This window comes from Indicator indicator, chromosome 7 (genome assembly GCF_027791375.1).
Source record: "Indicator indicator isolate 239-I01 chromosome 7, UM_Iind_1.1, whole genome shotgun sequence".
In the NCBI taxonomy this organism is placed as follows: Eukaryota; Metazoa; Chordata; class Aves; order Piciformes; family Indicatoridae; genus Indicator; species Indicator indicator.
In genome coordinates, this window is record NC_072016.1 from 28,731,106 (window position 1) to 28,803,194 (window position 72,089).

The 72,089-nt window shown below is 40.5% G+C and overlaps 1 protein-coding gene across 1 annotated transcript; it reads right to left on the bottom strand.

Annotated features, from left to right (window-relative positions):
* Positions 1-29,991: 29,991 nt before the first annotated feature.
* Positions 29,992-53,153, bottom strand: RHOBTB1 (Rho related BTB domain containing 1). Its single transcript, XM_054382376.1, has 9 exons — positions 52,962-53,153; positions 52,525-52,628; positions 39,219-39,404; positions 36,536-37,485; positions 36,003-36,121; positions 33,081-33,231; positions 32,043-32,131; positions 30,600-30,705; positions 29,992-30,161 (listed from the first exon to the last, which is right to left on the bottom strand). Exons 1-9 carry the CDS (start codon positions 53,151-53,153, stop codon positions 29,992-29,994), a joined length of 2,067 nt encoding a protein of 688 aa, XP_054238351.1.
* Between the last annotated feature and the right edge of the window lie 18,936 nt (positions 53,154-72,089).

Consider the following 72,089-nt stretch of genomic DNA (forward strand, 5'->3'; position numbering starts at 1 on the left):
ATAGTCCATTCCGGCTATCTCAGATGTAGATGATTCAAAAGAGTCAAATCACAGGAAAAACAGCAAACAGCTTGTTTCCTCGCAGATGGAGCGAAGAAAGGAACAGGGACTCTCAGGTGACTCAGGGCTCTCAGGGTTCGTGCACCGTAGATCTCATGGACTCTCCTCTTGGGCGCGATGCTGTGTCTGCGCAACACTCTGAATTTAACCTCTCTCAGCCAAAGTTAGATTTCTTTGTGGAATGCACTGAATTTCACCATTTTCTTGCATCACCCAATAGGTGTGACCAGGACCTTCAGCAGAAACCACCCCTCGGACAGGTTTGGCCTCTCCTGAAGGAGAAAATACCCAAACAGTTTTGCCTAACAGATTCTTTTCTCTGATAACAGGAACTCTATCACCTTCTTCCTTTCGCAACAAATCTGATTGGGCAGGTCCAGCTCGATTCACTGAACCTCTACTATTCACCAACCAGGTTGCTTGTGCTAAATGTTTCTCCCAGTTTTTCAAAGATCCACCCCCCCATGGCTTTGAGAGTGGTTTTCAGCAAACCGTTGTAGCGTTCGATCTTCCCTGCATCTGGTGCATAGTAGGGAATGTGGAATATCCACTCGATGCCGTGCTCTTTGGCCCAGTTTTTTACAAGATTGTTCTTGAAATGAGTTCCATTGTCTGACTCAATCCTCTCTGGAGTTCCATGTCTCCACAGGATTTGTCTCTTCAGGCCAAGAATGGTGTTCCGTGCAGTTGCATGAGGAACTGGATAAGTTTCCAGCCATCCAGTGCTTGCCTCTACCATAGTCAGCACATACTGCTTACCAGATGGAGAACGAGGTAGAGTGATGTAGTCAATCTGCCAGGCTTCACCATACTTGTACTTGGACCATCGGTCACCGTACCACAAGGGCTTGATCCGCTTTGCCTGCTTAATAGCAGCACAAATGTCACAGTCATGGATGACTTGTGTGATAGCATCCATGGAAATGTCAATGGATCTGTCACGAGCCCATCGGTAGGTTGCATCTCTGCCTTGATGTCCTGACGAGTCATGGGCCCACCGAGCTAAGAACAGCTCACCTCGGTGTTTCCAGTCAAGATCAGGATCAGAGTTTGTATCCACCTGGGAAACTCTTGCAGCTAGATCTGCCTGATGGTTGTGGTGTTGTTCCTCTGTAGCTTTGCTCTTAGGAATGTGAGCATCGATGTGTCTCACTTTCACTGGGATTCTCTCAATGCGAGCAGCAATGTCTTGCCACAGATCTGCAGCCCAGATTGGCTTTCCTTTCCTCTGCCAGCCATTCTTCTTCCAGTCTTTCAGCCAACCCCACAAGGCATTGGCTACCATCCAAGAGTCGGTGTAGAGATAAAGCTTTGGCCATCTCTCACGTTCATCTATGTTAAGAGCTAGCTGGACAGCTTTTACATCTGCGAATTGACTGGATTCTCCTTCTCCATCTCTCGCTTCTGCAACTCTGTGCGTTGGACTCCACACTGCAGATTTCCATCTCCGCTTGTTCCCAACCAGACGACAGGAACCGTCTGTGAACAAAGCATATCTCTTTTCATCATCAGACAGATCACTGTAAGGAGGAGCTTCCTCAACACGAGTTACTCTCTCCTCTGGAGGTTTAGCACAACTTGTGCCTTCTGGCCAGTTTGTGATCACCTCCACCAAACCAGGCCTTTCGAGATTTCCCATTCGAGCTCGCTGTGTTATCAGAGCCATCCACTTAGACCAGGTAGCATCTGTTGCATGATGTGGTGAAGAACCTTTGCCTTTGAACATCCAATTCAGAACTGGCAATCTAGGAGCTAGAAGAAGTTGTGACTCAGTTCCAATCACTTCAGAAGCAGCTTTCACTCCTTCATAAGCAGCTAAAATCTCTTTCTCTGTTGGAGTGTAGTTTGCCTCTGAGCCTCTGTAGCCACGACCCCAGAAACCAAGAGGACGTCCTCGTGTCTCCGCTGGAGCTCTTTGCCATAAGCACCAGGTTGGACCATTGTCACTCGCGGCCGTGTACAGAATGTTCTTAATGTCTGGACCAGTTCGGACAGGTCCCAGACCCATCGCTTGGACTACCTCTCGCTTGATCTGGTCAAAGGCTGCTTGTTGCTCAGGACCCCATTGGAAACTGTTTCTCTTTCGAGTCACATCATATAGAGGTTTCCCAATCTGACTGTATCCAGGAAAGTGCAGTCTCCAAAATCCCACTATGCCTAGGAAGCGCAGAGTTTCTTTCTTGTTGATGGGATTTGCCATGGTGGAGACTCTGTTTATCACATCCATTGGGATGTGAAGGCGACCATCTTGCCACCGCACTCCCAGAAACTGGATTTCTCTGGCAGGTCCTTTCACCTTGTCTCGCTTGATAGCGAAACCAGCTTGCAAGAGAATGTCAAGGATTTTGTTACCTTTCTCGAAGACTTCTTCAGCAGTCTCACCCCAGACGATGATGTCATCGATGAACTGAATGTGTTCTGGAGCTCCACCTTTCTCCAAAGCATCATGGATCACTGCATGGCAGATGGTTGAACTGTGAATCCACCCCTGGGGCAAACGATTGAATGTGTACTGAATGCCTCTCCAGGTGAAAGCAAACTGAGGCCTGCATTCCTCTGCTATGGGAATAGAGAAGAAAGCATTAGCAATGTCTATGGTAGCATACCATTTGGCCTGCTTGGATTCCAGCTCATATTGGAGTTCCATCATGTCTGGTACAGCTGCACTCATGGGTGGAGTTACTTCATTCAAGGCACGGAAATCAACTGTCAGACGCCACTCTCCATTCTGCTTTCGCACAGGCCAGATTGGACTGTTGAAAGGTGAATGAGTTTTGCTGATGACCTTCTGACTCTCCAACTGACGAATCAAGTTTTGAATGGGCACCAAAGAGTCACGGTTGGTTCTGTATTGTCTGTGATGCACAGTTTGAGAAGCAACCGGCAGCTTTACATCCTCTATCTCATGTTGTCCCACAACTGCAGATTCATCTGAAAGCTCAGGCCTGATAGACAACTTCAATTTTCCTCCATCAATTTCTACAGTTGCTATTCCAAAAGCCCATTTGTAACCCTTAGGGTCTTTAAAACGCCCTTCTCTCAGAAAGTCAATTCCCAAAATACAAGGTGCATTAGGACCTGTTACAATAGTATGTTTCTTCCACTGCTTCCCAGTTAAACTTATATCAACCTCTATCTTAAACAACTCTTGAGATCCACCAGTGACTCCCTGAATAGTTATAGATTCTCCCCCTTGATAATTTGATGGTATTATGGTGCACTGAGCTCCTGTGTCAACCAAGGCCCTGTACTTCTGAAATTTTGAAGTGCCAGGCCACTGGATGTACACATCCCAATAGATTCTGTTATCTCCATTATCCCTTACCTCCCCCTGGCGGAAGGCAGGGCACCCCTAGTTGTGGGGATTACCTCCACATGTACAGCTGGCACAACATCCAGCACCAGAATTAGGATCACTGTTGGAGCTATCAGAGTTGTTCTGGGAAACTGAGGAAGCGACAGCTACCCTCCTGGTATTGCTACCTCGGGATCTGCCCCTCTGCAGCTCCCGTAACCTCTTGAAAAGATCAGAAGTTGGTTGACCATCCCATCTGTTCATGTTCTCACCAAACTGATCACGCAGAGTTATCCAGATACTGCCACGTGATTGCCTCTGCTGTCTGTTTTGGTTTGACCTATTCTGGAATGGCCTCCTTGGAGCACGTCTGTTCCTAACAGCTGAAACTTGTATCCATCTGGAGGAAGAGGAATCAGAATCATCCCCCTTCATCAAGTTGGATATGGAGGTTTTAAGTTCCTCCTTCAGCTCTTTCATGCAATTCTCCATCTTTCCAGACAGAGTTTCAATGGCTGAAACCAAAGAAGTACGTGCAAGACTATCCTCCAACTGCCTCATTTGGTCAGTGAAATGGCCAACAGTAGGAGGTACTCCACCATAATTTCTTGCCACAATCCTGCTTGCCAGAATAGTAGCATAATTAGGAGGAGCAAGCTTAATGAGCTTTTTGGCAAGGCCTGTTCCAACAGGAATTTCATCAGGATTCAGAGTCTTATGATCTCCATACATTACTTCTCTCACAGCAAACTCTCTCAGACGCTTGATTCCCTCAGCTATTGCGGTCCAAGGCTTAGGGTTCCATGGTAAATCATCTCTGCTGGGGTACCTCAGTGAGACTGCCAGTAGGAGGTGTGCCCACAGAGAAACTTTACCAATGCACTTGCCTAGATGCCTGTCTATGCCTGTATCCTTTGAGAGCATCCCCAACTGAGAGGCCGACTTGTCACCTACCACCAATGCTGGGGCTCCCATATCAAAACACCTGGCTAGCCAAGACAGGACTGGCTCATTATCTCCTCTGATGTAATCCTTTCTCACATGTCTAATTTCCTGTCTGGGTGCATTAGCTGACTGTATGTCATCCTCATCATCATCATCATCCTGAGGTTGCTGTCCCCATAATCCTGTTGTAATCCTCCATTGAATTACCTTGAGTTCAGAGGCTCTGCCAGCAGTTGCTAATCTACCAGGGTCTACATCCTGACCTACATCTCCATCATCCATGTGGGGTCTCAAGAGGTCTACCAGAGTTTTAAGGCTAACCCTCTCTTCCTCATCAGAAGGATCTTTCTTAACAGAGGGACCCTGAGTAGAAGGACCCTCATCTCCATCTGCACCATTTCCTGCAGCATCTGCATCTCCTTTACGCTTTCTGGTTACAGTTGCCACCAAATTTACTGGCTTGGTTTTCACATTCACAGCAGAGTTGGAAGAGCAAGTAGCCTTATGTCTTTCTTGACACAGTGCTATCAGTAGCCATATGATTATTCCAAGAAGCAACAAAATTAAGATTAAGGCTAGCACAAGATATCTAGGGTACCACAACAGAATTCACCAACATTCAGTAACTTGTTCTTAACCCAAAGAAATGACTTATATGCCACATATCTCACAATCTTGTCTATCATGCAAGAAATGGCCCATCTGTAGACAATTGCGCCGATAATAGATGAAATAGAATGACTGAAATCCAAAAGAGCTTCATTTTGCTTTCTAATCTGAGCAGAAATAAATCACAAGCAATCGAGCCCTGAGTTGGAGCGCCAAAAATAAAAAGTGTGTCGGTGTGAGCTGAAATTCCCCCCCCCCCAACAATAACCAGGCTAGCTCAGTCTGGAAGCAAATGAAAAGCTGTATTTACAAGCAGAGTCTAAAATCTACAATGAAATGCAATGAATATGTACAAATATACAAAATTCACAACATTCACAAATATATACAATCAACAGAAAAGCACAACTGATCTCCCTTTGCTTCCCCCCAAGGGGACCCTCCCAAAGGGGCCTCTCTCTCCCAGGAGCTTCCTCCCCAGACCCCCCTGGACAGAGAAGCAGAGTTAGTTAAGCAGAAAGTTGTTAACTTAGCTGCCAAGGTCAGTACGTGTTATCTTCAGCCAGAAGAGAAGAAGAAACAGCAGCCAGACAGCCCAGCAACTGCCCCCACTGCCGAACGCAGAATGTGCAGAGTGCCTACTTTGTTTTGGGTAATAGTTCTTAAACATTTCTATCTATCCAATGGAAGTGTTTAGAACAATCGTTATTTTGCTTTCTTACACCCAGTAGTGACTTATTTACATTCTTTCACTTTCTCTGTTCTGAACTTTGCAAGGAAAAATTAAAAAGACAGTTTCAAACCACCACAACAGGATTGAGTTAAGATTTTGGTTGCTTGGTGGTGGTGGTTGTTTTAAAGTTTCCAGGTGTTAGAAAGTTTTGCTCTTAAAATAGCCAACCACCTACTACATACTTGTATACTGAGGTCAGCTGTTTTTATTTTACCAAGGCATGATTCATTTTAGTGAGAATATAGTATTACCAACCGCTGCTTTTAAAATAAGTGCTTCTTAAATAGAGATTTTACAGGGAACAAAGAAAAGAACAACTACTTCAGTCCTTGAATAGGGTAGGTATTAGCTGGTATAAAAAGAAACCTGTACCTCTTCATGTGCTGGTGCAGAAGTCAGGGTCAGAAGTAGTCCTTCCTGAGGCAGTACTTCTAGGATGCTTGATGCTGCAACTGTTCAAGGAATCCATTCTATTTTGAATTTGACTGTGTAGAGCAGGGTTAGCTGATAGGCATACTCTTCTGTAGTCTTAACCTGTTGCAAGCAAAGCTTCATTTACATTTTGTTCTTTTCTAGTGAGTTTTCTTGTGGACGCCTCTTCCTAAAATTGCTACCAAAAATGCAAATTGCTCTGAGCATTTTCCTTGTATCCAGTTTCTACATCATTTGACTATCCCTAGCAATTGATCATAACTGTGATGTCTGTCTTGTTTATTTTCTTGTGAATATTTTTTCTCGTCATATACCAGGCACTTCTACAGTCATGTTTGTTTTTGAAAATGTCTCTTGAATTTTCCCAGAGGCTCACATTCTTAAAACCCCTTGGCTGCATGTGCTGCTACAAATCATTTTCTCCTCCCAGGACTTACTGGCATAGGAAATGCAAGAAGTTTCATAAAAATGTTTCATGTAGGGGCCCATCCAGAAAAATTAACCTAGCACTTAACCACTCATAGGCTGGGAAGCTCTGCAATAGCAAGTGCTATCATAGAGTACCTCAGAGGCTGGGTCAGAGAGGTCTAGTGATTTATATGGAGGAGAAAAAATTTTCACTGCTAACTGGGTTTTGTTTTATCTTGTGAGGAGAGCAAGCAACAGTTCTTGGAGGGATCTGAGGGAAGAGCTGCTATTGATGAGAAAGGAGTCTTTCTAAACAGGTAGGAGCTGCTCAGAGCACAGAATGAAAAGAATACAAGCACCAGAAATAAAGAAGAAAAAAAAAAAAACAACCAAAAAAACCCCCAAAAACCAAGTAGTGATTTGAAGGCAAGGAATAGTGTGAAAGATACGTAAGAAGCTTCTTAAATACTTTTTAAATGGAGAAAGTTTGAGACTTTTGCGCTCTTCTTACTAGTCTAAACTTGATCTTGGGACCCTTCAAAGGTCCATGTAGCAGAATTGATCTTTAATTTAGAAAAGACAGCAATATTTAAACTTGTGGGAGCTGGGAAGCACTTTAGGGAGGAAAGATGTTATTTTTGCCTTAGGAAAGCAGAAGCTGCTCAGGGCTGAGTCAGGAACTTTTTCCCTTCCTGAACTTCCCTGGCTTTTGTTCACCAGCCTTGTGCTTTGTTTGTCCAAACTGGTCTGCACGCTGTCTTTGGCACTCATGCTGCAGGGTACTGATCTTTAACCAACTAACTTCTTGTTCCCCAACAAGAAATTTGGTATAATGTGACTGGTTTGGGTCTGGTCAGCAAGATGCAGCTGACCTGCTGTGTTGGCTCTACCAGCCTATCTGGTAATATTTGATTATGGGGGGGAGAAACCCCAAACACACCAACAGATATGAAAGAGTAAGGCTAAGTATAGATTATCAGAATATGATACACTTTGAGGGCACTGAAAGAGGCTGCTCAGAGAGGTTGTGGAGTCTCTTGTCTCTGGAGGTATTAAAAACCTGCCTGGATGTGTTCCTGGGTGACTTACTCGAGGTGGTGCTGCTCTAGCGGGAGGGTTGGAGTAGATGGTCTTCAGAGGTCCCTTCTGACCCCTACCATTCAGTGATAATCCCTATCCATGTTCCTCACTAGGTGGATTATAAATCACACTTAGAGGATTTGATAATATCAAGCTTAGATGCTGCAGAAATATGTTAAATGTCTGTCCTGACCCAAATTACAACTAGTGGTAATTTGTCAATAGTAGGAAAGGACTATTCCGTTTGAGCTGCTAATGAAAAACTCCAGCACTCAATGAGACTGCAGTTACTGGAACCAGAAGAGTGCTTTCTGCAACTATAGCAAAGCTGAGTGCATTGGAACACCATATAGTTACCAGGAAACGAGGATCTTATCTGCTGCTTGATGCTGTGTGCAGAGTTGGTGACAAAGGGAATAAGGTTAAGGTAATGATATGTATGACAAAAGGAAGAAGGTTAATGATTAAGAAAATATCTTATTAAAAGAAGGAAAATGCTGCACACCTTTAAAGTTGGAAAATGTCCCTTATGAGTAAGTTGGTTTCTGACTGAAAGCTTAATACTGCTGTTAACTAAATCAATAGAGATGCTTGGAGAGGTAGTAGGCTTTTAGCAGCTGAAGAGGCACTGCCTTGGGACAGTCCTGCAGCAGGTGGTAAATGCATGTTGGACCTTATGGAATTAAAAGAGAACTAACTTCAGAATTTCAGTGGTATGCATAGATCTGTTTTCAGCATCTCTATAATCACCTTTCTTCAGGAGGGAAGAGATGTCAAGCTATTGTGACACTATTAAAAAGGATTATGTAAACAACCTTCCCCTCTATTAATTACCTAAGGAACTTCCTCTTTGTCCTGGAACAAAGTTACAGAAGAACAAAGTTACAAAGACCAAACCTGCGTTACAAAGTGCTGCTTCGCTACTTCAGCTGTTGAAGGATGGTGTAAGATTTATATTGCTCCAGGGAAGATGGGAAATAACCTGCTGGACTCACAAAGGAGATATGTATTCAGCCAGATTGTATCTGCATTTGCTACACTTAAAATTACTTTTAAGCAGCAATTAAAACTTCTGCAGGAAAAAATCAGGAACTTACTAGTGTTTCTGTATCAGTATACTGGGTTACTTCTGAACAGTTCTGAACAGCAGTATTTCCTGCTTGATATCTACAGACCTACATGAAGCCATACCACTACCCTTGGCTCTATTTGATTTTACTTTCCATCAGCTTTATAAAGACTGAGTGGCAATAAGGAAATACTGATAGAGAGACCATACTTCATCAAGCCTGACCATTCTCAAGCAAGCTCTGTGATTTTCTGACAAACTGCATCAGTTTATGGGGTAATGTAAAAGTTTCCCATTGCTTTGACCACCAGCTGCTCTGGTCCACATCTGCTGTGTTAATGGCTGATTTCAGGTAATGACTCCTGGGTTTGTTCCCACTGTTATTCCTGTGTCAAGTATTGATTCATCTCACAAGTTAGCAGGGTACTGGGTGTTCATCCATGTTGTTTGGCATATTTTACTACTTCTGGCTGTTTCAATACATTCTCATTGTTTGCAGCAATAGTAGTCTCTATTGATGTTGCTGCTTATTAACTGACTGATCTCAAATACATATATCCAGTAAAGGTGTCTGGCTGCCTTAATGGAAGAATTGCAAGTGGTAGCTGGTGTCTCCTAGTTGTTAAAATGACAGGTATTGTGCCTTTAGGGATAATTAGAGGCTTTACAGGCTTAGTTACATTCAGTTCTTTGCATTTAGTAAAAGCTTTTCTCCTGACCTCTGTAGAGTTTAGAGTAGACCACTGAAGGATGTTTAAGAAAACATTTTTCCCAAACTATTATAAGTGATATTGAATTTAATTTTTAAAATTGGGAGTTGCCTACAACTCACAAAATAGCCAGTTCTGTGCAAGACAACATGTTTGTGACTGAGAGCCAAAACCTGCGATGTTGGCGATTTCTAGCATGAATCCTTATTCTTGGAGGAATGTGATTTTCCCATGACAGCTTAGTCTTGCTTAGCAAGCAGTGCCCCATGGGCCCTTCTAATCAAGTGTGGCTGAAGGAGCTTCCCTGGTTTTGATTTGCACTGCACCTACTGCTTTTCTTTGTACAAGACCCATCACCTATCACTTTTCCTGACAGTTGTTAGTCTGTCAGAAGAGTATGCCTTAGAAAATGAGATTTTTGTGCCTGTATCATCAAAAGTCCTTGCTGCTGTTCGATCCATCCATCTCTGATTGCCATTCAATGCTATTTTTCTTCCCTTCTGCTATCTATTTATTTAGGAAGCATCGAAGATGGACCTTTTCCAAGGCCATTTTCCTTGACAGTGATTAGAGGAAGAACATCATAACAAAAGGCTGATTCTACCTGTCTTGCTTCCAACAGGGACTAAAGACAATGAGGAGGCTTATCTAATGCCTAAGATTGTTCCATCTTGACACTTCTGTATCAGAGGAGAGCTCAGGCTCTAATGTGTTCCCATCTGGTGGCATGGGGAGGGTAAAAGGAAAGGTCAGTCTTTTTTACCCTGTAGGCTCTCTTAATGGATCACACTGCAAACAGCTTACTGCTGTGACCTAGCAGATCTTCAGACACCTGTGGAGATCAGAAAACATTTGATCTAGTTGAAGACAGAGAAAAGACTAAGTCTTACGGTCTCTCTTCATGGATCATCTTTAGTTTCTTCCACAGGATCTTCACCTTTCCTGTGTTATCTCAGAGCACTCACTCATCACTCAGCGTAAGCAAGTCCCTGAGCTTCTATGTTTCATTTCAACCCCTTGCTATGTGGACTGTGGACAGTAGTGTAAATATTTCACAGCTGTTTGCTGAACTGTTTGCTCTGGGCTCTGAACACTTAATATTTTGTATTACAAATGTGCCTGACACCTGCCAACATTTTTCTGCCATGCAGGCACATGTTACTGAAATATCTTTTAACTCACTGGTTAAAAAAAAAAGGAGGGGAAAAAAAAAAGGAAAAGGAGGGGGAGATCTTTTCTATCAGATTTGTCTTGATCTTATTTTAAAACTATAATCTGAGGATGAGGAATTATAGCTTCCACAAGTTACCTCACCCAGCTCAGATCCTCATTGTGAAACATACTGCAAGTGCTGATTTGTTGGGAAGTTAATAGTTACCCAGCATTTGGTGACAGGCAAAAGGATAAAAGGAAGAAGAGAAATAGTGTAGAACATATAAAATTGGCAGATGGATGAGAAAGCTCAAACTGTTTTATAACCCCACAAAGGAAAATTAAAAAAAAAACTAAATTGATGGGGAAGCCTTTCTTAAAAGTCATCTGAGAAATAATAACGATTTTAATAGTAAAATAAAATTTAAAATACATGGGGGAATTTTTTTTTAATCTCATTGCAGAATTCTGGTACTTTTTCCTGGTTCAGTAACTAATATTTATTTTCTTTCTTAATATTTGGGGCTTAACACATAAATGTATGAAAATGAAAACAATGGAGCTATCAGAAACATTATTTTAGATGAACTATGAAGAGATGTAGTAAAATCCTGATGTGTGTTTAGGACAGAATGTCTATTTTCTTATTATTCCTAAAGTGTCTTTGTTTTACCACGAGGTGTCACTCTGGTACCTCAGTACTGACAACCACTGCAGGGGGGGCGGGTGGGGAAGAGGCCAAAAACTCTCGGACTCCTGGCTCCATGAAAAATTGAAGGGTATTTATTTGCTGGTAGGCAGCCAGCCTGAAATTCTATCTGAATTGAAAGCCTTTCACGAAACATCTGGGCAGTTAAATTTTGCTAACTTCAAAGATGTCCAGTACCATACTGACATACTGATTTCTTTCTTTAGTGAAGAACCACTTTGGCCAACACCCTAAAAGCCTCCATAAAACCATTTCATGTTGAAATTAATGATTAGAACAACTATGCTTAATAAAGCACGTATCATAGAAGTGCCAGTCAGTTTAATTAACTACAACAGGCTCATAATCAGGCTCACAAATCCCTATCAATTGTCCACAATGGCCAGTTTTGCTGAAGATGTTTGTTTTTTGGTTTTTGTTTTTTTTTTTTGTCTGTATGCTTAATCTCTAGCTTTCCCAACCTATACTTGATGTGTCTGCAAAATTGTGTCTGTTTTTGTTTTGCAGTCTGTCATTTCCTAAGCATCTTTCATGAGCTTGACTAAATACTCTGCTGGTTTAAAAAAAAAAAAGGGGCAACAAAGTCAAGTTTAGAGCAACTGAGAATCTGATTTTCAACACTGACTTGTTATTGTTTGTTGGTATGGTGTTCTCCTAAATGCAAAATCTTTTGCCTAAAAGCACAACTATGTAAAATATTTCCCAGATGATGCAATTTGCTCTCAAAGGCATGGGATGATACAGGCACATGCCTGGTAAAAATTCAGTCTGGTACTGGTACATGAAGCATTAGAATTTTCTTTTTTTGTCTTTCATGGGGTACAGAGTGGTGTATGGATATATAGCTTAACCCAAGTTTACACGGAATAATTCTGTTCACTGAGCAGGTTGGTGCAGAAACACAGCTGTGTAGAAGATAATTTTCCTGGGGAATGGAAAAAATATGCTAATGATGAACCAGTTCCCATTCCAGACTTAGAATATGGTGTAGGTAAAAGTGCATTTTACAGATAGCCAAATATATGCTATATTTCAGATACAGGATTATAGAACGGCTTATGTTGGAAGGGACCTTAGAGATCACGTACCCCACCCTCCCCTCCATGGGCAGGGACACCTCTCAGCTAGACTTACCTGCTCAAGGCCTATCCAGCCTAGCCCTGAACATCTTCAGGGAGGAGGCATCCACAACCTCCATTGCAACCTATTCCAGAGTCACACCACTGTCATACTGAAGAACTTCTTCCTAAGATCAGTCTAAACCTACTCTCTCTCAGTTTAAAACCATTCCCCCTTGTCCTATTGATAGACACCTTTATGAAACATCTTTCTTCAGCCCTCCTGTAGGATCCTTTCAGGTATTAGATGGCAGATCTAATGGGCTCCCAGAGTCTTCTCTAGGCTGAACAATGCCAACTCCCTCAGCATATCCTCACAGCAAAGGTGTTCCAGCCCTAGGATATACAGCAGCTTATGACATGTGGCCCTGATAAAGTTCTGGTTAAGTGGGGTAAAACTACTTCTTTATAGTGGGGTCATTTTCAGTCCGAGATGTAAAAACCCCATCTCCACAAGTAACACCAATTCTAAAGACAGAGATTGAGTGCAAAGAAAAAGAGAATCTATAACTGGATAAACTCAGTCTCTACAAATTACTCTTCAACTCATGGTAACTCTGTTAAAGATTAACTCTTAAGATTTAACTTTTATTGCACATCTTCTAACCCCAAGACTGGCTCTGCTCCATTCTGAACAGAAATGCCAAACCTTGCAGCTGTGGGCATCCAGTTCAAGAGCTGTATTCTCAGTCACAACAAGTTGTGTTGCAATGCAATGAACACGCATGCACTCAGATGCAGGTGAGGCATTATCAAGCACTGCACATGGGAATGACCCTCTGGTTGGGGAGTTGAAGACATCACTCAACTTTTTACTGAAAGATAACAGAAAAGAAATCTATTGAAGATGCTTTTTTATTTGGAAATTAGATGTATGCTGACTAGAGTTCACAGAGTTTAGCTTGGAAGGAACCTTAAAGATCATCTAGTTCCAATCCCCCTGCCATGGGCAGGAATACCTTCCACTAGACCAGGTTGCTCAAGGCTTCATCCACCCTGGAGTTCTGTGACTGCTCCTGGCATGTACAATAAAGACTAGCCTGGTCTCTTCAAAAAAAATAGAGAAATAAAGTGGAGTTTAATTTGCCCTCCTGTTGGTAAGAATAATCAATTTTGGCTCTGATGTTATGGGCTACTGCAATTAAAAACATTTTATATGGGTGCATGAATTGCTAGGTATAATTTTCTCATGTAATGCCTGTCACAGTTTGAAAATACTTTCTCTAGAAAAAGGCAAGTTTATGGATAATAAAAAGCAGTGCTTGTCTAGGTTCTCCCTTCTTCAAGCTTTGAACAAACATCAACTGCTTTATTAGCCCTCAAGACCTCTCTGTTGTCCTTTGAGCTGAAATTTAGAATATTCTGTGCGTATACCTACCAGTTATTTTAAACAGAATGTTTGCAAAGCGTAAGATTTTGTTTTGTGGTCTCCTGCAACCAAGCAGCACAAAAACAATCTGTTTTGCTTTGGTTCCATTATTTGATTTATTTATATTTTTTACTTCTTAAGGATAAGACTAAGTGAATTTAAAATTCATTTGACATTTTGAAATCTGGCAAATGTGATTTGGAGAAGCCCCTGAGCATCTAGGGAAGATTTACATTAGCTATGAATTTGGGCTTTGGTGTTTCTGTCACCACTTAGGCAATGAATTTCAGGTGAGTGTGGTTGTTTTTCTGGGGAAAGCCTGAGTCTGAGAGAGGTAAAGCAAAGCTCCTGGCTCTGGGCCTTCTATTTGTAGACCAACCATACTAATTTTCCTCTTAAAATGTGATTATTACATTTACAATACAAATCTGAGCTGAAAGTTAACAAAACTGGAAACGAAGCTGTTCAGCATTACCTCCAGCAGAGAGCAAAATAAACACATTCCTGCAGTGTGCTTTTCAAAGGCCACACTCAAATTTCATATCAAACAAATCTAGAAAGTGACAGGTCACAACACATGCCTTCAAAATACCAGGGAAATGAAAGCTTTTTCAGCAGCAACCAGATAAACAAAACCAACCCCCCAAAATTCTGAACAGCCTCAAAATGTGTTATCTGCATGCTCCAGGCAGCTGTAGTTGGGTAGCTAGCCCACCTTCAGCAATGGTTATTCTTTCCCGTTGCTCTTTGTGTTTGAATAGGGACTGTCTTGCTTTCTAGCTCTTAAACCCTGTCCTGAAAGTATTCTCTTACTTCAGGTCTCCTGGGGAAAAAAAAAACTCACACAAAACAAACCCAACATGCCACTGCATTTCAGTTCTGGCTTGCTAAGATTGAGGAGGAACACACTAAAAGGAATAATCTCACAGGCATCCTTGCTTTACCAAAGGCGTGATCAAATGAAAAGCTTATTCTGGGGACATGACATTACTGTGAAGCAGCTGTCCTATACTAGGTGATATATGCTTGTAGTCTATGACAAGTTGGAGGTAAACCAAGTTTAGTTCTTACCAAAAAAAAAAAAAAAAAAAGCAACAAGCCAAACAATCAATTTAAAAAATCAGCCTGGTATAAGTAACAGAGCCTTCAGGAAGTTTCCTGACCAGCAGGAAAGTTTCTCACCATCTGTCCCTACAATTTCAAAGTGACAGGATCACAGCATTTGCCATGATTTCGACAGTGCTTGACTTTGCCATTTTAATAATCTGGCTTCCCAAGAAAAGATTTCCCATTTAGTGAAATCTCTTATAAGGCTCCAAAAAGCCTTTCAACTATTGAGGAGTTAAAGTCAGCCTGTTTAGATTCCACTCATGGGACTATGGAATGAGAGTGTGGGACTCATTTAGAAGAATTTCAGGCTATGCGAGTTATATGCAAGCTGGAGGAATCAGACAGTGTCAGAAAAATTTTACATTAAAGTAAGTGGAGGTTTATTATTATTACTTTATTATAATTATTTTAATAATTTCTGGCTATAAAATAATGAGCTATGTGATCTCTATAGGCCCCATAAGACTTCCTGAGCAGCTACAAAAGCCAAACAGACATCAATACCATAAACTTAATGTCCTATGGCTATATGGGATTATCAGTATGGTTGCTTTCATTTATAAAGCTGCTTGTTTCATTTTAAAGTCTCTAGGCCTCACACATGGACTGGAAGCCAGAAAGCCCCACCATTATAGTAACCAACTGTATTGGACTCTGGCTTGTCAGCATGGATCTGCTGGCAGACACAGACACTGCCTTGTGCAAAGAGCCTCAGGTACCACACTTGACATGCAAAGCCATGGTCCCACATCAGCCCCCTGCAAGGGACCTGGAACGGAGGGTGTGGGGCTTGGCTTAGCTGCCCCCATCCCTGTGGAGGGATTGACTCCCCCAGCACTCAGGCTCTGAGGTTCATGAGCAGCTCAATTCCAACCTTCTCCTGGGATTCTCACATCTGACAGCAGCCATGTGCTCTGGATGTCACTGCCCACCAGCAAACCTTGCATGTGGCAAGAAAGGAGCCAGCAAGAGCCGGAAAAGGTAAGAGACCCAGACAAAACTATACAGATCTGTTTTATAAATCACCAAGCTATCACCTTCACAATAGGAGGCATCTTGCCTGCAGCAGGTAAAATCACAGCATGAGAAGCATTCACCTACACCACAGGCCAGAGCATCCCTAAGAGCTTCATCATGCTGAAAAAAATATATAAATCCAGAGAGTGTCAGGTGAACACACCTAAAACACATGAATGTCCCTAACATTTTCTTCATGTCCTTAGTCACATGCATATTTCCTACAGAACAGTAGGCTGTTAACAAACGCAGCATGTATGATATGGGTAGGGCATCAAAGGACATGCTTCACTAAGCAAGTGAAGAGCCTGTCACCTGTACAACAGGTCACAGAAACTAGGAAGGAGTTTTTTAATTTCTACTGTGTAAAGGACAATAACACTGAAACACACTTTTTTGTCATACTTTGCTGCCTAATAGAAAGCAAGAAAACATTACTGTGCTTAACAGAACACAATTTCATTAGAAAGAGAGAGAAAGAAACATGAATTAAAGCCTACGCAGTATCTTAAATAGATCTACACTCCTAGCAGGTTAAAGCTAATTGAAATAAAGCCCAGGAGAGGAGGAAGAGAGGGAGGAGAGGTTGCAAAGACCTCTGAGGGACAGGAGGACTATAAAACCTCAAGCAGCAGCAGTTTGGCAGTTTAGAGAGTTGATGGAGGGGAGAGGTAGCATTCACAGAATCTCACAGAATCAATAAGGTTGGAAAAGACCTCAAGGATCATCAAAGTCCAACCTGTCACCCAAGACCTCAGGACCACTAAACCATGGCACCAAGTGCCATGTCCAATCCCCTCTTGAACACCTCCAGGGATGGTGACTCCAGCACCTCCTTGGGCAGCATGTTCCAACGTCTAACTCTCTCCATGAAGAACTTTCTCCTCACCTCGAGCCTAACCCTCCCCTGGCACAGCTTGAGACTGTGTCCTCTTGTTCTGGTGCTGGTTGCCTGGGAGAAGAGACCAACCCCCTCCTGGCTACAACCTCCCTTCAGGTAGTTGTAGAGAGCAATAAGGTCTTCCCTGAGCCTCCTCTTCTCCAGGCTAAACAGTCCCAGCTCCTTCAGCCTCTCCTCATAGGGCTTGTGTTCAAGGCCTCTCACCAGCCTCGTTGCCCTTCTCTGGACACGTTCAAGTATCTCAATGTCCTTTTTAAATTGAGGGACCTAGAACTGGACACAGTACTCGAGGTGCGGCCTAACCAGTGCTGAGTACAGGGGCACGATGACTTCCCTGAGAGCTAAAGGTAAAGTGCTTCACACTTAGCTGGCTTCAACTGACGCTTTTCTTCTGTTGTGTAAGATAGGAAATGAGATCTATAGCTTCCAAGGTCAGTCAGAACCTTTCTTTGCTTAAAATCTTCCATTCCTGTGTCAAGTCAGTGGCTACATGCTGCTAGCAGTTTAGGTCTTTGTTTCTTTAACCTCTGTTTTTGCTCACAGATTGAGCTAGGGGTTCCTTACGGTTTCCTCTGTCCTGCTTTGGCATTCAAGATTTCGGTCTGCTAAAAACCTCCCGTTTCTAGCTCCATTGATGCTGGCCTTGTGCTACTTTGTAACACTACAGGGTGTCTCCTGTAAAGAAACAGTTGTAAACTGTGCCTCTTTAGACCTCAAGTCTCTTCTCCCTGCTGCTGTGCTATGCTATCGTGCTAAAGAAAGAGGTGTTTAACTAAGGAATGAGTAGTAAAACATTGAACTGTAGGGATGAGTTGCCATGTGGGATATCTTGACCATGAATCTTAGCTGATCAGTAATAGCATGTAAAATGCTATGCTCAAAGTTACAGAGAGCATTGCTACTGTAGCTCTGTGCAGTAGCTTTGTGCAATCACAGTATCACAAAATGTTAGGAGTTGGCAGGGACCTTGAAAAATCACCTAGTCCAACTACCTTGCCAGAGCAGGATCACCTATGGCAGGTCACACAGGAACACATCCTGGCAGGTCCTGAATTTCTCCAGAGAAGGAGACTCCACAACCTCTCTGGGCAGCCTGTTCCAGGGCTCTGTCACCCTCTCAGTGAAAGTTTCCCCTTATTTTCATGTGGAACCTCTTCTGCTCTGTCTTGCACCCACTGTCCCTTGTCCTATCATAGGACATCACTGAGGAGAGCCTGGCTTCATCCTCCTGACAATCGCCCTTCACATAAACATGATTGAGGTCACCCTTCAGTTTCCTCTTCTCCAAGCTAAAGAGGCTCAGCTCCTTCAGATTTTCCTCATAGGGTAGATGTTCCACTCCCTTCAGCATCTTTGTGGCTCTGTACTGGACTCTTTCAAACAGTTCTCTGAGGTCCTTCCTGACCTGAGTCGCCCAGAACTGGACACACTATTCCAGATACGGCCTCCCCCGGGGCAGAGTAGAGGGGGAGGAGAACCTCTCTCAACCTACTAACCACACCCCTTCTATTTAATAGAGCCCAGGATGCCACTGGCCTTCTTGGCCACAAGGGCGCATTGCTGGCTCATGGTCATCATTTGGTCCACCAGGGTCTCCAGGTCCCTTTCCCCTGCACTGCTCTCCAACATGTCAGTCCTCCACTTATACTAATCCCTGGTACAATGACTGAGGACAAACAGGTGTAAGGCATTCTGTGCAGCTGAGGTACTTACAATTGGCTTCCATGGAGTATTTTTATCTCCTACTGTTGCCCTGTTCCTTGGAGTAATCCACCTACTTAAAAGTGATGTTAATCTTAGTAATAAACTTTTGTAGCATTGCTCCATCTACTACAGAAAAGTTAAGGATCAGCCATTTCTGATGCTTGAATCAGGCTTTCAGCAGCCAATTCAGCCCTTAATTTACTGTTTTTAGATGCTGTAGTGCAGCCTTCTTTTTTTGTCTTGTTGTTGCTGTTGTTGTTTGTTTGACACATTTTCATCTGTTCCTGGCAACCTTCAAAAGTCTCAGCAGGTGGGTAAAATATCCAAAAAGAGAGGAACTGAGCTTCATGTTTATGAAGGAATGTGATGCTATTTCACAAGTAGCTACACAGCTATGTTCTATCTAGCTATGAAAAACCAGATTTGGTCTGAGGCAGGCTTTCAGATGTACAACTCAGCAGAAAGCAGAGCCAAAAAAGAAGCCATCTGTGCAGCTGGCACACATCCAGAGGGAATGGTTGTCTGAACAGTTCACCTGTGGTACTGCCTTATAAGCTGCTCCAGTACTTTCCTGCAGCTGGAGGTCAAAGGGTGGTGGTGCAAGAGAAAGGATTAGAAACTGTGCATGCATGCTCTGGTAAGGGGGTTGGACTTGATGATCTTTCAAGGTCCCTTCCAATCCCTAACATTCTGTGATTCTCAGCTAATGTGAACCCACTTGTGGTGGTGGTTGTGCATCCAATAAGCCTGGGTTCTGATGGGGTTGCCCATTACCTTACTCCTCAGCCTATTCCAAATCCTATTTTCCTTTTTCTTCTTCTCAGCCCAAACAAGAGTGAAGTACACAGAGTACTTCTGTACTTCCAAGGGCCTGGTCTGCAAAACAGGATGCCACTGATGTAGGGCAAAGACAAATGACACTGACCTCCCTGAACTTCAGAGTCTCTGAACTTATTTTTAGGAGAGGCTGTGATTTTTGCTAACTAGCTCAGTACTGATAGGCTCAATGTTTTCTCTATTAACCAATACAAGTGTTCTGCCTAAGGTTTGGGTCTCTAGTTAAAAGAAAAAAAAAAGACACTGGGCTTTACATTAACATAGTTCTCTGTTAGCTGATCCTGGGCACTTCGCAAAAGTAATTTGTGGCAGATCAAGTGATGTGCTGTGACTGTAACATGGTATTGGCTTATCTGGGGGGAGTTTGCTGCCCCTCTTTTTTCTTTCACAATGAACAGTGAGGGCAGGTCTGTGTGTGATGTGCCTTCCTCTGTCCTACCTGAAGTGTTGTATAAACTATTTATCACTAATGGCACTTGTACAAAACTTGACTTAGGTCTTCCCTGCACTCTGTGAATATAGTCACCTTTAATCACACTTAATGCCCATGCTTTGCTACATAGCTTAAGACAGGCTTCAGCTACAAGAGGGAGGAGAATGTCTAAGGAAGGCAGAACCATTTCAAAGATAACAGTAGACAGAGCCTAAAATTTTTAAACTATGTATAAAATGTATAGACAGAGATATGTAACTTAAACTAAGAGTATGGAGCAAGAAAACCAAATGACAGCAACTCACAGGGACAGTTGCAACTTGATGTTTGAAGGGCCCTCAGCTGCTCTGGACAGAAGTGAGAGCTCCCATTGCAGAATGCCAGGCCCTACACTTTCTATCTGTGACTGAGAACTAAACTAGTGATCAAACTGGTGTGAAGTGGCAGAAGTCAGCAGACTTGAAGCTTCATTTTTAGCTGAAAAACTGCACTGTGAAAGCCTGCAACAACAAAACAGCAAAAAGAAAAAGCACAACACTAATCCACTAGCCAGCAAGGAACTCATCAGAGACATAAATACAACTTCACACGCTTTAATGTCTAAACCACTCAACAAAATAAATTATGCTATGCTGGCAAAGTGGTAAAAGGCCTTAAGAAAATTGAAAAAGCTTTTAATAATGATTGTTCCTAGTGCAATAAAAGAAATGTGTATCACACTAAGTGATGGTACTTCATCAGCCTTGTGTATGAAAATAAGCAAAGCAAGTAAGAAGCAAAATAGGGTGGATTCTGCCACCCTCACCATAAAGAAGTGTCACTTTGTGTTGAGGTGGAACCTCCTGTGGTCTAGCTCATACCCATTATTCCTTGTCCTATCACTGGGCACCACTGAAAAGAGACTGGCACCTTCATCTTGACACCCACCCCACAGATATTTATAGACTTTGATAAGATCACCTCTCAGCCTTCTCCAGGTCTCTCAGTCTTTCCTCACAGGAGAGATGTTCAAGTCCCTCAATCACCCTCATTGCTCTCCACTGGATTTTCTCCAGCAGATTCCTCTCTCTTGAATGGGGGAGCCCAAAACTAGACAGAGGTTTAGCCTCTTTCATTGCCAGGAGATAGTACCTGGGTCTGACTCCTGTGCTCAAAGGGGTTTCTGTTTTGCAGTCTTTGTAGACACAATCACTTTGTGGATCTCATCTCTTTTAAAATACTAATCCTTTTCACGGAGCAAGGCAGGAATCTTCCAGGGATGGATGAGGGATGAATTGCTCTGCTTTCCCTCCTTCCCCTTGCCAACACGTTAGTGATGAGCTCTTGAACTGCCACCAGATAGAAGATAAACCTCTTCAAATACAAGGGATTTTGCCTGCAGCACAGGAAATAGACAGGTATTTCTGCAGTGAAATAGGAATGAGTGTCTTTGATAAAGCTCTGCTCAGTCCCAAATCCTGTCTCTGACAGTGGCCAACAGCAGTTACTTTAAGGCAACGAAATGATGTTTGGTGGTGTACTTCCAACTTTCAGTGCCTTGGGTTTAAATTCCTGAAGCAGAGGTGATGATATAGTATTGGACAGGTTTCCCTCTCAAAGGTTTCTTTTGGGAGATTGTGTGAGTTTCCAGCAAGTATTCTCTAGCAAGAAATTTTGCAGCTCAACTAACTGGTATAGAGAGATGCTCTTGGTTGTGAAGCTGCTATGTGCTACTTTAATTGGATACCATTTAACTCTCATACTATGGGATCGCTTAGTCACTCCTTGACAGACTTTCCACCCTCTCAAATTCCCTCCCAACCCCCAGGGTGAACACAGCTCTTTACGTAATACAGATGCCAGCTTTCTCAGCAATCTAGAACTAACCCTTCCTGAAAAGCTTTCTGGTTTCCTGGAGTATGCTGTTCCCTACAAACGTGCAGACAACTCAGCCCAAATACAGTGGCTGTGCCAGCCTGTCCTTCCTATGCCCAATATCAAAGAGTGAGGATGCTCATGAAATGTCGAGTGCCCACATCCAATGGTTCTGACTTGGTTAGTGCTTCACTCATTCTGCCACTTCTGAAAATGACTGTGTGGGTGACTGTTGAGGGAACAAGGGGAAAATGTTGTGGATGCATTCTTCTCCCTGGGTATTGCAATTAAAGCCCAAAGGGAATTCAAAGAAAAGACCTATCTTACACTGATAGGTCCCTGAAAAAAAAACTAGCAGTGGCCGAAATAGTGAAAGAGCCAATTAATTGAACCTGTAAATTACGCCTGACGGTCCCCTCAAGAATTGCTTATGATGAGCTGTGTACCTAAAGAGGAGAGATCAGGGGCAGGTCTTGCTCACTTGCATGACCCTGGCAAAACCACTTCTGTTTCAACTCTGCTGCAAAACACAGATAACAATCCAGAGCCAATATGAACAGCTTTGGGATAAACATCCAGGAGATGTAAGGTATGCTAGAGCAGTTATGGGCTCTTGTGGATGGTGGACAGTGTGCCAAGATGTGGCTTAGAAAGCAGGCAACAATCCCATGAAGTGCAGGTGGTGCAGTAAAGGCACACTGAAGTGCTGTGCAAAAAGCAGAGGTGCCTTAGTTATTTTTTTCATGCATGCCATCATCAGTGCCACCTGGATTTATTATTAGCATTAGAGCAGCAACATTAGAGCATCAGGAGAACTTCCAAAAAAAGGAAAGTGATCAGCAAATAGCATCGAAAGAACCCTGTTAGATAGCTCAGTGCAAAGGGGTACACAGATAGGTGGGAAAAGCTCTTTCCCATCATCTGAATGATGAATCCTTTGTCCCAACATTTTTGAAGCTCAGCAACACTGGGTCAGACCAAGGATTCATCTGCCCCTTACACAGTTTCTGACAGCAGCCAAAATGTGATGTCCAGAGAAACAAAGAACAGCAGGACTGCTGGAAGCTTCCAGCTATTTGTTTGATGTTGGAAATTGCTCAGCTGGGCATACTTTCTATGTATTTATTAACTCTCCACAAACTCCTCATCCATGAACCTTTCTAGGTTACTTGGGAACTTGTGCAAGCTCTTCATATCCCTGATGTCACGTGGCAAGCTCTGCAGCTCAGCTGCTCTCTATGGGCAGCCTGGCTGACAAAGACTGAAAAATAGCTTAGAGGTGCAGTGGGCTGGATTTCTCTTTTGTGCCTGTGTACCCTTGTTTAAGGAAACAAGCTTTAGACTCAACCCTTGTTTAAGGAAACAAGCTTTTGAAGCTTGAAGGGAGAATGCAGTTCTAATTAAGAAGTTACCTCCCAGGTTCAAGTCTTGCTCTGTGTTAATGAGCTGGGAGGGTGAGGAACATTTCCTTGGTATCTTTTCCTAGAGGAAAACAAAAGCCATGGAGCTATGAGAGAACAGCAAAGTCATCAAATGCTGTCCCTACAGCTACAGTTTATGCAGCAAGTGCCTGCCTTTTACAGGTACATGGCACATGTGCACCACTCACCACTACTCATTGAAGGGTACAGAACCCTTCCTGGAGCCCTATGGTTAGCTCAGATCAACACCATCTATGATAGTGTCTAGACAACAGAAACAAGAAAAGATTGAAGGTGAATCACTTCATGGCTTCTAACAAACTCTGAGGCACCAGTTTCCTTGCCCCCCCTGTTTAGCTACGGAGGAGCAATCAGTTGTATTAACAGTTAGGCAAATTCTGCTGGGCAACCTCTGCACTGACCTTCAGCCCCCCTCATACCTTCAGACATACTGCAGAAGCAGAAAGGAATGCAAGTCTTTAACTTAACTACCCCAACTATCTTTTCATGCACTCAATTTTATTTCTTATTCTTTATTCCTCCTATCTTCTTAACAAATTGCCTTCCACAAAACAAACCTTGCTGTGATTACAGCAAACAAACAGACTGTCCTGAGCAAATAAAAAACCCCGTTAAGTGCAGACATCAGTCTCTACAGCTCATTACCACTGTTGCTTTTCTAGCCTTGGAAAGGAAAGGCTGTGCAGCTGTGGGAACTGCAGTCCTCCACTGACTGCAGCACCTGCCAGAGAGATGGACTCTCTTCTACAGGCCAGAAATCACTTCAGTGTACTCAAATTTTACTGCCCTTGACTAGCCAAAATGAAATGGGACCAAAGCTGAGGAGGATTCGCCTCAGCAGACCAGCCTGAGTGAGACAGGAAAAACTGTGTATCCCTTGGACAGCTACAAAGCAGAGGCAAGCCCTAACCTCTGAATTAGTGTGTGAGTACTAACACTTGATGGAAGCTGTTTCACAAAGTGTTTTGGATGTCTTACAGAATGCAGGACTAGTGACGTGTGATCACATCCCTTGCAAGACAATGCAGTTCTTCCCACAGACTCTGCTGTGCAGAAGTGGGGACAAGTGACAGAGCTTCCCTGGCCTTGGAGAGTCCCTGTTTGTGAGAAAAGGCACCATTCACAGGATGTCAAGGGTTGGAAGGGACCTCTGGAGATCGAGCCCAACCTCTGACCAGAGCAGGACTATATAATCTAGTGCAGGTCACACAGGAATGCATGCAAAGGGTCTAACAAACCATTGTCTAACAAACTTTCATCATGTCATGTTAATTACTTAAAAATGAACCCCAAGAACTTTAAAATGGGAGGTGTAGATGTCACATAACCACCATGGAGATGCACAAGACTTTCCAAGCAAGGTGTAAGTCTGACTGAGGATACAGGAGAGAAAACTAAGGAAATTTACTTGCAATATGTAGTGCACAACCAATATTTTTAATAGCTGGGAGGTGTGAGCAATCACATCTGATCATCCATTCAGAATTACTATCTTATACTTAGATGAAAACTTAATCATATACTCTTAAACTGCTGCTAATTCCAGGGTTTTTTTTAAACCTGTGAGGATAATTTGACTATTCAGCACTAATACTTGCAATGCCATGTAATCCTTATTATAGAGCCATCTCTTCAAAATATATTAATCCCTATGGGAAATAAAGTATCCTTTCTTAAAAACGTTAATGGCAAGAAAATTTCTTAAGAAAATCCTTCCTGTGAAGTGTGATCACTTAGCTGCTTATCTGAAACTTCAGAGCAGCCAGAATGTTGTGGAGTAAAGACACAATCCTCCAGTGTGGCTGCTCTGACCCGTGCAATGCAGAGGCATGGCACCCAGCTTGCTAGTTTTACCTAATGGTGAGGCAGCTTTTCCTTAAAGCTGAAAACTAGGGCTGCTATCTACAGGGAATCTACCCCTCCCCAATTCAGCATCTTTAAATGGTACTTGAAATACTGCTGTCTAGGCCCTTGTGCAGTTGATCCCTCGTAGTCTCTGACCCTCTCTGACTTTCAAGTGTTTCTTGAAAGTTTAATGTTGAAATCCCTAAACTGGCCAATATCTGGCTGCTACAGACCTTTGTTCTTCTACTGTGCTCTCCCAGTGAAGACGACTGGCTGGAGATCCTTCATATGCTGGGGTAAGGTCCTTGTTGTTCTGGAATGTCCTTCAATATGAGACTAAAGTAGATACACCATGTCCAGCAGGTAGTACTGACCTCCTGGGCAGGCCAAAGGACAGACTGTGGGGTGTCTGCTACACAGGAAAGGATTTAAGACGAATCAGCAATATAACATTCTCACAGTAACCTGTGCCCCCCACCTTGTTGAGAGGAGATGCAGGACCATGCACCTATTGCTGCAGAACAGCCCAGTGAGATGCTGCAGCTATATGGCCTGCTTACAAATTAAATAATAGGGCTGAACAATTATAAATGAGCCATTACAATTCTGCTCTCTCTGAATCACATCTTTATCTCACTTTGACTTTCTCTAGAGCTGGGATACATTAGCATAATCATTCTTGCATCCTCTGATATTCAAATTTTCTTCTCAGTCTCCCTGCAGCCTTGATCTAAAAGCTTTTCATATTTCTACCAGAAATCAAGATTTTTATGTAAGCAGTAGTGAGGGATTTAGTTTGCATGTATAAATATACATTACTCTCACTGCCCTGGCTGTTAATGCAAAGTGAATCAATGACAGGGGTTATATTCTCTTAGCTAAAGGCAAAGGCATACATAAAGTGACAATGAATTACCTTATTGTAGAGCCTGCAGGATTGGGATTATTTCTGCTAACACTGTTTTATCCTGCATGCAGTACGTAGAGCAAACTTCTGTTAGAAGATTTGGATCACAGACAAGAGATAATGTGTAAATTCATTAGGCAGCACCTCAAAGCCCCAAAGTGTGTGTGTGTAGAGGGGGGGGAATCATATCCACCTCAACAGCAATTTTGCCTTCAGGAGAAGCAGACTCACGTTAATGTTGTTAGACCATTTTAATCTAAGGGGATTCAGGAGTGGCAAGCAGCCACCTTACGGACACCTCACTGCATATTACATACCTTGGATTTCAACCCAGAGTAAATAAATGCTGGCAAGAGATGTTACAAGAGATAAAGACTGTGATCTAGGAAAAAAGGGACAGAATAGGGACAAAACTGTAGGCCACCTTTCTTAATGTACCCACTACTTAGTACTACCTAGCTTACCTTTGCACACTGAGGCCTGATCTGACTAAAACAGTGATGAGTAGGTCTTCAGTGAATGAAATTAGTGAGTTGAGGCTGAAGTCTGGCCAATCCCATCTTACTCAGAAAACACTTCTATTTCTGCCTTTGGTGTGCTATGTGTGGGTGGGAAGCCACAGAAACTGGTTTGTATTGTGCTGCAGAGGAACTTGCTCGCAGAAATTCTGTCTTAAAGAACAAACAGAAAAACACTGTTTCTGAGAAATAAGCTGAATGAGACTCCCCAGAAACAAACAAAAAACCCCAACCATACAACTTCAACTAAATGGTCACACTACTTAAAGAATGCCCTGAAAAGCAATTCTTCTGATTTGTTCTTTCCATGCTTCTGGTTTTATCATAATTGATCAAGAGAAATATTTTACATTTCATGTCACCACTTTTCCTGCTGAGCCCATTACCTTTTTTAAAGGTAAGATCAAAGAAATAAAAGTTTTGCTTCCAAAGATTAATCACTGAGTTATTCTCATAAATCAGGATGTCAAAAAAATGTACACTGTGTGCTGAGTGTGCTTGCTTTCAACAACCTTGGCATTGCTTAAGAGCTTTAAAAAACAAACCCAGCACAAAGATGGCACTCTTTGCATGATATCTTGCAGAAATACACTTGAAGAGCATCAACTTCCTACCTCTATCAATTAAACAACCTCTATTCAGGGAGGTAGTTACTGAGAGTCCACAAAGATAATGAGATATTCTGTATAATGGTAGACAACTAAGGCAGTGAGAAAGCAAGGAAAACAGCATCTGTACAAAGCGTAGAGCATACTGAAAACCTTATGGGCTTCCTGCTGTTTACCTGCTTTTTTTCTTCCCCATGTCTGTCATGACTAATTAGTTTCATGTCCCTTGGGTAATATCATGGTAATTAAATATCAGAAACCATGGGGGAAAGTGGCAAGAGATCTTTTTGCTATGCAGTTTGACAGTAAGTGACAAGTGCCAACCTTCTCCCATCATGTGTGTCAGGCTCTGGAGTCCACAACACAGGAACAACATGGACCTGCTGGCATTAGTCCAGAGGAAGCCACGAAGACGAGGCATGAACCACCTCTGCTATTGAGGACAGGCTGAGGGAGTTGGGGTTGTTCAGCCTAGAGAAGAGAAGGCTCCAGGGAGACCTTAGAACAGCATTCCAGTACCTGAAGGGGGCTACAGGAGAGCTGGGGAGGGACAAGGACTTGTAGTGACAGGACAAGGGGCAATGAAGAGGGAAGATTTAGACTGGAGATTACGAAGACATTCTTTACAATGAAGGTGGTGAGATACTGGAACAGGTTGCCCAGGGAGGTTGTGGACACCTCATTCCTGGAGCTGTTCAAGGCCAGGTTGGATGAGGCCTTGGGCAACCTGGTCTAGTGGAAAGTGTCCCTGCCCATGGCAGGGGGTTGGAACTAGATGGATCTTTAAGGTCCCTTCCAACCCTACCCATTCTATGACTCTATGACTATATATGTATGCTGCAGGATTTCCTTGTCATGTTCCTAACCATAAATCCTAACATGCCATGCGAGTATAGGTTCAGCAAAATTCAATTAATGATACCACAACTGGCTATTCATAAGCAGCACTATAAAGGGTGACACCTACCACATAATATAGGAAGCTTCTTCAAAGAGGTGGGAGACAATTTGTAACTAAACAGTTTTATTGACATTTGCAAAATAAAAAAAAACCAATATAACCACCAAGAGTAAAGGCCATAGGCAGCATTAACCAAATGAACCAGCCACTTGGTTATAGTAGCTGATAACTAGCACAACTGGATATTATTGCATATACCTCAGATTCATTTATATATCCATTAGAGTTTGGCAAGATTACAATCATACAGCTTTGGTTGTGTAAAACCTAGTAGCGATACTTAAAATGTTACCGGTTAACATTTTATGACAAAAGGTATTTATCTCACCTTAGTCTTGACACGTCTTCCATTATTCATTCTTCTCTACCAAAATATACATTATCTCTGATCAAGAACTAAGGAGACGTATTTGCAACCATCACTTATAGCCCTTCTTCATCACCATATGGTGATGAATCTTATGGGGTGAGAATATGTCACTTGCTTGCCTTATAAAAGTTTGTAAAGCAGCATCTCTTTCCATGCTGGCTGGCTTCTACCATCCTGTGGTAGCATCTGCCAAGAACAAGTCCATTCAGAATGCAAATATGTAGAAGTGTATATGGCTTTCAGTCCAAAGCCTTTCCTACAGTGCAGGGGTTTGACTGTACTACCTTGCATCTGAATACAGTAAAGAAAAACACAAACAAACAAACAAACAATCAAACAGTTTTTCACATTGTATGCTGAGCTGCCAGCACGAAACAGTATTAATGAACCTAGCACACAGTACTACCTTGGTTACAGAATTCTGCCTGAGACAGTACAGGATTGCATGTGTTAAGTCCTACAGTTTACACTTCAGTTTTGGTCTTCAAAACAAAAAAATGCTCTCATCCTTATGTTGTCTAGTGAAACACTGCAGGTTTAGAGTAATGGCTGATAAAAAGACAAACACACAGGCTACTTGAAAACACTGGAGGCTTTCCAATTTTTTTCTTGCACTACTTGTGCAAAATTCCTGCCTTTGCCATCATTTTGCCCTCAGCTTTCTGGGAATACCTACTTCCAGGAGAAACACTTAAAAATAATCTAACATTCTGAGTTTTACCTGGGAAAATCTTTAAAACAATTTTGATCAAAATTAAGTGATCTTGTGTGTGAAGACCCTTCCTCATTTACAAAATGCTGTAACGCTAGACAGCTCCTACTTGTTTTTGCAGCCCTTGCAGTGAAGCAAAAAGGAATTCAGCATGAGGAATGGCTGCATGGTTAAGATCTCACAGAAGAAGGTAACTGCCATGCAGTAATACAAATGCAAGCAGCGTAACTGCTTTTTGTATTCAGATCCATACTTGTATAAGGATATAAATTAATAAGCCCTTCTAAATGATTTTAGAAATATTGTCTTTGATCTAGACATATAAAACCTCTGAATACTTAGAATAACTAGATTTCACATGGCCCACATAGTCATGATTATTTGCACTTACATGGCAAATATTAGAAATACATTTGCCTGCAGTTGAACAGGTAATTATACTGTCTATTACTCAGCTGAGCAAAGATCGAGCACTCTGTATCTTGCAGTTATTTGATCTTATTCTAACCCTTTATTTTAGGAAGGGGAAATAATCATCTAATTATATTACCAGTGCACAGTACTTAGTTTAAAAAAGACAATCTATACTATGCAACTAGATTTTTTTTTTCCTTAGATGACTTTTTATGAGATACTCTAAAAGCTGTCTCTTATGACTGAAGATTGTCTATTTCACTGCACTCGCAGAGTAAAAATAGTTAAAATCTAATTATAAAGCTGCTACATGGTTATTTTGTGGTCTGTAAAATAAAAAGGTACCCAGAATTTCATCTGAAAAAAATATACCACAGTATAAAAATATTTCCCAATTGGAGTTTGAAATATTAATGCTGGATTTTTTTTTTCTTTTGTATAAAAAGAAATGCAATAATGGTAGATGCTTATCTGCTTACTAGACAAAAATATGTATATAACTTCAAGGACCTGTTCCAGGCTCACTTTTAGTGAGCTTGTGCTTTTGACCCTAGCAATAATAAATGCACACTCGGAACAAAGTTTCCTGAAAACCTGAACTACATCTTTGTTTCTAACAATAAGAGTAATTTCTGACATCGGCCATGGATTTCCACTTCTTTACTTTGTTCAGGCAACTACAGCAGAGGAATTCCAGAAGCACCACTTCCGCTTTGAATGGTGTTTATTCAGTGCAACATCTTCTTTTTCTCTTTCTTTTTTAACTCGCTGGTAGTGATCTTCTTCTTTTAAATACCACACAGGCGGCCAGCGATGTCTCTCAAAATATTCTTGATTATCTGATTAAAAAGAAAATCAAGAAGCCCCCAAACAAGCCAATAAGATACACAAATCCCAGAAATGCCTCCAAAAAACTATGTCACTTATCATTTATCCAGACTCTATGCTAGGTGGCCTATCAAGGATTCCCCCACTTTCCGCGTATGCCTTACAGGAAGAAGTTGCACTCAGGGCCTTAGTCCACCAAAGAGTGTTAAAACACAAGCACTTCGCAAAGCCTGTTTTTCATTGTTTAACCTGAAAATAGCTCTGTTTCTTTTGTCATCACGGAAATAGGTATAGACCACACCGCTTGCCCAGGAATCAGCTACTTGAGATAGCAAAGAAGTTCAATCTCATGGCTTAGCTACCTTAGCTCATCTTTGCCTTCATGTTTAATCAACCAGAGAGAACAAAAGGGAAACCTCATGAAAACTGGGCAGGAAAGTTGCCCATACCTGAAGACTTAGCTTTGATTTCCTTGCGAAATTTGGAGCAAACGCTGTTGTAATTGGTGCAAATGTAGTGCAAGCACCAAGCTGCCAGCTGGTTAGCGTTGTGAAACTGTAAAGGAAAAGAAAGGGCTTATTTTATTTCCTGAAGTTATTATTCATTTTGCAGCCCCAAACAACAACTAAAGCCAGAATGATCCCCAGTTGATTGTATTTGGCAGTACTCTCACAAGCATACAGGGGAGCTTTTTGAGGCTGAGGTAGCTTCTAGATGCCCTAGACCTTATTGCACAATTCTGCTGGAACAACCAGTGGCCCAAAAGGCTCATAAATAGGTGTTTAGCATGCACAGCAGCTGGCAAACTGCATTCTGATATGATTGCACCAGTCATATATTGCTATCTGTTACTGCAAACCCTGCTCTGAAGTAACTTCCTGGAAAACTATGCTTGCTGACAGAATTCAAGCATTACTGAAAGCTCAATACAAAATCTTGCATCTGTATCTGTTCTGGTATTCAGACCATCTACTGTGATCTTCTCGGGTTAGAAACACATCATATTCCTGTAGGCACTGGGCACAGATGATATTCTAACAGCAGGGGAAAAAAGGAAAGAAAAACTGAAATTAAGTGAATTGCTTTTTCGTGGAAGGGACTCGGGTCTGGTTTTGCAACAGCATTGTAGGACTTGAAAAGCAAGACAGGGACTTGAAAGCAGCTGCAGGAAATCTTGCATGATGGCCACTTATGCTGTATTTCAGTGCTACTTAAACTCTAGACTCCAGGCCAAGCTGCAGCCAGACTTATCAGTAGTGTGAAGTCAAAAATAAATCAGCTTAAAAAATGTTATGTCTCATACTGCTCTATTTGGGAGACTGCTGTAGCACTCCTTTTAGAGAACAGTGGTATGCAGTTTAACTGTGATCTGGAGCTCTCTTTTCATGGTTTCTGAGACTCAAGAAATATTCAAATGTGTTTGAACTTGAAGTAGTAGGATTTGATGAGATATCTGGCTCTGAATAGCCAGCCTAAATGTCAAGTCTACATCAAGTCTATACAAAAAAAATTACCTTTTGCAATACAGGTCTAAATACATCTAAAAATACTGAATTGAAAGGAACCCAAGAATCAGTCAACACCACAAAGCTGAACAGCTTCGTTACACCACATTTCACATTACTGAAACATGACCATGAGAACATAGTGCTTGAAAGCTCCACAATCAAGAAAAACTTATATATTTAAGTGGAAAGACAGCACTTCCCAGATTAAATAAAAGAAGAAGCATCTATATAAATAAATATCTTCACAATAGAAAACTAAATTCTGTTGTCAGTCACTCTCAAACCTATGGATGTCAAGCCACTTAGATGAATCAGAACCAGTCAGGTGCTAAAACCAAGTCCTGCAGCTGGCCATAACCTCTTTAAAAAGGAGTGTTCACTGACCTGAGCCAGTTCCAGATAAGATAGAACTTCTCCATCTATTGCAACACCGCTCATGGAGGCTTTGGTCAGCTCTTGTACTGCATGCTGTTCTGTTTGAGGAGAAAAATCATTACTCAGGGAAACAGGCAAAGGTCAGATCATCCACAAGTAACAGAACCAAGGAGGCACGTTGCCCCTTCTCCTAGTGTTAATTCTAGCATTAGGTAAGTGGCACATTCACCCAGACATCCTGAGCAGCTTCAGATTTGGTGAAGTCAAATTCTGGCGTTTAGAGTTGTGGCTGGAGAGTCTACATCACAGGTATAAACCGTCTTGCTCCAGTGGAGTCCAGTTCACATGTAGATTTGACCCTTTGCCCCAACCCAAACTACTTATTTCTGGTTTCACACATAATTCTTATCACTTTCTTGCAGAAATAAAACCTGCAATTAATACCCATCTATAGAAGGGCAAAGTTCAGAAACCACCAGCCTCTTTCTGGCAGAATGGATGGGTGCAATATTCAACAAAAATTAGAAATATGGATCAGCTCTCTCTTTTAGACAATATAAAAGCAACAGTGAAGTTTTTAAGCAACAGCATACTTCTCATTGTATTGTGAATTTATTAATAAGTATATCCACAGCACTAATAGAGAAAAGTTCACTTCAGGCCCTTGTCAGTTTCTCAGATTAGCTGTTCCTAGAATTCAGATGAAAGCTAACTAGTTCCCCCAAAAGTCACTTTGGTTCAAGAGTCTCCTTAACCCCTTCCTAGAATCACAAATATCTTAGAAGTTTGAGTGTTTCTTGAGAAATGTTGTCAGCTGATTTGATTTTTTTGGGTCTGGCTGTTGGTGGTAGCCTTTGGACTCAAAAAATTTTTAACAAGAACTAAATGAAATGAACATCAATGGTAAAGACAAGGTTTGTTCTTTCTGTATTTAAAGCACAGAATACTTCAGTGTTGTGAGCTGGTTTAGCACAAAACTAAAAACCATCAAAACATGTTGCAGCTATTACAAAAGACACTGCATTAGACAAGGCCACAAATTGTTACCTGCTAGCGCAACCAGGTGAGGAAGGCAAAACCTATTTGCCAAAGCAATTAACTCAAGTGTGTCCAGTTCCTGACTGGAGGACAGTTGCTTGGTATACAAGTAATCTAAAACCGCTTGCATGGAAGTCTTGTTTATGTTGGGAAGAACTACCTGGAAAAGAGATTTAAAAGAAGAAACTCTAATAATTAAGGCCATATTTCACTTCTGTCGCTTTGCCAGACTATGTCTTTTCAAGCCATTTTAGAAATATAGGGAAAATATTTTTCAAAACATGGATTTCCCATTAGAGTTCAAGAAAACAGTTAACAGCAATGCTCCAAACTTATTCCTTGCCAGTTTACACACAAGCAATTTGGTACTGAGTTCCTGGAATTGGTTCCTTGTCAAACAGTGAATTTGTTCAATGCTTTCTAAATAGTGAATTTGTTCAATGCTTTCTAGTGTGCAAGCGGACAGTTCTATGCAATACATAAAAGCCACTGAACCCTTCACATGCCAAACTGCCTTAGACTGCATTCCTCAAGAAGTCTACCAATCTCCTCTTGGCAAAGGGATATTCTGAAGATTCTGAGAACAACAGAAACAAAAAGATAACAAAACCCCCACCTCCCTCAATCTGTCTATAAATAATTAAATTATCCAAGTAAATGATGGTTGGGACAGGACTGAGAACTGAAGAAAACTGAGTCAAAGAAAATGTAAATAATTTCTGCCACACATGTAATCAGTGTAATCAGCATATAATGAAACTACCAAGACTAGGATAAAAGCTATCTAATTTCTCACCAGCACAACCCCAACTCCATTTCACTGTAAGGAAGCCTAACAGGAAAAAGTTCAAAGGCCTCATTATAACCTATCACTACAGCATCTCAACTACAATTTGCACACTACGAGCCCTCCAAAGAACAAGGTGAAATTGATTTTTTTGCAGAGTGCAAGGTTGTGACAGATAAGTCTGCTTCCAATACCTAGACTAGTTAATCAGCAGTTTATTGTGTATGTAGAATCCTAGAATGGCTTAGGTTGGAAGGATTCTCAGAGATCATCTACTCCAACCTCCCCACCATGGCCATGGATACCTCTCAACTAGACTTGGATGCTCAAAGCCTCATACAACCTGGCCTTGAACACCCCCAAGGAGGAGGCATCCACAACCTCCCATTGCAACCTATTCCATCATCTCACCACCCTCGTACTGAAGAATTTCTTCCTAAGATCCAGTCTAAACGTACTCTCCCTCAGCTTAAAACCATTCCCTTTTTTCATTATTGCTAGACACCCTTATGAAAAGTCCCTCTCCAGCCTTCCTATAGGATCCCTTTAGGTATTGGAAGGAAGCTTAGGTCCTCCTGGAGTCTTCTCTTCTCTAGGCTGAAGAACCCCAGTTATCTCAGCCTATCCTCACAGGAGAGATGTTCCAGCCCTTGGGTCATGTTTGTGGCACTCCTCTGGACTCGCTTCAACACTTCTATGTCCATCTTCATAACTCAACAGATGATGAAACTTCAGAATGCATTGTGGTATTGTGAAGAACTTGCATTAAAAAAAAAAACAAAAAACAAAAAAACCCAACCCAAAACTTTCAGAGCAGAAAAACAAAGTCATGATAAGAAGCTAGTGGACATGCAACTCAATCTGACTTCTTGCAGGCAGTCACCATGTACTTCTTGCTAGATGAGGGTTAACCATTATCACAAAGTGGGTTGTTAACCTCAGGGGCTTGTGAATCTTTCAGCTCTGCTTGGATGGGTGAGATTCAGACCCAGATTTTAGAGTGCAAAGTATGAACCCGCTTACAGGTATCAGCCACTCTGTGAACTATCTCAGTTCTCCAAGTAAGAGGAACTAGTTGTGAAACTCCTTTTAAATACATTTTAGCTGGTGCAGAGAGCAGTAAAATTCAGTGAATGAGTTTAAGAAAACGTGTTTCAAATACATAATAAAACCAAGTGAAAAATGGATGGTTTGATTTTTCGGTGAGCCAGTCAGAGGTAACAATTCAGTTCATATCTATCTATATTTTAAAACTTCCAAAAGCTTTACTGAATGCTTTCAACTCTACAAAATTGAAGCTATTTTAAACTGGAAAGATGAGCTAAGACTGTTAAGTTAATCATTTAAAATAGGCTGGTAGAAAATAAATGTATACTTTGACATTTCACTGTCAAATGTTGCTTACTAGAACCAAACTATGTATTTTTAATGAACCACTTGTTGAGCATGCCTCTGGGAAAGGAATTATATTTACAGCTGTATTAGAAGAAGCTAGAAAAAAATAAATCTAAGTAGAACACAATCTTCCAGTATTAGCAGAGCATTTAGAACTTGAAACACAGTCTGCAAAGGCATCTGAAAGTAACAAGGCTTGTGCTGCAAAATCTTAATTCAAAGCATTGAAATCTTTTATAGTGTACTTCACACTTGCTTTTCTCAAAAGGACAAGCAGATGCACTAGAAAATTTCAGCTTAGTTTTTACTGAAGTACTGTGAAGCCAGCTCCCTTTTCTAGTGTAACACTATGGACCCTTTCCTCCCTTTAATTCTTTCAACAATACCCCTGACCCAAGAATTCTTTGCAATGCTTCTGACATATATATTCACACAACTTTAAAACATATTAAAGAAATGTACAAATCCCTGTTTAATTCTCTGCCTGCTCTGCCCCTTAATAGTTTAAACACACGTTCTAGCATTGGAGGAAGCCTCATGGCTTCAAAAATACGTTCTCCTCCTAGGCATCCTAACTTCCTAATTTAATGCCATAAGAAGAAAAGCATCCCAGGTCTGCAAGAGAAGAATAGAGAAGCACAATCATCCCAGGGATTATTGCAACCCCACAAATAGATACAGAATGATGCTTGCCATCATCCTAAATCCATCAGATGTTATAAGCACAATGGACAAAAATGGACAAATACCTCACTGTTCAAGCTTTCAATAAATGATCCTCCAAACATAGCTGACATCCATTCACAGCTACAAATCAGCAGTGGCTTGTGGGCATTTATGGTTCCGTCATCCAATTTAAATGTAACATCTGCCATGGGAACAAAGGAACAGGCACACTGCAAGTTTGCATTTAAAGTCAAACTGTCTCAAGAACGTACGTTTCACTTGTACATTGCTAAGCAAGGACTTTGCCACTTCCCACAGCCCCCACTCTGAAGAGAATTCTAGTGTTTTACACAGTAAAATAAAAGGCCTTACTTAAAAAGTAGACATCAGATGCTCAGCACCATGGAAAATGGGGTTACTTATTTAAAAGCTTTTGTGTTTGAAACTATACTGCAGAATCCCAGGTTGGAACAGTTGCCCTCAAGTAACACAATTTGAGCTCATCCCTCCTCTCAGAACAATGTAAGATGTTACAGTTGTTGAAGTCTCTGAAGTGACAGGAATGTGAGCGAGAGCAGAATTAGTGCTTTTCCTGTTAAAGCATGTATTTACTCACCAGAAAATGTCCCTTTGCAAAGGCACTCTTTTATCCTATTAGCTTTCCTGACATGAAATGCTTTAGTAATCTCTTGATTCATGAAGGCTTCTTTATTCATAATATTCTCCACCATCATTCGCAAATCAAATACTTCCAAGATTTCAGCAATCTGAGCCAGTCTTGTGAGATCTTTTTCATTTTCATCCAGTTGTCCTGTGTATAAGAACTGCAAAACAGTTTTAAAAGGTCCAGCCTGCACAGATGAATCCATTTTTACCACAGTTACAGGACACATCCTATTGGAGACAGGATTCACTTGCATTTCTTTATGCACACTAGCAATCCCCTTACCCCATGATGACAGAGATCTTGATACAGAATTTGTTTCACCAAGTTCAGGCTCTAGCATGTTTAAAGAGTCAGTACTTTCTGGTGGGGGGATTTTAACATCAGCAGCTTTCAAGGGTATCTCATCACTGTCACTAGTTGTGTCAAGGTGATTTGTCAGAACATCCTTGTTTTTATTTTCATCCAAGTCTGGACTGTCCCCACATTCCACTGAGAAAAGGTCGTAAAACTTAGAAGAGGAGGTAGCTAGGTATATCTTGTGAGCAAAAATATGGTCCTGCTCCTGGAGAACAAACATAACATCTGCACACAGTGGGCTGTCCAATAAATATCCAGCTTCATTCATGCTTGGTACAGGACACTCAGGAATTTTGATAACGGGAGGAGGAGCTTTTGGAGGTAGGAATGGAGCCTGAAGCAAAGGTTTTTGGACCTTCTTCAAGTGGGATTTCCAGAACTGCAGGTGCCTTCTGGAGATCAGGGCAGCTCTAATTGCATTGTCAAACACATCTTTAATCCCAAACTGGTCAAATACACTGGTTTCATAGTATGGTATCCCAAGTTCCTTGGCAACCTCTCTGCCTCTTTCTGGTGGCAAAATGTCTCCTCTTTTTATTGGCCTAAGATTAAACAAACAGAAAACAACCTTCTCAAACACAACAATCATCATGAATTTTCTCCAGGATGCAAGGAATTATACAAAAAGTCTTTGCAACAATTCTGAGATAACTGTCATTCAGATGAAACAGAACATAAAAATAAGCTCACAAAGCCCTTTGGAAGTCATGACACCAGAGAGTTTTAGAATAACACATAAACATAATTTTGATTAAGTTTGACAGTTTCTTTGCAATGTTACTTAAATTATCTAGAAATCATTTGCACAAAATGAAGCAAGCCTTCTCTCTGTTCAAGAGAAATTTGCTGTAAAAGAAGTCGATGAGATGCCTGAGAAACCTCCTAGTGTCCTCTTCAACTCAGGTATTTTGTCAGTATCTTTCTTTGTATTCATCATTTAAACTCAAACGGAAATTCCCAGGACATAGAAATACCACAAATATAGCTAAAAATGAAATGAGAAGTATTTCTTAAGCTTATGCTTTTTTAAGTAAATCATAGCAGCCTATGCCAAAATCATAACTGAACACACACTTCAGGAGCTAGGCCTGCATTTTGGCTGTAGAAGCATTATGTGGGAAATCATGAATTTCCAGAGCAGCTCTAGGGTAAACAAACCAGAAAAAAAAAGTCTGGGCTAGAATCCATTTTGCCAACAAAAAAGTTATTTCACCAGAAGACATGATCCAACAGTGTGTTCTCTGAGAATGCCATATTGGACAGACACAAGCTGGCACAGATTAAAACACACTCCAGACAACAGCTTGCTGTAGTTGCCAGATAATAATCAGATCAGGTGGCAGAAGTCTGTGCTAGACAGGCAGAATACTGATTCAGACTGGTGAAATCAGAAAGGATTAGGGCAGAAGAAGTTTTGAAAAAACATTTCCTTCAACAAAAAAGCCCACCCCACTCACACAACTTAAGAAACAAACAAACCTATGAAAATCTTCTTGCTGAGTCAAATGGAATGCAATGCAATTTCTAAGAGCCCGTGAAACAGTAATTCCAGCACTTTATGGAAATCTGTTACAATAGAGCCTTTAATTACACAGGCATGGATACTATTTCCATAAATCTGGTCTCATTCAAATTCACATAAAAGGAGGAAATGAGAAGTGAGCAGGTAACTGTGGGACTGTTTTGGCCAAACATGCGAATGCTTGTTTTCTGAACTAGGAAAAAAAAAGGTTTATCCATAATGACCTCAAACTCTTTTTTAATCTCAGAATTTTGCAAAAATTAATTTGCAACCACTTTATTTTCTGTCATGATGTAGGATTACTTTAAAAAAAAAAAAAAAAAAGAGTATTAACAAAACTTGAGTAGGATCTGTCAGTTTCAAACAGTACCTGACAGTAGTGACAGGGTAGGATGTGATACATGTGTTCAGATCAAAAGGACACACATGAAAACTCCTGGTGATCAATATTATCTCTATATTATCATAGTGTTCAGGCACCCAAACCAGTTCAGATGTCCAATGTGCAAAATGATTGTGCGAAACAATACCTGCATGTGTGTCTGTCTGTGTGTCTGTCTGTGTGTGTGTGTATGCGTTAAAGAACTAACTCACACTCAGACAACAGAGTTATAAAGATAGTACATAGATTCTTAATTAACAACAAAAAAATAATAGAAGAGATGAAGCTCTACCGTTTCTCTTTTGAAAGCCGATTACCAAGGTGTTTGGTTTTTTTTTTTTTTTTAGTTTTTATTTTTGTTTAAACTTTACCTTGCCAAAGGGCGTCTGGCTCTGTTAACAGCCTCAAGATCTGCATAACGGAGATCTAGTTGGCAGCCCACCAGAATGACAGGTGTGCGAGGACAGAAGTGCTTGATTTCTTGATACCACATTGTTTTCACATGATTCAGTGAATTAGGATTAGCAATTGAAAAGCACAGAACAACTACATCAGACCTAGAAAGGCAATAAGAAAATATCCAATTAAAACCTGACAAATATGCATTTCTGCTGCAGCTTCACCTATTTTCATCACTCCATCCTAAAGCTACTCCATTCTATAGTTTGAAAAATGTACTGACACCCAGATGCCAGAATACAAGTTTTTCGTGCGGTGTTTTGGTAGAAGCTACACATCTGGCCACAGAAGCATGGGGACACAAAGCCACACACCTAGGAAGCACTGCCCCTCCCTCCATGCCAAGAGAGGATCCCTGCATGTACAGAGCACTGAGAAGAGAGGTAGGGCTTGCCACTCTCTGCTTTTACACTACAGTTATTCACAGGCTGTCATTGCTCAAGAAATAGTTCTGCTGACTGAACACCTAAATTACAATTCAAAGATCACTGGTGCTTAGGAATTGGACAGGAGTTATGCAAAACTTCAGAACAGCTACACAGGCAGACACAGATTCCTTCTGAACTTGTCACGGAGAAATATCTTTACTGCACCATTTTAAATACTGGGGTGCTCTTCTTTGCCATGCACTTTGCACAGCACTTCTCTAACATCTTTAATAACTAACCTGTTAAAAAGGCAAATTATTGCAGACTGACCACTTCTATAATATAAGCAAAAATAAACACCACAATATAAGTAAGATCAAGAAAGTATAGAACAGGACAGTGGCTTAATTCAGAGGAAATATGACAGTATTTGCAGGTTTTTAAAGATTTTAGTGAAACAAAAAGTACATCACTAAATAGACTTGCTTTATAAATTGTTAGTATGAGAATTGAAGTTGACAGTTCATCCAGTAAACCCCTACCTAACTCTTGTCAGAGCTAGCTCCCTAAAGCAGAGAAATACTTGAATACTTGTCTCCGGGCATTCCTAATTTGAGGCAATTTCATTATTTATAAACTGGGATGGGATGTTTCAAGCTCTCAGCTTCTCATGGGAGAAGATAAAACAAAAGAAAACAAGTTGAATTTAAATTCTTACGAAAAACTAAGAGGAAGGGACATTTAGAGGTGGCAGCTTATTGCTACAGAATTGTCAGCAGGATAAACTCAGCAACACCATGTCTATCTCACAACTACTGTTCTTTAGCACAAATCTGTTGTGTCTGAAGTTTGTGTAATGTATAGAGCAGCAGCAGTGAATCGTAGCATTCATGTCTTAATGAAATACCTCCTCAGTACTGCTGCTTTCTACATTTCACTGCCAGTACAGATATATCCAGCAAGACTATTTCTAAAGATAGCTACATACAGTGCAGGTACTGCTGTGAGCATAAAATTTAATGCATGAGAAATGATCCTGCTCCAAGTTTCTATCTTATATAAACTGTAACATATCTGTCATATCTAGAATCAAGGCTTTTTCAAACTGGAGTTATCTACTAAATCACAAAGTGGTAAGCAGCTAATACACTGGTCTTGCACATAACTAAGGCAAACGCCCTTTAAACTCAAACTTGCTTCATTCAAGGGTCATGTAAGAGCAAAATCTAGGCCCCAGCAGACATTCACTTAGCTCCAGGAAAGGAGAAACCAATGCACAGCTAAGATAAAAAAACAGTTGTGTTACACAAATTGTAATCTGGTCAGTCGTTTAATTCAGGATCATCAGGACAGCCAGAAAGGCAAGTGTTCCCTGGCTGGCTGCTCCTGACTATAACTAAGCATCCTAGAGAGACAGACTGTCTTGTGTCCTTCAGAACTTGATAACTAAGCCAAGTAATTGCAGTCACGAGTATCCAGCCCTCCTGACAACAAACCACAAGACACACATCACACCTCTCAGAAAACCAAATAGAAACATAGCTCCACCAGGGGTTCACAGGCAGGAGGTGCAAACAGCTCCCCCAGGGTGCTGCTGCTGCTGAAGATCAGTGCTGGGCAGGCTTCTAGGAAGCACCAGTGATAGTCTGTTTCCTTGGAAAGGAGAGGCATAGACTGGACCCAGAATAGTCCTGGCATGCACTACAGCCCTTGCCAAAGAAGTCTCCGAGTTTTGCCACAGAGATACATGTGGTTCTTGAACAGTTCATCACCTCTAACCTTTCCTGGGCAGCCATAAAACTGAGCTGGGGAAAGCTGGTTTATCTACCTGTAACTCACAACACACATAGCAATGTACTAACAGGACATTTCCATCTTCTAAACAAAGTGAAAAACAGAATTAAGAGGTAAAACATTTTGCCTGCATCAAAACCTAGACGTCCCCATATGAATATCCTGAGAATTCTGTACTGAACAGGGAGGAAAAAACTGGTCCTGTGCCATAAACAGGACAGATGGGAAATCACTGGGTAGCGAGAGAGTTCACAGGCTGACCCAGCACCACAGCTGAATCTGCTAGTTCACAAAATATATCCACCTTATCATAATAAATTAAGTTTTCATCCAAGCCATAACCATGATTTGTACTATTAGTACAAACTGGAGACAGTAATATATAAAGATGATTAACTGTCTACATAGAACTGTGAACATTTGGAGAAAACTGTCCTTTAGAAACTTTAATTAAAATACTTATAATTCCTTTTCATGTCAAAAGGCATTTACAACCTGCTAACACCTCAGTATAAAGTTTAGTTTGACATTTTTTCATAAATACCAGAACCTGTCAAGTTAAAAGAATGTTATTAATATTTCCCAAACATTAAAAATTTACTATGTGTTATTTTAAGATTCTCAGGGAACATAAAAAGATAGGATGGAAAAAATTAATTTATTCCCATTTTTGTGTGGTTTGATTACTTGAAGAATGAGAAAGGATGAATCAAGTTTACTTCTGCTTTCCTCTTTCTGCAGCAACTTAATAAGTACATTCTGGTTTTTTTTTCTAAAAATAAATTTCGTGACATTTCCATAGTCACCAGAAAGTTGTTTAGAACTTCTCCATCACATTCCTCCTAGAGCACCATCCAAATGATATGGGCAATACATAAGGCACTGTGTACATCCCCTTTTGTTAAATACAATTAAAGCAAATGATTACCCTTACTGCAAATACTAGTGCTTGATAGTCAAGTATCACAAGGAACAAAGAGAGCAATTACAAGTACCTCAAAGTGAAATAGTAGCTTGGACATTCAACAGATTTTCTTATAGATTCGGTGGTACATGTTGGAAATGCATAACTGATTTATTTTCACATTCTGCTTTTTATAGGTTTATTAAAAGAAATTGTGAATCATCTACTCTTATTATTTGAAACAACTGAACATACCCATAATTTGTGTGACTTGCTCTAGTGGGTGATCAACCTGAAACACTACATCAAGAACATAAGAAAACAGGTTTCTTTCTACTCACTGGGACTCCAAACAGGGAAGAAGACAATGTATATGTATGAGGCTTGGCAGGTGGAAAAGATGAGCAGATTCTCTCAGCTGTAGAGAAACTCTATACATCTTAAGTAAGCCCAGCTTCATCTAAACATAGTTATGGAGCCTCCTGTGGCTAAAGAACTAACCTCACTGCCATTTCAAGCAACACATCTACTTAATGTAGGTTTTACCTCAGTGCATTCACAGAATGCTAGGGCCTGGAAGGGACCTTGAGAGATCATCCCATCCAACTCCCCTGCCAGAGCAAGATCACCTACAGCAGGTCATGCAGGAACTCATCCAGGCAGGTCTTTAATATCTCCGGAGAGGGAGACTCCACAACCTCCCTGGGCAGCCTGTTCCAGTGTTCTGTCACCCTCGCAGTGAAATAATTCTTTCCCCTATTTCCATGGAACTTCCTATGCCTCAGCTTCCACCCATTGCCCCTTATCCTGTCCTTGAGCATTGCCAAGAAGAGCCTGGCTCCATCCTCTTGGCACTCACCCTTTATAAACAGGAATATTTATAAATATGAATGAAGTCACCCCTTAGTCTCCTCTTCTCTAAACTGAAGAGCCCCAGCTCCTCAGTCTCTCCTCGTAAGGAAGATGTTCCACTCCCTTAATCATCTTTGTGGCTCTGCACTGGACTCTTTCAATCAGTTCCCTGTCCTTCTTGCACTGAGGGGCCCAGAACTGGACACAATATTCCAGATGTGGCCTCACCAGGGCAGAGTAGAGAGGGAGAAGAACCTCTCTTGACCTACTGACCACACCCCTTCTAATACAACCCAGCATACCATTGGCCTTCTTGGCTACAATAGCCCATTGCTGGCTCATGGTCACCCTTCCATCCACTAGGACCCCCAGGTCCTTTTCCCTTTCACTGCTCTCCAGCAGGCAGCAGATCAGTCCCCAGTTCAACAATATTTTCCCAAACTTGGATATTGGATAAGAACTTTTGATGGAAACCATTATCCCTTTTCAGCGTTCAGAGAAAGAAGGGAAACTCTCGACAGCCAAATCTCTGGCAGGAATCAGCACACAGTGTGCTGCCACACTGTGCTCCTAGGGTGTGTTATGAACTGCATCAGATGTAGAGAGCAATCCAAGTCACTGCTGAAAGGCAAGCAGTATAGCACTGATAAAGACAAGACAACATTAAAATATCAACCTCCAGCTTTAGCAGTAAAGCTACAGATTAACTATTGTAACCACCTAGAAGTTGCTCTGCAATCACTACAACTGAGAATCTTGTCAAGTGGGGGAGAAAACCAGTATATTACCTATGTAACAAGTTTTTCTGCTGGAGCTGTCAAAAGCAGGAGAGAAGTTAATGTTTTCTAACTGGGGCTGGTTTGTGTAACATTGGTTTGGGACAGATTCTGAAAGACTTGGCTGCTTACATGCTGTATGTGTTCCAGAGCTGGTGTAACAAGCTGCACTGCAGTTGTACCTACATATGACATCACTGATCTACCTCTTAAGGAGAAGCTCCTATATATTTTCCATCTTCACTAATGTTCTTACGGGGAAACAGCAATATTAAATGATAGCTCATATATTCCATGGCAAGTGAGTTTTTATGTTTCATAGTCTGAATCTAGAGCTATAAACTGTAATGCTGGCTGCAGATATGCTAACATGGCTTTATGTCTCTTTAAAAAAACAGAGTGCCTTCTGAAACATAGACGCTGCATTACCTAGGAAGAAGTTGTTCCCTCTAGTTTATAATTCATAAGCTACTGGGAAAAACTGCTGCATGCAAGAATTGCTGGTCATGTGTAAGTGGTATCATGGAATAGTACTGTTAGGTTCATAAAGAGGAAGAAATAAAGCTGTGAATAACAAAATGTTAAAAGATATGTCTCTTCTAGAAATCAGTGCAGGGAATGGAAAAGAGGAAAAGGAGGAAGAGTGAACTGTATTGCTGTGCTATCTTCTCACCTGTCTAGAATTAGAAGTACATAATTTGTTTGAGAGCTAAATGAGACACACAAGAGTTAAGCCTGACAGAATCAGTTTGAGGACAGACAAATTATATTTTGGTTGACATGAAGTCTGTTGCACATATTTAATCAAATTAAACTTGCAAGAATAGACTTGGAAGGGAGGGAAAAAAAAAACCACCACACCAAAACCAACAGTAGATTTCTCCTATTAGAGTCGTTATTTCTTCCTATTCTCAGACAGTAGCTTTTCTCAGAAGTAAGGTTGAGGTAAATGAGGCTATTAGGCTATTTTACAGAGCAAACAATCTGGTAGAAGTTCATCCAAATTGTTAGACTCTCCTGACTTTACCAGAACAGCTAATCCTTAGACATTTATTTAGCAATATAAAGTTGGTTTGCTTTTTCTCTTTCTTCCTTCATTATTTTTCCCTGCACATTTTCCATAATTTTCCCAAGATTCCTCAGAGACCTGCATCACAGCTGAACTTATCGCACTGGAGACCAAGACCTGCATAATCCTTCAACCACTTGGAAGACTATGTAGGGCAGCAGCCTGAGCATAAATCCCAGCTCCCAAAGTCACAAAAACAGTAGGTTCAGGCCATCTAAGAACTGCAAATCTCATTTATGGCTGAGCAAAGCCCTGATATATCACCATGTCAATCTAGATACATTTTGAAGAGATTCACTCAGTTATACAACATTTTTCATGCATGCATCTTGCTAAGCTAAAAAAATTTTTAAAAAATTGTGCAGATAAGCAAGGCTGATAATGTTTTAAGTGGACACAGTTTTTAGTAAATGCAGTTGCAGCCATCACATGAAATGAGAAGAAAGTCATTAAGTGATTGATCAGCATAACAAAATGACCTGAAGACACAGAACTTAATGTGCACACACTCAAGAGATGAGAAGCTATAAAAATTAAAACGCAGAAAGTGCCTGGCATGTGAAGAACTGAAGATATCCAGGTAAGGCAGGGCAAGACCATGCAGTGCCCTGGATGTGAGCAGGAGAATCAATTAGTTCTATACTTTACCGAGAGCAGTGAAGCTTCTTAAGTACTGCTGTAATGTGCGAAACTGTCAAAATGCCCTGAAATATATTCAGATTTTGTGGTGAGTAGCATGCAGATCTGTAACATCATCTTTAGTAGGAAACAATAGTAATAAAAAAAAGATAAAGCTATGTTTAAGAAAACTGCATATTTCAAGACTGTGCTTCAAAAGTGGAAAGAGTTTTCCCATACATTTCTTACAAATACATCATTCTTAAATGTTAGGCATTTCTAAATCTCTTCTATTTCCTTCAAGGTACTCATGGGAAAACAGTGGTGCATTTACAGAGAGTGACAAAAATGTTTTGCTATCACAAAGAATGATAAAAATATTTCATTTTCCACTGCAGAACTGCATAAGAGCTACCCTTAGTGTACAAGCACCTGACCAATAATAGTGCTAAAAAGAATGGCAAAGTCATATGGAACTAAGTAACACAAGGAAAACAATTTTACTTTTAATTTAAAGGACTGCTTACAGAAATTTGAGTTTGGTTCATTTTATTGATGGTTATCAGAACTAAATTCACCCATAACTCTGCTTCAGTATTTACTTCTGAAAAATTCTACACACAGCTTTGCAGTTGAAACAGGATTCCTGTAAGGTACCTTAGCATGATTCTAGGCTACATTTTGCCAGTAGACTTAGTAAAACTCTCTTTGGAATCAGGTATGTTTGCAGTATACACATCCACCATAACATACCAATACAGGCCTTTTTTCCCTTCCCTGGAGCTGAGATCTCAGAATTTCTAACACAGGAATAAAAATTCTATTATAAAGAGAATTCTAGAGTTAGTTAATTGAGACTAAAATATTGAAATATTCTGCATATTTCTGAGACATGAAAAAATAAAATTAATGAGAAATAAACTGAGAAACAACAGAAAAACCAGAAACATAGGGAAAGGTGGGCTTTTGGAGTTGATTTGCCATTATAGTAAGGATGCAGCTTACAGAGGAGAACTATATGCTGTCTCTATAAAGACCAAAATTAACTTTCAAAGGCACTGCAAAAGAATAAATGACAGAAGTGACAAATCCTTTCTTTACTCCTGGCCCCATTCTCTAAAAAACCTGGGAACCAATGAGCAATCAGAAAAACATCGAGCTTAAAAGAACATCATTTGAAGGAACATGAAAAAAAGAAATAGAAAAAAAAGAAATTATTTCAAGGAGAGGAGGGATATAAGGACAGAAAAGAGTCAAAAAAGACAGGAAAAAGAAAGATCCAAAGCAAGGTTCCATAATTCAGTAAGAACATGATTCCTTGTAAGTACTGATGAAGAACAGACAGGAAGTCTCAAAAGAAGCAGGTAAAAATCCAGAAGAAATGGCAGAATGATAGGGTGTTTTGCATCCAAAAGAAGTCACTATGAGAGTGACTTCTGAAGTCACAGAAGACATAAAACTGAACATTAACCGAAGCTACAAGCATCTTTTTCTCTGAGGAGAAAATACAGACTTCCATATTTTCTGTTTTCCTCGGGCCATCACCAAAATCAATCTCTCCCCCTCTTTTTTTTATTAAAAAGTCCAGAAATTTTAACTGGCATTTTAAGTGATTTCACTTAAAGAACTCCATTATAATATAGATGTATTTTGTTGTGCAGAGTGGTTTCCATATTCTGGTGTATGTATGAGGAAATCTAGACTGAGATCCTGAGACCCCCAGAGTAGAAAGCAGCTTAAGAAATTTACCTAGCACCTATTCAGACAAATACTTCACTAAGATCAAGATTTTGATGGAAAGTCACTTTCCAGGTTTAGCATTTCCAAAATATTTTGATATTGCACTGCTGGAGAGAGCCCAAATGTCCTCTTTCCATCCAGCCAAAGACTATGGTGTGCAAGTAACAACAGAGTATTATGCAATACCAGAAGTAACATTTGATACATTCTTTTTCAATCCATTCAGGGAAGGCTTAAAGCACTAGAGGTCTATTCTCTATTACAGATAGATTATAAATACAAGATGAGACTCAGACCTGACCACCAGTCATTTGGCACATAACTACTGAAAGGATGAAGACTCCCAACAGCACTTGTATAGCATCCTCTTTCTACTCCAAATATGGCACCACCATGGGATGCAGAGAAATAGGTCTGCATTAGTTTCACTGGTTTAGTATATAAAGTATATATTTGCCCATTGACTGCATGAAAAAGCCCCAAATATTCATGTAGGTAATGAAAGAAAAAAATACTAATGCATATATACACTGTAACAGAATACAATTACTCAAGAGCTTTCTCTCTCTGTGAACTTCCCTGCTTATTAGAGTCTCTTGGGGCTTACCTGAGTCAAACTCAAAAGAGAAAGAATATCCTAGCAAATAATTTTTTTTTATAGCAGTTCTTCAGGATTGCTTGATGAAGAACCTGAATATAGCTTATAAACCACTTTAAAGTAGACAGCGAGGCTCACAGATTCTGGTATTTGAAGATGACTTGAAGATGCTGTGTATCACTTTTTGTGGCAGTAAAATATAGCAAAAGGAAGCAGTCAAGGTGAGATGCATCCAAAAACAACTTGGTTCCCCATCAGCTGACCCTTGGCTAACAAAGCTAAAGACTGTCTTGTGTCTGTTAAGCACTACTGCTGTGAAGACATCTCTGATACCCTCCAACCCACATGAGTAAATGACTTGTAAGGCACATGGAAGTTGGATAATTATTGTAACATCAAAACAATGATAACAAGACTACACAGGAAAGTGGGAGCTTTCATTCAAGCACTTCTGAAACCTTGGATCTTCTCTAAAGAAAGGAGAGGCACTGCTAGTCTATTCTCAGCTTAGGCACAGGCAGAGAGTGACACAGGACACTAACTGAAGGCAAAGTAAGTAACTGTGCAGCCAGGTTCTCTCCCTGGATTTGCTGAATGCAAATACCATTTTATATCAAGGCTATCTGGATTTTTTTTTTTTATATGAACATCATCATCATTGTCCTTTAAGAACTGCAAAACAAAACAACTCTTAGATTACTGGAAGTTTTCAACTATCGGTGATAAACCCCTATTCTCTTGGACCCTTTTCAGAAGCACTCAGAAGGTATATTTCTATAGACTCCATTACGTAGAACTGATAAGGGAACTGTAATCACACAGAAAAAGACAAATGCATATGTTCCTCTGTGTACATACAATACCCACAAGGTTTGTGAAATCCATTCACAACAGAGGAAATACTCTAAACATTTTAAGAGACTCTGTCAACAGTCTCAGAGCAAGGTTCATTCACATTTGTAAGCCATGAGGAAAAAGATGTTTTCTGTCCATGCTGTATGAACAGATTTTGTTTGGTCCACAGCTCATATTTAAGTTGCAAGTAAACACACCATCCTGCCTGAAGTAGCTGACATACTACATCTATGGTATTTAGAATAAATATTTGATTTGGACTGAATTAACTCTTTGCAGATTTGCAGTCATGTTTACACATACTAGAGCTGCATGTATAAACCAGGATACACAGGACATTAAATCAAGTTGTAGTCAAGCATTTCAACCTGAAAGAAACAAAAAGGATTAAAAAAAAAAAATACAAGCCAGTCTTTTTTCCACTTTGCTTTTACAATTAGTTTGAACACAATGACATGCTGACACTCTCATGCCTAACCAGACTGGACAGGAAGATAGAGGATAGCGAATCCTGACAAGCTGAAATGTAAAATCAGATGTTTTCATGTCTTTATACACAGTTTTTTTGTCTCCTGGGGAAACTGGTGTGTAATAACAACTTGAGCTTTATATGAAGTTCCCACATTATTTGCAGGCTTTGAGAATACAGTAACACTGAGACCACTGAGGTGGCCAGGAGCTGGAAATCAATACACTAATCATAACAAAGACATTGTCATTCCACAGCATTTTGAAGCTATTTTGCATTAAAGCAAACCCAGTGGGACAATATCAAGAAGTGACTGGCATCGCATAGTGCCAAAGCTGAACTGAATGGGATACTTCCAAAACTAAAGCACACACTTAAGGAAAAACCCAACACGTAATGCTATAAAACTGAAGCAAGCCCTTCTGCAAGTCCCTCCAGCTACACATCCACCTCCATCCCTTAACCTGTCAGGCACTGTTTCCCAAAGTTCCCAGAGGATTGTGAGTATTAAACTAAACACCACACAGCAGAATGCAAGCTGGCTCTCACTCTCCATACTTCCAGCCAGGGATGGCAGTAGAAATATCAACTCTTCCATTCTCACATTCCTTTTGCCAGTCTCCTTTTGTGTTTTGCAGAATCCCAGAACTGTCAGGGTTGGAAGGGACACCAAGGATCACCTGGTTCCAATCCCCCTGGCCATGGGCAGGGAGACCTTCCACTAGATCAGGTTGACCAGAGCCATATCCAGCCTGGCCTTAAAAACGTCCAGGGATGGGGCTTCTACTACCTCCCTAAACAACCTGTTCCATGAAAGAGAAAGAATTAAGAAGGATTATCTTTGCTGCAAGGCCTATTAACTCTTCACCTTGTCATTTATAGCATAATCTATTTATGTAACATTTTGTAGAACTGTATGGAACAATCTTTTCCACTCAGCAGCAGGTGAATTAATGATCTGCATGGTCTTCTCACACCACATTTAGGACAATTAGTGGTTCTGGATGAGTGTTTCATTGAAATAAGCCTTCCCCTGCACAAGGGGCATACACATAAAAATTCTGAGGGCAGCAAAATGTTATATTATTATACAATCCTTTAGACAATTAAAAACATGGGGAACTTGTAGGTGTAGCCTTGAGCAGCTTGGCATAAACATATGCCTTTCACTGTACTGCAAGACTTGACTCAGCTATGAGGTGACTCTACAGAGATGATTTAAAATTAATTCTGTAAAACTTGAATATTCAATATAGAAATCTCTTTTAAAAATACTAAAATAGATAAAATACTAAACAGATGAGTTTTAATAAAACAAATACTTTCCAAAACAATGAAGAACCTAATGAGTGCTTACAAATAGGAAATTTTACAACTGGACTTTTATTTATAAAATAGTTTCTTTAGAGTTTGCAGTTACATCCTGCATTAACAGACTTGCAGGAAAACCACTAACAGAACCGCATGTTTCTAGAATAGCCTTTAAGTTAATCAGGGTATAGCATACCTGATTCTACACAGGTTCAGCTCTGCTAACATTACAAATGAAGCACTGTGTTATATGCTTAATCCCACAAGCTCTAAAGTTATTCACATCCTCCTTGATGTTCGAAGGATTAGAATCTAAGCATGCTGTTTCCCTTCTCTCCCGTCTTGTCAGTAAACATGGGATCAGAGTTCAGAACATGCCCAATTTTGTTCTCCTAATCTCTAGTAATCTTCTCAGTGACACAGTATCTGTTGCAGAGTATCAGGAAGCTACATCAAAGAGGAACAGTTAGCTGAAACACTAAGTTATATCCATATTTATCAAAGTAAGCTCCATATTCTACCAAGTAAAACAATATCTACTCATACATTCAAGTAGCTCTAAATATTAGGGTCAATATTACCTTAAACATCCATCACTTACAAAGCTTATTCACAAATGGTACAGATTGTGTAGCACAGATGTGTTGCTGCTCTAGTTCCCAACACAAAATTTAAAGTAATTCATGACTGTGAAAACACAATAATGCAGTGCTGTATACAAAGGAAAGTTTGTATAAACCGCTATGCAGAGTTTTACAGAGTGAAAATTTAACTAATGGATTCAACAAACAGAACTCTCTCCAGTGGCTCCAAGGGGCAGAGAACACAAAAACTCATCCTTCAAAGTAATTTGTTTCATTGGGAAGCACAGAGAGAAAGAAAACAGTAAGACAGTACATTTTAGGAACATGAAATCCAGAGCTGCAACAGACATTCTAATAAAGGATATTCCCACACAAAAAAAAAAAAAAAAATTCCTTCTAAGGGAATTTGATCATCTCCAGTAAGTAGACATGAAAAGTTCAAGAAGGTGTAAAAACATGTGAGGATTGAGACCTCACTCAAATGTCAGTTATAAAGATATATGTCCAAAATCCATTTTCATCTCAGTATTTGTCCAATACAGGTAATCTGTTCTCATTAGATGTGTATTCAAATACCTGTTACTCAGCTGTTCTGCTGTTTGTACTGCTACAAGACCAGATCTCATTACCATTAAGCAAACCAGAAAGACTATCACTGGCTTCAGCCCTTGTTGAAATTATGGTGATGTTATATTATACATGCTGGGGAAAATTAGATTAAATTCCTTTTAATTTGTTTTTAGAATTTCCAGGTTTAAGTGATACACCAGCAGACACTTGGTATTTATAGAAGAAAAATCTTTCCTTTCCTCAGCTTTAAGTTAAAAAGCACCAAAGAGGCTCACCTTTCATGAAATTGGTTCTGCTCTCACCATATAATTATTTCTTTGGGTAAGAGTGATGTTTCCCAACATCTCTCCTTCTTAGTTGCTTGCTTAGCAATTATAGCATATATCGCTTTTATGGGCAGGGACTGCCAATGTTCAGTTCTGTAAAACTACAATCTGATTTTGGGGCATGTTCTTTAAAATGTGAAATAGGACGACAGTTGTTGACAGATCTTAGCAGGCTGTTCAAGGAAATGTAGTGTAGTAAAACTATGCTGCTTTAAAAATATTTATATACTTTTAATCCTTGCAACACAATCTTCTCCAGAGTAGGCAGAAATATGAATACCCTTGATTACTTTTAAATCCTTGCTTTTGAAAATTAAGATTTGCAATTTTTTTCTGCCCTAAAATTTTACTACAAGTATTAAAATTTTGCTTAGATTCATTTACCTTCCATAAGCAAAGCGCCTGTCTTTGTGATGGTCCCCAAACGTATCCCACAGCCTGAGAGAAACACTCACTTCATCCACAACATCTCTTGAGCGTTCAAGAACCTAGAATGGAAGACAAGAAAGCATTCTCTTTCCCACCAAACATGTACATTTCTATTTTGTCCCATAATAAGGTTCAGAACATCAAGTGTATACAGTTTCCAGCAAATGCTGTATTTTATGAAACAAGCAGAATATGCATCTCCCTAAAAATAGGTCTGATAGAAAAAATTACTTTGGAATGAAAGACCTGGGGAGATGCAATGGATGCTGTACAGGTTGTACATAAAGCACTTGTGAGCTCATTGCTGCATCCTGACAGAGGAAGGCTTGCCAATAAATAATAGTACAAACTCACAGCATGTGTTCCTTATTTGGTACACCTGCAGACCTTACCTCTTGGCAGACACGGTACTGATCAATGGCCCAGACAGTTGGTACGTGAGTTGCCAGCAGCTGATACTGAGTCAAGGTTGTATTGCATGCTCTTGCACAAATTAGACGAGTCTTTCCCACTGCGTTATCTCCAACCACCACACACTTGATAGTTTCAACGTTGGGTCTTTCGTAGTCCATGTCAGTGTCCATTTATCAAAAACTGTAACAAGACAGTCAAATTTTTTTTCTACTACTGTGCAACATCAATGCTATTTAAAATCAGAGCCTTCTAAGTCCACTTCTTGAGAGCTGCCTCAAGAGGACAAACTCTTAAGAAAAAGCTTGTAGTAAAGTGGCCCAAAGTAAGCTAAGTCTTCCTTTAAACACCGCACAGTTATGCAAATACACAACTATTTTGACTGCAGTGGGTTTATGCTGTTCACATGCTATTTTCTCTTTGGTTTCTGTAAACAAAAGCCTGTTTGCAGAAGACAGATCTTGGTGAAACAAGGACAGCTCGCACAAACTTACCTCTTGCCAATACTTTTTATGCCAAGGAGAAAAGACAGGACATCAGTGGATTTAACCTGAAGAGTACCAGTATAAACCTGCCTTCTGTAATCTTGCCCATCCAGGATTTGATTGAGGGCTGTCCAAACAATATTTCTAGCAGCAAGCCACACAGATGGTTTTCGTTATATGCACACAATAAAACCGACACGTAAGATGACTCCAGAGACCATTCTCTACAAACCACAACTCCCATTATATCCTGCATCTATCACACACACCTAATTTCCAGGGAGAAGTTTATACAAATCATGCACTAAAATGAAAACAAAAAATCAGCCCATTAGGAACTTGTGAACGTACTTAACTATACCCACAAATTCTTTTCATATGACAATGGAAAGCAAAGAGAAAAAATTTTTAAGATACTCTCCTTATGAAAAGCTATTATTGAAAATGTTTACTTAAATATGATATGGCAACATATTGAACAAATGCCTGCATACAATGCTAAAATGGATATTTGAAAAACTAAAACCAACTATTGCATGTTCACCACAGCCTGTTCTTTTCCTCTAAAGGAACACGGGATCATAGTTTGATATATCTGATTTTGGTTTTCCAGTGTCTGTCAGTCTCTTGAGCAATCTGCTATCTTCCAGGGAATAGTAATCAAGGAGGGAGAAAAGGGGAAATGAAAAGCACAAATATGTTCAGGAAGGCTTGCCTAATGATTACTTCAAAAAGGAAAACTACAGCAATTTAACTGACAAAACACAGGTCATCATCTGGAGTGATGGTGTCCTTTTTCCTGAGAAGAAAGTACTACAAGATAAAGAAAAATAAATATTTGTTTTAATACCCTTTTTTAATATTCTCATCTCATCTGCACATAAATATAAACTATATATTAACTGTCAGGATGTTTAAAAATAATAAATACAAGCTGTTTCCGTGTTCATTTTTGACTATAAGAGCACTGTGATCTGATTTAAGTATATTTAGTAATTACTGGCCAAACACTAATTTAAACAGCGTTCTTTCATTATTTGAAGTGATGCAAACCAAGAAACAAAAGTCACTGTCAGAACTTAATGTAAGCCATTTATTTAAAATTGTTATAAATAATAGCTATTATGCTAATAGGTATAATGGCTACGGTACAATTACAATCTGTTGTACAATGTGGATGGGAAGAGTTAGGGACCACACAGAAAACAACGTGCAAAGGTGCGTTTACACCACTGTGTACACCGCTATGCTGTGTCATACTCTTAAGTTTTCACAGACACTGAATGATTCTGGAAATGCTACAGCATGGACTAGCATGTATGGACAGGTTTTAGAGAGTTGTCCTACACTAAACTGAAATGTAGGCCCAGAAGCTCTTCATCCTGGCATTAAGTATCATAGAATGGCTTAGGCTGGAAGGGACCATAGAGATCATCTACTCCAACCTCCCCACTGTCAGCAGAGACACCTCTCAACTGGACTTGACTGCTCAAGGCCTCATCCAGCCTGGCCTTGAACACCCCCAGGGAGGAGGCATCTACCACCTCCCTGGGCAACTATTCCAGAGTCTCACCCCTCATGCTGAAGTACTTCTTCCTAAGCACACACTTGCAAAACTAGAGCTTTGCTCTCTAACTACATTTCAGTATCTGAAGGAGACCTACAGGAAGGCTAGGGAATGACTGTTTAGAAGGGCTTGTGATGATAGGATGAGAGACAATGGTTTGAAACTTGAGCAGGGTAGATTTAGGTTGGACATCAGGAGGTTCTTTACCATAAAATACTAGAATAGGTTGCCCAGGGATGTGGTGGAGTCCCCATCCCTGAAGACATTCAAAGTCAGAAGATATGGTGGTGCTCGGCAGTCTGATCTAGTTGGAGGTGTCCGTGCTGACTGCAGGGCGGTTGTAGAAGATAACCTTTGAGAGTCCCTTCCAACCCAATGCAATCTGTGTATGTGTAAACCCTAATGGCCTTGTGATATCAACCTGCTGTGTCAGCACAGATGTTTTAGCTGCTAAGGAAACAAAGCTATTAAGATATGGCCTTTATACCTTCATCTGAGTTGCAACCAGCATCCTGAAAAACTACAGAGAAGCCCAGTAACCTGTCTGCAACCCAACCATTGATGCTAATTGGATGCAATCATACATGAGTCTGATAACTGGGATGGCCCACAGGCCCTACACCATCTTCAAGAGTCCAAATAGAAAAAGAGAAATGAGAGGTAATTTCTCTTTCCTCTTCCACATCCATTTCAAAAATGTAGTCACGCTATAAACAAAAGTACAAAACCAGTACTTTTTTTTTTTTCTTGTTACAGAGACTGAGACATTTGGACACCACAGTCTCAAAGGCAGGACACTGAATGGATAGCAAAACCTCAAAAGGTTTCAGTATGTGATCTAAAACCATTACATTTTAAGTCTGAGAATAAACAGCAACCCCCCTGAGATAATATGTGGTATTAAATGACTTCATATTTTATTCATGCATGGACTAGACATCACAGATGGAATGTGGGAACGTTTGCAAGGCTGGAAAACAAAATGGGAGTATGACTAGCCAGTGTGTCTAGTTGGTTTTAAACTATCATGTAGAGAGATGCCAAACCAATTTTTCTTCCAATATTCCAATAAAGTGCTCTGACACAGATTAGCTGAAGTTTTCGATAATATTCTGACTTCAAATTTTTCATGAGTTCTTATATGATACTTCTGCAAAAATGGGCTTCAGTCAGTCACAAAATATTTATTAAGTACAGAGTCTGAAATTTCTAAGAAGATAATGAAGTGAGTTTAAAATTAATAGGCAAACCTAAATAAAAGTAACAAAAGAAATCAATGCATGTATTTGAGAATACTAGAAAAGAAACATATGGAAATAAAATTTAATAATTATTTTTTTAGATTTCCAATATACTTACTAACTTCTTTAAAGCAAAGCTATCACAGAACTCAAAACCAGCCTGCCCAAATGCCCTGTTGTAGATCAATGGCAGTCTAATGAAGATATTTTTAGCATGGCTCAATACTGCATAGGACAGATTAAAATAAACTGTAATAAAAACAAAGCTAGAGCTTTGTGGTTAAGTTCTTAAATCCACTACAGTATATATACAGCATCTTTGTACCAAAAAGGCAGATCATTTAAACATTATTCACTAGTTTTCAGAAAAGGATTAAATCAGAAATAGCTCTTGCAGAGACTGACAGACAAAAGCCTGGATGGATATTTAGACACCTCAAATAAAAGCAAAATCTAACAACAAATTACAGTATAAATATTACCAAAATGTGTGGATTAAATGCTCACAAATGTAGATGGAATCATTCTGGCTACTGGAAGGATTAAAGACAGGAATAAATACAAGATCTTAAAAACACAGCCACAGTTTTTTTAAGGTAGCCTGTAGGTTAAGCTTGTGCTAACCCTATTACATAATCACACTGATTAAAAATTATAAACATGTATTTACAAAACTTAAATAAAAAACAACAAACTAGATTTGATCTCTGACAGTCTCATAACATCTGGGAAAAACAACTGGAACTGATACAAAACTGGTTAGACAAGAGCAGACCAGCATATATAAAGCATAAATAAATAAAATAAATACACCAGCATTTAATTCCAACTAATGAAAAACTTTCTAAAGCTGGCCTATAACCCACAATGGCTTAGTTTAACATCAAAACAAAACAGGATAAAGAAAGTTACTTGAAGTGTGACCGATCTCAGAGGAGACACTCAAAAAAAGCTAGAGAAAGACAGAAAGACCATCAAACGAGGAACAGCAAAAAAAAAAAAAATCTACTAGTGGGAAAATCTGATCAAATACGACTGTTCCCAAAAGAAAAAAGTGAAAGATTCAGCTGCTTAATCCAGTTCTAAAGAAAGATGAGCAGATGGATCGAAATGAAAAAAAGATACCTGCAAGAATACCACAGGATCTCAAAAATCTCTTGGAATGTTTCTATTTTCACTTTGTCACCTGTCATGTTTTGCAGATGAAGAACACACAGAGGCAGTCACAAATCAGGAGATGTGAGTAGACTCAAGGTCTAAGATAAAGCCATTTCATTATTTCACTTGGTTATTAGAAAAGAACAATTTGATAAGTATTCCAAATAAAGCTGATTTATATCCAAAGAAGTATATAAAGTTACTGTTTGGCTTGCAGATGGTTATGGACACTTGAGTTTCTCTGTTGCTTCACCTCAGACTGGTGAAGGGTGCTTGTTTTTTGGTTTAATTTTCCCTTGTTGCTAAATGAGTTGTTATTATTACCACTAAAAAACAATTGTGGTTGCCACAGCATGTGGATCCTTCTGACTAGCCAGCCCCAGTAGTGAAACACTGCCTTGCTAGAGAAATTTTCTAAACTATGTGGGATGAAGCATACCTCTTGGTTAACTAGTCCCCTGGTACACAGATTAAATGCAACAGGCCTATTTCTTTCTCTATATTAATGTAGGTGTGTTCATATACACTAGATCCTAACCATGAACTTGTCCTAAGAATGCATTTGAATATAGTTAAAGCTACAATTACATTTTTCTCTGCTAGAAAAAAAGTGGCTGAAGATCCAAACTCAGCAGTGACAGGATTCACACATATGCATCTCACTGCCTTTGCAAGTAATTGCCCAATTTGAAATTTCCAGATTTTTTGAAATCATCACTCAGCATATACACAACATAACTATGGTTGTTTGGTTTTTGGGGTTTTTTTTTGTTTCTTTGGTTGGTTTGGGTTTTTTCCCCCTCCCAAAAAAAGCAGTAGCTATTTACCAACCCTTTTCAGCAAAACAACACAAACAAATCACTAAGAGCACCTACACTAATCAGTGATTATGGAGTGATCCAGCATGCATTTACTTCTTAGCTGAGTACTTAAACACTTCCCATAAGACTGAGATAGCACCTCTTAGCACAAAAACAAGCAAGTATGTTATATCGTTCTTGTGTTAAGAACAAGCTATTAATCTGAAGGTTCAGAGTGACAGCATCTAAGAACGTTTAAGTTATGCTATCGAAAAAAAAATTTAGCAAACCTTTCCCAAAGTAATCTGACCAAACATACAAACTAGGAAGCCAAAAAAATTTCCAACCACAATCATAGTATCACTATTTAATAAAGGAATCTAATGGAAAGAATGGTGTAAATGGAATTTTTTTTGAAAAAACAAACAAACAAACGAAATCAGGCCTCCAGTAAGGCAGTAAGCCCATCAATACTTCTCCCTGAAAACCATACTCTTAAAACTATATGAAAAAGCATTTTTAGGTACTCCATATTTCAGTCTGTTCTGGAGATGTATTTTTGAGTATAGTCTTGGAGCAACTCCTTCAGAGAGCCATTATGCAATAACACATCAAAAGGAGTATACAAAAAAAAAATTACAAATTTACAAGACTATGCAATTCTTTTACCTCCATCCCCATGTAGCAAAATTACTGCTTGCAACCATGGAAACTGAAAAAGGAGAATCAAAATGCCAAATTCTTCAGGCACTGAAGTCACTACCTTAACACTGCAGAATCCCAAGGCACCAGCATGCTTGCAAGGGCCAAAGAGCACATGGGCCCGAACAAGCCTGTGAAATACTTGCTCTCAACACATAACCTGCCATTTGTTTTTTCAGAATCATAGTGGATTAATACATATATGACAGGAGAAATCTTACTGTTCAATTGTTGAAGAGCATAGAATTCACAGACAGCTCTGATTTGGAGAAAAATTAAGGGCTAAAAAGCTGATTTGTGATTTGCGAAATGAATCACAACATGGTATCAAGCAACAGATAAAATACAGCAGCTGCTAAAAGAACATTACAAAACACTTTTCATAAGCTATCAATTAATATTAGTATTTCATTAAATTGCAGGGGCCCAACAGGGAGATTGTTTTAAAAGGAGAAACTATTCCTTGTCAGCATCAAAGAACCAGCTGGTGACAAAAGGTAAAGACTCAAGGTAGGATCAGATTACTTTGTCACCAAGGGACAAAGATGGGTATATGAAGCATATCAGGCTGGATTCTCACCTAGAATGAAGAGGCATTGCTCTGATGCTATTACTTAAAGTTTTGGCAGTTTATGCAGAAAGACTGAAAATTAAGAGAGTGACACAGGAGAAAGAAAATCAAAATTAACTCTGGAGTTTATCCATTACTTGCCTTACTAGGCCCATTGACAGAAAACACCAACAGATACAGCCAATGATCAGGAATGGAGAAAAGCCGTTACATTCTAAAGTTAACCTGTTTTCAAACGAGACCCTTGGATTTACCACAAGGAGAAAGAGAAGGGTAGCAGACTGAAATGTTGCTTCACTGCATGAGGTGATGAATAAAATAACCCTGTCTGCTGCTGCCCACAAAAGGAGAGTGTAGGTCAGCAGGAATGCCTTTATCATCCACAAGGGCAGAACCTTTTCCAGCTGTTCCAGAATACTTGGGGTGTTTCAGCTTAGAGCTAGTATCAGCAAAGAAAGAAATCCCACTGGACACTGCTTAAATTTGCTATAGCTGGAGAAGGTCACTACTGAGGTTGTCATTCAAAACAGATTCCACTTGGCTTGCCTGAACCAGCTTCTTTCATGATAGTTTTTGGCCAGCAAGCATCAGATTTAATCCTGGATGCTACCCCTTACTTTGCACTACCTGCTGAAAGAAATAAATTCTTCGAAGCCTCCATTCAGCTGCATAATCCCTGCTCTATCCCTCAAGTTTAAAATGGAGCAAAAAAATGATGACAACCACACGCAGAAAGGAACATCCTCTAAAGAAGATGTAAAGTTGAAGACAGAACAGATATCTCTGTGGTTACCTAGAAAACTTCTAAGTCAAATCATTGCTACAGGCTTTGTAGAAACCATAGAGACAGGGAATAATAACAATGCATGGCTTGCTGTATCAGAAGCCTGTCAGTCTGCTCTTTCTCAGCATGTTTGGCTCCAGATTTGTTTGTTTTAAAGGCTAGCTGTTAGCACCCTTTGTCAAGCTTATTCTACCTGTGTGACGATAAAACACCTTTTTGAGTCAGTAAGAATTATGACCCAATTTCTTAGATGATCTAGACACAGAGATACTAGCAAAATACAAATTCTTCCCACATTACTGTATAAAACAGACCACCCATGAAGCTGAGCATGCAGTTTTAGGCACAATAACCGATTCTCCTGAGTTTCCTGAAAATGTAGTCTACAAGAACTTGTTGTTGTGTTACACTCAGTTTGTCAGAACAAATAGAGATCCAAAGGCAAAGCTCAGCATTAGACTTGAACTATGTCAGTTTTCTGAAAAGTTCTGAAGGACAGAAATCAACAAGCTGATTACAATGAGCATCTTACATATTATTTTGACCTGTGACATACCTTGCTATATCCTTTGTGATAACATCACAGCAGATGAAGGATATTTAACTGTGTGAACTGTTTCAGAACCATGTGCATGAGAATCTGAGATGAGTGTTTTCTATGTGGTGGGAGAGCCTGCAACACTGCCACCCCTACCTTCACCAATTATTCAGAATCTACCTCAAGAACAGGCTACAACACAGGGCAATTCCTTGTGCCTCCTTTTGTTGCTTCTTTCTTGCTGTGCAGAGAGATGTAAGGAAGGGTGACCACACTGGATGCTCCCCTGGAAGAGGGAAATAATCCATAGCTGGTACATGACTGATTTAAGGCTCACACTTTGGCTTGGAACATGGTTTTTGCTAGTGTTCCAGATACTTGTGGCTATAACTGACTGCTCTTTCCATTTACCAGAGATGAGCACACCTAACAGAGGGGACTTGGATGCTGATCGAGATGTGGCATTGCTTTGGGTCATAATCTGTCATATCATTGCAAACTGAAATTAACTGTGGTTGACATTGATAAAAGTGGCAGAGAACCAAGTAACCGAATAACAGAAAATAGCCATTGATGGTGACAGCCATCACCAAACAACTGGTACTTCACAAAGGAGGGACCTATAAAATGCCATTGTGCAACGAGTCCTTAGATTAGTCCTCCTTCTGCAACAAAAGATTACACTGCACAAGCAGATTAAAGGTGCACCTCTACTAGCATTTTAGTTCAGATCAAGTTTTTACCATCAGGCACAGCCACGGAGTGCACAAACTGAATTCCTTTCAGATAAATCTCAAGTGAAAAATGTGTCCCTCATCACTAATAAGCAAGCATTCAGTCCACATGATCAGATTAAAGGTGATCTGAAGCAACACCCTTTGCTTCTGAAACACGTGCAGCATGGACCTTGGGTCCTCCACACCAAATTTCTCATCCCCAAGTCCCATGCTGCTGCATCACACAACTCACATAAATGAACATCATATGATCTAGCTCCTGGTTTGTTATTTGGATGAACATTACTGCGGCAACACAGTCCTTGGTGACTGTGACACTTAAAAGAGTAGCTGTGATAAGAAAAGTCAAGGTTAAAAGGAGAAGTGTCACTGGGAAAGCCTGATGTAACACTACTGGCTTTCGTGGTAACAAACTCCATGAAATGCCTGATTTTTCTCTTATGTAATTAAGAGCATCAGAACCTTGTGCAGCATGAAACAGCTGATACTGTAGCTTAAGTTGTTACTGGTATTACCCATTTATAAAGACAGGTGTTGACATTGTATCTAATGTTTGGTAGGGACACTCTTCTGAGCAGCCTTTTCAACATTACAGAAGGGGAAAAAACACCACAGCAATAACCCCCAAACAAGGTATTGTCCCAACTTTTATGCATTTGTGTGGGGAAAATATTTTTTAAATTTTGCTAGAGCTACAAAGAAAGAAAAACATTCCTGAGACACTCTGACCTAGCAGAGGGAGCTGTTGAATTCACTTTCTGCTCGTTTTCCTTCCAAAAGGCAGAATCAGGCTCTTGTTTCTTGAACTTTAAGTGACATTTCTCATATATTCTCCTCTTTGTTAATCAGTGATGTCTAAGAGATACATGATTTCACTCTCTCCCACAAGTGATTGCCACAAGGAAACTACACAATGAGATAGAGACCTTAAAACAACAGCAGGCAGAAACCCCCAAAGACCTGACTAGAATAGCAAATACTTTATGCTGGCAGACTTCAGATAATTGTTACTTTCAGATCTTGGGTGAAGTTCTGCATTTATGTCTCAAATGCAAATCCAGTGACATTAGTTGTGCAGGAGCACAGTAGACGTGGATTTTACTTAAAATGTCTAGTGCCACATAGAGATTTGTGAATTAAAAAAAAAAAAGAACATTCAAAAAAAGAGAAATTGCCGCCTTCTCTCTTTCAAGTCAGACAAAGGAGAGGAAAAGCAAAGATGGTGTTGGCTAAGAAACAAATGGAATACATATTTTTGTTTCACAAACCTACCCTCAGTAACAGAAGGGCCTAACTATCACCACACCTACTACAGGCTGCACCACACGTCTAGCTCACACATGGTGTCACCACTCTCTCACCACAAAACTTTGAGCTCTTTGATGGAAATCCAAAGAGTGACTCAAGGGTACCTTCACACCAGTCTAACAAGCCTTGCTAAGATTTGCTCTGCAAGTCTGCTGTACCAGCTCAGACTGCTCAGCCTCTCTTTTCCCTTCCTTCTAAATATCTACTTCATTCTACATTTGCATACTCTCTTGGCAGGACAGATGGGACCATGTCAAACACCTGCTGCTTCTCCTACATTAAGGTTTCCCTGTCCTTTCAGGTCCAGCACAGGGCAACATCTGGATGCAGGACTTAAGCATTTTTCCAGCAAATAAAATGTATTAGCAAAAAATCAAACATTGGCATTTACAGGTCAAGTGACTGCTCTTCCCCTCAGCCTAATGTTCTACAGAATTAGTGAAGCTTGGAGTTTTAAAACAGCAGGAGTTTTAGAAAGCCCCCCAGAGCTAAAATTGATGTTTATTTTTGTTTAGATAAAAACACTTCTACACATCGGAGCCTGCCCCAGATTTGATGCTCCTTAAGTATTATGCCACTTAAAGAATACTAGCACAAATATTGAACTCACCAAGCTATTTTTTTCCTGTTCATAGTGTATAGATTCTGTATACCCAAGACATATGAATCCAACCTGCATGTAAAAGGAAGGCATAACTCACTGGGAGAGGACCTCAGAAAACCATTGAAAAGATAGTAAGCTGTTCTGAGGCTTTACTGTGGCTCCCCAGACTGAAACACAGCCTGTACGAGACACATATGCCACTCAGCAGCTACTTACACTGAACTCTTGTATCACAACTCTTTTATGTACTTCAGCAATAGTGTTTTTCTCCCCACATGCTTTATTTTTGCCTAGAAAGACCAGGAGCTTAAGAACTCTCCTTGAGCACACTGAACAAACTGATTTCCACTTCAGCTTTATTACACCTCAAGCTGAACATTTGGCTTTGAGTCAGCTGTGTGTCCTGAAATAGTACACAAACTAAGGGCGAACAAAGTCATTGAGAATATTCTGTCATCACTTCCTTGCTCTTGCTGTGACCATATGCAGAGCTTCGAGGGCTTTCTTTCATTATTACTACTTTTTAAACTGGTATATTGCTGCTTTCAGAAGCCTGAGTGGTGTCCTGACCAACAGAAGGCAACTCGAGGCTTTCTGACTGGTATGGCTCAGTCTATCACGTGACCGATTTCTCTTTGCTCCAGATGTTGGACGCCGCGATATCCACTGAAGGCTGACTTCACAAATTAAAGCCTCCTGCTGTTTGTCTCTACAGCCCCTTTTACGACTCCAAAACAGGTCCGGACGCAGACACCTGATAATCTGTGCAGCAAGACCCCCAGCAGCCTCCTGCTGTTGTCACAGCAACCCACAACAGACTTCACCGACACAGCGGGTGAAAGAAGGGAGGAAAGAAATGAAGGAGAAAGAGAAATCCTTCAGGTTTTTAGTAAATGATACTCAGAAGTACCAAGAGCCAGGAGGTTGCTGCTTCCCGTACACATCATACCCCTCTATTTTTGCCTTGCACATTGTGGCCTTGCTGGAGGCCAGACAGATCTGCTTCTTCAAGGACTCAGACCTCTGTCCTCGAGGGAGGGAGGATACCTCCTATCCCAAAGAGGGGGGCGGGCGGGCACCTGCAGGGGACGGCACGAGCAGAACTCCGGTACCCGCGCCCTGCAGAGCCGCTGGCTGCCAGCCTGAGCTGGCCTCTCAGCCGTAGCCGCGAAGGCTGCGCATCGGCAGGTCAGAGCACGACAGCACCCGGGCGACGCGGGACCTACCCGGGAGGGTGGGATGCCAGGCGGACGGGGTACGGGTAGCGGGACTGGAGGGAGCGGCGGCAGCCGCCGCCGCTCCCCCTTCCCGCGACCCCTCACAGCGGCAGGGCAGCGCCAGGAGCCAGTCCGGCCGGGCAGCGCGGCCGCATGCCGCCGGGGCGGCTCTGACCGCCCGGCCCCGCGGCAGGATCCCGGCCCGCAGCTCCGACTTGGGTGGCGGGGCCGGCGGGAGCCGCGCGCATTGTGACGTCTGCAGCCCCGCGCTATTTTTAGCGCGGCGATTGGATTTCATTCATGAAAACGGGGCCGCGCGTAACGGGGTGGCTGCTGCAGCCGCGCCCGCCGCCTCCGCACGGCCCAGCTCTCGCCAGCAGCCCGGCACCGGCACGCCGCGGGGCTCGCTGCCGCGCCCTCGCACGGGAAAAACTCGGACAGGAGACTAGTCAAAGCCGAACGAATTCCCCACACACTCGATAAATGCTGTGTGTGCAATGAGTCACGCAAGGTCTTGAAGGCCTCCAGGCACAACCCTTGAGCTGAGTGAGCAATGTCTTAGTGCAGGTGCTCCTGCTATGAAGTTACTTCTCTCCGTTTCACGAATATTGTAACCTTCATGTAAAATAGACTCAATCAATGAAACCACAAACCCCTCTTCTTTGAAACTGCCAGTCTAGACCAGGGAAAAAGATCTCAAGGATCTGACTCTAACTGGGAAAAGCGCTCACAATTCAGGCAAGGCTCCCTGCTAAAACGCTGTTCTCCAGCTCTTTTATGTACCATTTGACACCACCAAAAATGTCACTAACCATTAAGAGGCATGGGCACAACTGCTGTAGCTAAGGGAACATTCTTGACGCAGGTCTGTCTGACTGTTGAAAAGAAAATACTCCCTTACAGCAACCTGGAGCCACATGCTGCACAGCCCTGCAGCAATAATACCATAGTTTTTTTGGAAAAGGTGTTTTAAAAACACCACTTCCAGTTAGCAGTACCAATAACAGGTTAAGAGCACCCAACTGCATTTGCTCATAGCCAGTTAGTTACGTTTTCTAAACAGCCAGAAGCCACACTCACAGTAACCAGATCAGACAGCAACAGTTTTGAATGAAGTACATCCATGTCAGGAAAAATTAGGGTTTGCCACTTCACATCACAGAAGGCTGTTAGGTGCAGAGGAACAATGTGCATCATTGCAGATATTAAGCTTCACACAGTTTGAATGGACAAGACATCCAGAAACTAAAACCCTCACTCAGATATCTGCTTGCAATCCAAGAAATGTCAACTTGATAATGAAGGCAACAAAAAGATGGTAACAGATTTAAAATTTGTCTTATAATTACCTTCAATTTAAAGCTTCAGTCTCTATGTGAACTGTTTTTTCTCCACAAGTAAGGGCTAAAAATTTTCATTCTATGTTCCCATGTATTCACTTCCTTCTAGGACACGCAACTCCAGAAAACAATAAGGTACATCCCACTAATTCAAGGGTAGAGCAAAACAGGGAGTTAAAAAAAATATGTAGGGTGATAATAAAAGTATTCCTTTTACTGGACTTTTTCAGTATAGCAAATCTTATTTCTTAGTAGTACTTTTGCTTTACAGTCTAAAGGATTAATATTTGAAGACAAATCACAGCACTAGAACACATCTAATAAACATACCTAGACTATCACTGCTGTAAACAGAGTGAATGTTATTGTCAGAACAGGTAAGTAGCACCATGTGGGAGAAAATTCATACAAAGCAGCTAGACTTGCCTTGATACTAACTCAAGCAGTATTGGGCTGCGATAAAAAACAACCCCACACCTTTAGATCTGCTTGCAAAGCTTGTCACAGAGCTTTTCGACAGCAATAAAGGAAGAGGGCAGGAAGAAGGGAGAAAGTGTTATTTCTAGTGGATAACAGTAAACTCAGCAGAACACAGCAATGACAAAGATTAGTCAACTCTGAAAAAGAGAAACAGAGCTTTGCTTTTGATGGAGATAAAGGTCTCAAGTTTCTCTAATTTTTTGTTTCCAAGGGTGCCCAGAGCTACATGCTACTATGTAGCTTCTATTTTAATGATCTTATACAACTTTTACCATTCCGTGCTTTCATCACAACCATTCAAGTTCTTAAAAAATTCAGACTGAAGCTTTCCAGCAAAGTATAAAATCAAATCCTAGGGTATTTGAAGCTCTCTGTTCTCTGACACATCATCCTATTGAATTGTATTTACATTTTTGTAAGCTTTCAAACAAGCAGTTGAGATTTTACCACAAACTTGAGTGACACACCTTGAGAAGTAGCTGAAATACATCTCTAAGAGGTTGTAGAGCAACCAAGAGTTTCTAGGCTTTGATACAAGAAAGCACAGTAATAAACCACAAATACTTCCCCTTACAGCATTAAAAATAGATGAGTGGTAAAGCTTTACTCAATTAGATGTTTAACCATTGCAGGTAGCCAGTTTAAATTTTTCTTATTTGTTTTCAGGGGAAAATAGCAGCTAGAGGAAAAGGGAGAAAGATATATGTTCAATCTTTGCAAGCAATCCTAAAGGACATGGCATTAGACCATGACTAGCATTTAACTAGAGTGTGCATTTGACAGGTCCATACAGCTTTCTAAAACATTATTATGGGCTGCCAAACATGCCTCATCATTGCACCCCCAGTATGTGCTTTTAACACTATCACACAGCTTACAGAATAACTGGATACAAAAGAATAAAATAATAATTTAAAAAATGGATTCGTACCCATGGAGAGTTCTACTTACTCAGAACTATTTTACTTTTTCTTAATTACAAAATGCATTTGGAAGGGCAAACATAAAGGTATATTCCCCTATGCTGCAACATATTTGTTACTGTGGAGCTAAATTAACCTTCTGTTTTCCAGAATATATTCCTCAGATGATTAAAAAAAAAAAAAAATCAGGAGAGAACATCAGTTGTGCATAAGCCATAAGTGAATTTATAAATAACCTTTCCACTCCTAAATCTAGAGAGTTAGTTTAGCTTCAGAGGCTACTCCAACATGCAATGTTAGCAGAACTCCTTAGGGGAGCTTTCTGTCAGGTCAGAAATGCTGATGCTCAGCACCCTTAGGCATTTTCATCTTTTGCACTCCTGAGACACCAGAGGAGCAGATAGGTGGGGAAAATTCCAGTCAAGGATAACAGGAGGTACTGTAAGAGGAGACTACAAGCATTTAGTTCAGTTTCTTTGTCAAAACTCTTCTGGAAGAGGAGGATGCTTATTAGTACCCCATCATAATGTGAAAAGCAGACAATCTTCTGCAGTATCTGTGGAAGAATGATCTTAAACATGGTAAGCCTGAGCTTTAGTTTTTATATTGTTTTTTACCAGCCATCTGATACAAGTCTACATCCCAAACCCTCCAGTCTTGAGCCCATGTGGAAGCAAAAGGTTCTTCTCTGTATTAGAGGTCTAGGTAGGGTCAATCATAGGTGCCTGCTTAAAGCAACAAACCTCTAGTGATGTGGCTCTTTGCTCCCTCTGAAGGCCCACTCAAGCTTTTAATTCAGAACAAATGAGATTATTTTTCCTCTGGTTTAGGTAGTAATACTCAAGCACAAACACAGTTTTCTAAGACAAATTATACACACTGACAACAGTCAGCATGAACAGTTACAAGAATGGGAACATGCACTAACAAAGGGCAGATCTGACATTGCAGAGGCAGCCTGGGACAGTCTGAAACCAAACTCAACAGCACCAGACAAACTAGAGTTCCTCTCTCTTATCCCTGAACACAGAGGTCCTTCATACTAGAAGACTTTATGAGCAAGTTAAGATTAAAACAAAAACCAAAACTGTTAGTGGAAATAATTTCAAACGCAGAAGGAATTAAGCAAAACAAAGTAAGAGGCTCCATGATTCGTAGTGATCTCACAGGGACAGAACATGCTCTCTTCAAGTCCATGAAACCCGCTTTCAACAATACAAATGAACGTGACTGAATGATGCACAACCAAAATGAGGCATGTGGTGCTTCAGTTTTGGCCTCCACCTTCTGCTCATTGTATGCAATATACGCAGTATTAGCCAACTGGCAGGATGTGAATTAAAATATCAGAATTACCCAGCTCCTGTCATTGAAGTCTACTTTTTCCTCACAATTAGGCTTAGAGGCTTTAATTATGTGGGTAGATCAAAATAATTTCTAACTACTTCTGTAGTGGATTAGGATATATTTCATTAGATTTTATCCATAAAAAATTCATAAAGAGAATAAATGCCTTGTAAAGAAAAAAACCCAAACCAATATGTAAATGCATATTCTGTACACATTGAAATAAAAGTCAAGTAATTTCCTGTCAATGCAATTTCTATACTAATGTTTGTATTCAGAACTGCAATGTACCCATTCCAAATGCTTATGCATTCACAATTAGCTTTCTTTTCAAAACTATTATATATTGTATGCAGTTCTTTTTTCACTTTGGTGTGACATCAACAGAATTCAGTGTTTGATGTAAGGTGCTTCTATTTAGTGATGTCAACATCTGCTGTGCATGTTGATTAGGCCAGTTGAATCCCTTTTCATCCTATCCCACACAATTATCTCAATTCTCAGACTCGAAGACTTATAATGTATACAATGACATCTCCACCGTGTGCATTAAACTAACACTACGCATTTGTTGGGTTTTTTTACCAATTCTTTCATTTATTCACCAAATGTTAAATATAGTGCAAGACCATCATCACTTTAGAACCCTGCACCAGATTTATTAGAGCATTCTGTGCATGATATATAATGCCAGTTGTTTGCCTCATGAATTTTATTTCCACATTCTTTTGCACTAGCAGAGGAATATAAAATGCATAATACATGCATATATTTTAAACAGCTGGGTAAAAGAAATGGGACTATATAGAGATACAAAAATGCCAATACTTACGATTTGGAATAAAAATTAGATACCTACCACTTTTTCAGAGTTATATTTCAACAATGCTTTCGGTTTTAGCCTAAAGGCCTGTAGGATATTGTCTTTTGCCTTCCCTTGCTTCCATATTTAACCTGTTAATGATAAGACCCCATTCTTCCCAACTCATCCTACAAAAGGATCATAGTTTAGGTGGGAAGAAGCCTCCGAAGGTCATCTAACCAACGTGAAGGCTTGATTAGTCAAGGATGGGAAATCCACAATCTCCAACATACCTGTTCCATTGTTTAGCAAGTCGCTATAAAAATGTTTTTCATTACACTGAGAATTTACCTCACTGCTACTTGTGATTGCTGCCTCTTGTCCTCTCACTGTACAACTGTGAGAAGGGTCTATTTTCCCCTATAACCTCTTGTTAGGTACCTTAGATGATAACGTGATGCTCTCTCATCCTTCCCTTCTCCAAGCCAGATAAACAGCTTCCTCATTCTCTCTGTACATCTTGTGTTTCAGTCCCCATACTATATTAGTGGCCCTTCATGGCATTCTCTTCAGTTGGCCAATTTCACTTCAGTACTGTGAAGCCTGAAACTGGACACAGTACTTCACAGGCAGGCTCACAAGCGTTGACTAGAGTGGAATAATCACTGCCATTGACCTCCTCACTACGCTCATCCTAATGGACTCCCTGTGTGGTTAGCCTTTGATGCTGGAAGGGTGGTTTGCTGACTCAGGTATGCCTCAGCCTGTCCACTTGCACTGTCAGGGTGTCATGAAACTTTACAAAACTTTATTGTTGCCTTTGCTGCTGCACTTCTCTTTCTACAGGCTTTATAGTCCAATCTCAAAACGGAGTGGATTCATTTGAATAGGTTCAGTGTGCAAAGTTAGGTGTGCGGGGATATAATTAAGCAAAATACAATTCTGGCTTAATATGAAGAACAACAAGAGAAACAGCTGAGCAATTATGTAAGAGTCTCCCAAGGGAAGAAGTGGCAGTTATGGGTCGCTGCATTCCCAAACCAGAGAGGACACGGCTGTGTTAAGAATTATTGTACAGCACAGTTTTGTATTAGATATGTAATTTTTTTTAAATGGTAACGAGTTTGCAACAGCTTGTACTTGCTATATTCCTGCTTCTAGATCCTCAGTACCACAACACATGTAAAATAGATTTAATCAGCCTGTAAAACTAGTTCCAAACAGAAGCTAAATGGGAGGAACTGACTAGGAGGAAGATGTCTTCTCGAACATGTATCATTTTGCTGTTTGGCAAGTGAAGGAAACTGGAAGTGATTGCACCAGTGTCATAAGACCTTTACCCAGCTATCCAAAGCATGCCTGCTATATCAGCTCTTTCCAGTATTTAAGGGGTTTTCCAAGGTATGGGAGATTAATCTTCAAAATTAACAGTTTGCCCTCTATAGCAATCTCTTCAAGCATTACATTGTCTAAAGCTCACTAACCAAAATGAAGGGTAATGCTACGCTTAATGCAGCAAAGTCTGACAAATAGGAGAAGAATCATTCTGATTTCTTGACAATTCTGTCTCTAGCTACTGCCTCTGTTCAGACTAGGACATAACAAAAAAATATTTTCATCCCAGAATAACTCTTTATTGCCACATCACAAGACAACGTTTAATGCGTATATGAAACACTAATCCCAGGAGCAAATTCTCACCTTCAAGAGCTGATTTCATGTCTGCACTGTGTTACGCAGTTATCTCACCTGTAATGCTGGGATCTGCATTACTGTTTAGAGTTTCTTAAAATGCTTCTGCCCTCTAATCAGATGTTAATAGAATGGAAATAACTTCTTTGTGGAGTGATATGAGAGTCATAGAAGCAGCTGAGCAAGATTTTTCTGTCTGACCTTCTGACTAGCTGTAGATCAGTCAAAATGCACTTCAGTACTGAATTTCAAAGAGACCATGATCTCCTGGAAATCCTTTATACTACAAGAGGAGGTTTTCAAAGGCAAACAGAGTCTTTGCTTCTCACTCTTGTTCCAAGATATTGAGCTTTAAAAGCCATATATAAATGTATCAGCTCTCATTCTTTCAAGAATTATAAATGCTCTCCCTGCCTTTTAAGACTTGTAAAAATCACCTAATATATGAAAAGTCTAGTAGCTTTATATGCAGAAGGACACCAAACACAGACCGAATTTAGAAGCTGAAATATTGGTCAATGATTGCATAAATTGTACAGGAGCAATACATATACATAAATAGAGATCTCTGCAATGGCATGCCATTACTGCTCTGAGGTGCTTGTACTGCTGCTATAGAGATCACAAGGAAAAGTCTGTTCTTAGAGACAAGAACTCAGATCTCTAGGTACAGGAACTGGAAGGTATAGGGTAAGGGTGGTAAGAGGAAAAGAAGCAAAGTGGATTTTCTCTCCTTTTTCACAGTTGACAACAACCCTTTGATTACTGGTCTCTGAATCATTGCTTACATACAAGAAGAGCAGCCAACAGCCA

Excerpts from the sequence above, each read along its gene's own strand:
- RHOBTB1 (XM_054382376.1), bottom strand. The coding sequence starts at position 53,153 with ATGGACACTGACATGGACTACGAAAGACCCAACGTTGAAACTATCAAG. Across the intron at positions 52,629-52,961 it reads AGTACCGTGTCTGCCAAGAG|GTTCTTGAACGCTCAAGAGA; the intron begins GTAAGGTCTGCA and ends CTTCCATTCTAG. Across the intron at positions 32,132-33,080 it reads TCACCTGGTTGCGCTAGCAG|AACAGCATGCAGTACAAGAG; the intron begins GTAACAATTTGT and ends CTCCTCAAACAG.